The following is a 72,089-nucleotide window of genomic DNA, read 5'->3' as shown; positions in this document are numbered from 1 at the left end:
TTGCTTGATCTTAGTGGAACTGCACAAGAGGAGATGTTACTTTCTATCCATGTTGGCAAATTTGGTTCAAATCTTCTTCTTGTGAGTTGTTTGAATTCCACGTCATGAGAGGTCAGTACTAGCCTTCTTTCATATGATTGTGCAGCGTGCTTTCATATGTTGTGCTACTTGTATGGTAATGTTGCTTGATTTTAGTAAACTGCACAAATGGAGACAAGACTACCAATCTGTATGTGCACCGTAATATCCCATTGAGGTAAGATAAGGATATTTCATAACTGTTGGCCTGTATTTTGCCACTTTCATCAGAAAATTAATGTCGTTGTTTAGTGCTATACTTGTGCTCCCTAATTGACATGCCAAATCTTACATTGAAGGTGAAGCTTGGCTGTTATTGAACCAAGTGATGAAGGGGAAGAACAAGCGGAAGAAAAACAAAAATCAACTCCCGGTGTTGTAATGAAGCACTAGAACTGTGATGACACAAGTAATGATATAGTTTTGCATCTTAATTTATTGCTATCCCTGGAACGAGCAATTGTTTTGCCACTGATTTGAGCCCAACTATACTTTTTTTTGAGGAATACCCACGCAAGGTCAACTTGTTATTCTCCGCGCCGCTGGGCTGCAAATCTTTCCTAGGAGGGATGCATTAGGCTTAATAAGAAAATGGGCTTTAAGAAATAATAAATGGGATGTAATTATAAAAACCAGGCTGTAACTATAAAAAAATGCACCAAACAGGTAATTAGTTTATAAAATATTATTTTTGGATTTTGAAAATTTTAATTTCATTAATTGTTGTGCGCGCAATGTTTCATTGGATTTTTACGTAATACAAATTTATATTAAAATTGTATTTAATCTGACTAGAAATTTCGGGATAAAAATATTTCAGATCCCATCAAAATGTGGGAAATTTTATTGAATTTTGTTTTAAATGGTTGATTGAAATTATTAATTGTTGTCCTAGCTAGAAAATGGGATGTACTTTTAACAAACTATAAATGGGTTGTAGTAAATTCCATTAGAATTCAAAAATGGGCTGTACATTCTTACAAATCTCAAATGGGCTATAAGTTCTCTGCCACACACTTGTGGGCCTACTAAGTTGACGTGTCCCCTCAAAAAAAAAGTTGACGCGTATGCAAGGCTTTGTCAACTTATAGTCAACACATGGATCCAATGGATGTCGTGCTTCTTCTTCAACCTCGGATATTCTAACTTCACCCGCCCAAGAAATGATTCCTCCCCCTGACATCTGGGGCGCACCATTTCGGAGGCTGACCTGTGGGCTTACTAAGTTGATGCGTATCAAGGGCTTTATCAACTTAGTCAATATAAACGATTCTAGCTGTAGTGACCGTATGATGTCCATCCAACGGCCGTCGTGCTTTTTCAACCTCTGGTCTTCTTGCTCCAGTCGCCCAAAGCAGCACCGATCATGTCGCCTGCTCATGCCTCCCATGGTCGGCTGTGCTGCCGCGGAGGCCTCACCGCCCCCTACAACTCCCACCACTGGCTAGGCCATTCCCCCACTCACCCCACCCCCTGTTATTCTGCGGCGACGGCAGCCTCACACCGTAGCCGAACCAGTGAACCCTTCCTCTCTGCATGAGCATCCACTGTCGCGTCTTCCCCGACTCCGTGTCGTTCCCTTCCTAGGTCTCGCCGTCGTCCACCGCCTTGGTGCTCTCGGCGCGGCATGGTCAATGTGGTCAATGAACGACTTCCATCAGAAGAGTACTATACGTGGAGAGGTTGACAACTGGGTCCACGGCCGCAGCAAGGAAGTGCCTCCTTATTACGCGCAAAATAATGATTCCTCCACCTGACAGTAGGGACCCACCGGATGGGTGATACGTCCATTTTGCATCATGCTTTTATGTCAATATTTATTGCATTATGGGCTGTTATTTCACGTTATGTCACAATACTTATGGCTATTCTCTCTTATTTTACAAGGTTTACATGAAGAGGGAGAATGCCGGCATCTGGAATTCTGGGCTGGAAAAGGAGCAAATATTGAAGGACTATTCTACGCAACTCCAAAAGTCCTGAAACTCCACGGAATACCTTAAAATAAATAAAGAAAAATCATCGCCAAAGATGAAGGCCAGGGGGCCCACACCCTGCTCACGAGGGTGGGGGGCGCGCCCCCTACCTCGTGGGCCCCCTGGTGGCTCTCCGATGCCCATCTTCTCCTATATGAAGTCTTTCGATGAGAAAAAAATAGAAGGCAACCTTTCGGGACGAGACTCCGCCGCCGCGAGGCGGAACCAATCTAGGGCTCCGGCAGAGCTGTTCTGTCGGGGACACTTCCCTCCGGGAGGGGGAAATCATCACCATTGTCATCACCAACGCTCCTCTCATCGGGAGAGGGCAATCTCCATCAACATCTTCACCAGCGCCATCTCATCTCCAAACCCTAGTTCATCTCTTGTATCCAATTCTTGTCTCCAAGTCCGGGATTGGTGCTAGTAGGTTGCTAGTAGTGTTGATTACTCCTTGTAGTTGATGCTAGTTGGTTTATTTGGTGGAAGATCATATGTTCAGATCCTTTATGCATATTATTACCCCTCTGATTATGAACATGAATATGCTTTGTGAGTAATTATGTTTGTTCCTGAGGACAAGGGAGAAGTCTTGCTATTAGTAGTCATGTGAATTTGATATTCGTTCGATATTTTGATAAGATGTATGTTGTCTAACCTCTAGTGGTGTTATGTGAACGTCGACTACATAACACTTCACCATTATTTGGGCCTAGAGGAAGGCATTGGGAAGTAATAAGTAGATGATGGGTTGCTAGAGTGATAGAAGCTTAAACCCTAGTTTATGCGTTGCTTCGTAAGGGGCTGATTTGGATCCATATGTTTCATGCTATGGTTAGGTTTACCTTAATACTTTTGTTGTAGTTGCGGATGCTTGCAATAGAGGTTAATCATAAGTGGGATGCTTGTTCAAGTAAGAACAGCACCCAAGCACCGGTCCACCCACATATCAAATTATCAAAGTACCGAACACGAATCATATGAGCGTGATGAAAACTAGCTTGACGATATTCCCATGTGTCCTCGGGAGCGCTTTTCCTATTATAAGAGTTTTTCCATGCTTGTCCTTTGCTACAAAAAGGATTGGGCCACCTTGTTGCACTTTATTTACTTTTGTTACTTGTTGCTCGTTACAATTTATCTTATCACAAAACTATCTGTTACCACTTATTTCAGTACTTGCAGAGAATACCTTGCTGAAAACCACTTATCATTTCCTTCGGCTCCTCGTTGGGTTCGACACTCTTACTTATTGAAAGAACTACGATAGATCCCCTATACTTGTGGGTCATCAAGACTCTTTTCTGGCGCCGTTGTCGGGGAGTGAAGCGCCTTTGGTAGGTGGAATTTGGTAAGGAAAAAATTTATATAGTGTGCTGAAATTTTCTGTCACTTGTTACTATGGAAAGTAATTGTCTGAGGGGCTTGTTCGGGGTATCTTCACCTCATCCAGTAGAGCAAAGAGTTGCTCCTCAACCTGCTGAACCTACTAAACCTATTGAAAATGGAACTCCTTTTCAGATTCCTTCGGGTATGATGGAAAAACTACTAGCTAACACTTTTATAGGAGATGGAACAACGCATCCTGATGAACATCTACGCTATGTGGATGATGTTTGTGGACTATTTAAGCTTGCAGGTATACCCTGATGATGTTGTTAAGAAGAAGGCCTTCCCTTTATCTTTGAAGGGAGACGCATTGACATGGTATAGGCTATGTGATGATATGAGATCATGGAACTATAAAAGATTGAAATTGGAATTTCATCAAAAGTATTACCCTATGCATCTTGTTCATCGTGATCGCAATTATATATATAATTTTTGGCCTCGCAAAGGAGAAAGCATCGCTCAAGCTTGGGGGAGGCTTAAATCAATGTTATATTCATGCCCCAATCATGAGCTCGCAAGAGAAGTGATTATGCAAAAAAATTATGTTCGGCTTTCTGATAACAATCGCACCATGCTCGATACTTCATGTGCTGGCTCTTTTATGATGAAGCCTATTGAATTTAGATGGAATTTATTGGATAGAATTAAACACAACTCTGAAGATTGGGACCTCGACGAAGGTAAGGAGTCAGGTATGACACCTAAGTTTGATTGTGTTAAATCTTTTATGGATACCGATATTTTCCGTAAGTTTAGCACTAAATATGGACTTAACTCCGAGATAGTAGCTTCTTTCTGTGAATCTTTTGCTACTTATATTGATCTCCCCAAGGAGAAGTGGTTTAAATATCATCTTCCATTAGAAGTAAAAGTAGATGCACCTATTAAAGTTGAAGAAAAGACTGTCACTTATAATGATCCTATTGTTCCCACTTCTTATGCTGAGAAACCACCTTTCCCTGTTAGAATGAAGGATCATGCTAAAGCTTCAACTGTTGTCCGTAAAAGTAATATTAGGACTTATACACCACCTGAGCAAGTCAAAGTAGAACCCAATATTGCTATTGTTAAAGATCTCTTATCTGATAATATTGATGGGCATGTTATTCAATTCTCTGGTGAAACTGCTAGAATTGCTAAACCCTGTGATAGAGATAAACATAGACATGTGGTAGGCGTGCCTGTTATTTCTGTTAAAATAGGAGATCATTGTTATCATGGCTTATGTGATATGGGTGCTAGTGCTAGTGTTATACCCATTGACTTATACAAAGAAATTATGCATGATATTGCACCTATTAAGTTAGAAGAAATTGATGTCACAATTAAGCTTGCTAATAGAGACACTATTTCGCCAGTGGGAATTGTTAGACATGTTGAAGTCTTGTGTGGGAAAACCAAATATCCCGCTGATTTTCTTGTTCTTGGTTCTCCACAAGATAGCTTTTGCCCCATTATATTTGGTAGACCCTTCTTGAATACTGTTAATGCTAAGATAGACTGTGAAAAGAATATTGTTACTATTGGCTTGGATGATATGGTTCATGAGTTTAATTTCTCTAAATTTAGTAAACAACATCGTGAGGAAGAATTGCCTAGTAAGGATGAAATTATTGGTCTTGCTTCTATTGTTGTACCTCCTAGTGATCCTTTAGAACACTATTTGCTAGACCATGAAAATGATATGTTCATGAATGAAAGAAGGGAAATAGATGAAGTATTCTTTAAACAAGAACCTATTCTACAACACAATTTGCCTGTTGAAATTCTAGGGGATCCTCCTCCACCCAAGGTTGATCCCGTGTTTGAGCTTAAACCGTTGCCTGATAATCTTAAATATGCTTATCTTGATGAAAAGAAAATATATCCTGTCATTATTAGCGCTAACCTTTCAGAGCATGAAGAAGAAAGATTATTGAAAACTCTAAAGAAGCACCGTGCCGCTATTGGATATACTCTGGATGAGCTTAAGGGCATCAGTCCCACTCTATGTCAACATAAAATAAATTTGGAAGCGGATGCCAAACCAGTTTGTGATCCTCAGCGATGTTTGAATCCTAAAATGAAAGAAGTGGTAAGAAAGGAAATACTCAAGCTTCTGGAGGCAGGTATAATTTATCCCATTGCTGATAGTCAGTGGGTAAGTCATGTCCATTGTGTCCCTAAGAAGGGAGGTATTACTGTTGTCCCTAATGATAAAGATGAATTGATTCCGCAAAGAATTATCACAGGTTATAGGATGGTAATTGATTTCCGCAAATTAAATAAGGCTACTAAGAAAGATCATTACCCCTTACCTTTTATTGATCAAATGCTAGAAAGATTATGCAAACATACACACTATTGCTTTCTAGATGGTTATTCCGGTTTTTCTCAAATACCTGTGTAGGCTAAAGATCAATCAAAGACTACTTTTACATGCCCTTTTGGTACTTTTGCTTATAGATGTATGCCTTTTGGTTTATGTAATGCACCTGCTACCTTTCAAAGATGCATGATGGCTATATTCTCTGACTTTTGCGAGAAAATTTGTGAGGTTTTCATGGACGACTTTTCCGTCTATGGTTCCTCTTTTGATGATTGCTTGAGCAATCTTGCTCGAGTTTTGCAAAGATGTGAAGAAACTAATCTTGTCTTGAATTGGGAAAAGTGTCACTTTATGGTTAATGAAGGTATTGTCTTGGGGCACAAAGTTTCTGAAAGAGGTATTGAAATTGATAAAGCTAAGGTTGATGCTATTGAAAAGATGCCATGTCCCAAGGACATCAAAGGAATAAGAAGTTTCCTTGGTCATGCCGGATTTTATAGGAGGTTCATTAAGGACTTCTCAAAAATCTCTCGGCCCCTGACTAATTTATTACAAAAATATGTACCATTTGTTTTTGATGATGATTGTGTAGAAGCATTTGAAATACTTAAGAAAGCATTAGTCTCAGCACCTGTTGTCTAGCCACCTGATTGGAATTTACCATTTGAAATTATGTGTGATGCTAGTGATTATGTTGTAGGTGCTATTCTAGGGCAAAGAGTTGATAAGAAATTGAATGTTATCCATTATGCTAGTAAGACTCTAGACAATGCTCAAAGAAACTATGCTACTACCGAAAAGGAACTTTTAGCAGTTGTATTTGCTTGTGATAAATTCAGACCCTATATTGTTGATTCTAAAGTAACTATTCACACAGACCATGATGCTATTAAATATCTTATGGAAAAGAAAGATGCAAAACCTAGACTTATTAGATGGGTTCTCCTTATGCAAGAATTTGATCTACATATTGTTGATAGAAAAGGAGTTGAGAACCCCGTTGAGGACAACTTATCTAGGTTAGAGAATGTTCTTGATGACCCACTACCTATTGATGATAGCTTTCCTGATGAACAATTAAATGTCATAAGCACTTCTCGTAGCACTCCTTGGTATGTTGATTATGCTAATTATATTGTTGCTAAATTTTTACCACCTAGCTTCACATACCAACAAAAGAAAAAGGTTTTCTATGACTTGCGACATTACTTTTGGGATGACCCAAATCTTTATAAAGAAGGAGTAGATGGTGTTATTAGACGTTGTGTACCTGAGCATGAACAGGAACAGATCCTACGCAAGTGTCACTCCGAAGCTTATGGAGGACACCACGCTGGAGATAGAACTGCACATAAGGTATTGCAATCCGGTTTTTATTGGCCTACTCTCTTCAAGGATGCCCGTAAGTTTGTTTTGCCGTGCGATGAATGTCAAAGAATTGGTAATATTAGTAGACGTCAAGAAATGCCTATGAATTATTCACTTGTTATTGAACCATTCGATGTTTGGGGCTTTGATTATATGGGACCTTTTCCTGCCTCTAATGGATATACTCATATTTTAGTTGCTGTTGATTATGTTACTAAGTGGGTAGAAGCTATTCCAACTAGTAGTGCTGATCATAACACTTCTATTAAAATGCTTAAGGAAGTTATTTTTCCGAGGTTTGGAGTCCCTAGATATTTAATGACTGATGGTGGTTCACACTTTATTCATGGTGCTTTCCGTAAGATGCTTGCTAAATACGACGTTAATCATAGAATTGCATCACCATATCACCCACAGTCTAGTGGTCAGGTAGAATTGAGCAATAGAGAGCTCAAATTAATCTTGCAAAAGACTGTCAATAGGTCTAGAAAGAATTGGTCCAAGAAACTGAATGACGCATTATGGGCCTATAGAACTGCATACAAAAATCCTATGGGTATGTCTCCGTACAAAATGGTTTATGGAAAAGCTTGTCACTTAACTCTCGAACTAGAACATAAGGCATACGGGGCTATTAAAGAGCTCACTATGATTTCAAACTTGCCGGTGAGAAGAGGTTATTTGATATTAGCTCACTTGATGAATGGAGAACCCAAGCTTATGAAAATGCCAAGTTGTTTAAAGAAAAGGTTAAAAGATGGCATGACAAAAGAATACAAAAGCGTGAGTTCAATGTAGGTGATTATGTATTGCTATACAACTCTCGTTTAAGATTTTTTGCAGGAAAACTTCTCTCCAAATGGGAAGGTCCTTACGTTATCGAGGAGGTCTATCGTTTCGGTGCCATAAAAATCAACAACTTCGCAGGCACAAATCCGAAGGTGGTAAACGGTCAAAGGATCAAACACTATATCTCAGGTAATCCTATAAATGTTGAAATTAATATTATTGAAACCGTAACCCCAGAGGAATACATAAAGGACACTTTCCAGAACGTTCCAGACTCCGAAAAGGAATAGGTATGTGGTACGGTAGGTAAACCGACTCCAAAACAATTTTTAAGGCAATATTTCTCCGTTTTGGAATATTTAGAAAAATAGAAAAATAAGTAGCGGTCCGGGGAGGACACGAGGCCTCCACGAGGGTGGAGGGCGCGCCCTACCCCACTGGGCGCGCCCCCTACCTCGTGAGCACCTCGTGTGCCCTTTGGACTCTGTTTCCTTGCACAATACGTATTTTGGTCGGTAAAAATTCATTATATATACTCCCGAAGGTTTTGACTCTCGTATCAGGCAAATATCCTCTGTTTTCGTTTCGAGCTATTTCTGTTGCAGATTTAGAGCACCATGACTTCTCCCTCCTCCAACAATGAAGACAAGGATGCCTGGCTATTGAAGATAGAGTTGAAAAGAGAGGAACCATAAGAGATCAAAAAGGATGAAAGGATCAAGAAGGCTATGGAGGTTCAAGCTCCGGTGGTGAAAGAAGAAGACATCCCTCAACCTTTACCTAACCTTTTCACTCCAACAGAGATTGAAGCCTTCTAGATGATTGAGTTAGCCCGCATACAGAACAAGTATCTTACACAGGAGAATATTTTGTTGAAGGATCATATTGCCAGGCTCAAGAACATTATCCGCAAGTTGGAGGAACTTTTACGCTCGATGTGCGATTATCCACCGTCATCATCACCACCTCCATCACCTCCGAGGATATAATCACATGGGTATGGGCACTCCCCTTGCCAACTGCCAAGCTTGGGGGAGGTGCCCTGGTATCGTATCACCATCACAACTCCTATCTTTACCGTTTTTCTTAGTTCGATCCTATTAGTAGTATCTTGATTTAGTAGAATAAAGTCATGGCATGATCTAGTTTTGAATTTTGCTTTATGTTCCTTCTTTGTAATCGAGTCTGTGAGCTATATAATAAAGATTAGCGTTGAGTCAAGGGCTTGAGTATTTTGCCATGATCTTGGGTGATTAGAAGAAAAAGAATAAAAAGAATCAAAGAGTTCATATTAACCTTAGTGAAAGTAATGACTCCACATAGAAAGAGTATGATGATTAAAAGTTGTTGGGAGTTGGCAAATATAGCTTTGGTCATCGTTGCAATTAATAGGAAGTAATAAGGAAAGAGAGGTTTCACATATAGATATATTATCATTGACATCTTTTATGATTGGGAGCACTCATTAAAATATGACATGTTAAAGAGTTGATGTTGGACAAGGAAGACAACATAATGAGTTATGTTTTCTTACATCTGAGATAAAGTATGTTGTCATGGATCCTCTACCGTGATGAGCTTGCCTTTCCCCCTCATGCTAGCCAAATTCTCAGCACTAAGTAGAAATACTACTTGTGCTTCCAAATACCCTTAAACCAGTTCTACCATGAGAGTCCACCATATCTACCTATGGACTGAGTAAGATCCCTCAAGTAAGTTGTCATCGGTGCAAGCAATAAAAATTGCTCTCTAAATATGCATGACTTATTAGTGCGGAGAAAATAAACTTTGTATGAACTTGTTGTGGACGCAATAAAAGCGACGGACTGCATAATAAAGGTTCACATACAAGGGGCAATATAAAGTGACGTTCTTTTGCATTAAGATTTTGTGCATCAACGCTAAACGCGCATGACAACCTCTGCTTCCCTCTGCGAAGGGCCTATCTTTTATTATTCTCCTCTACCTTATGCAAGAGTCACGGTGATCTTCACCTTTCCTTTTTCATTTTATCCTTTGGCAATCAGCATGTTGGAAAGAACATCTAATTGGATGTGGGGGAGCATGAATTATTATTGTTGACATTACCCTTGAGGTAAAAGGTTGTGGGGCAAAACTATAAGCCCCTATCTTTCTCTGTGTCCGATTAAAACTTCGTAACCACAAGTATTGCGTGAGTATTAACAATTATGAAGGACTAAGTGATAGTTGAGTATGTGGACTTGCTTTTAAGCTCTAACATAGACTCTTTCCGATGTTATGATAAATTGCAATTGCTTCAATGAATGAGGTTATAATTTGTTGGTGCTCAATAAGGTTTCTGATTCATACTTTGGCTTTGTGAAAAGATCATCACTTGAATATGAGTAACCATATGACAAAATCTATTTATGTTGCTGTTATGAAATAATCATGATGCCTTCATATCCGTATTTTATTTTTATCGATGCCTCTACCTCTAAACATGAGGACATATGTAACGCCCCGGTTTCGATGCGCCAGGTGTCTGCCAGTTATTCGCCATCATTGCCATGTCATTTGCTTGCGTGTTGCATTTTATCATGTCATCATGTACATTTCATTTTGCATACGTGTTCGTCTCATGCATCCAAGCATTTTCCCCGTTGTCCGTTTTGCAATCCGGCGCTCCTATGTCCTCCGTCGTTCCCCTTTTGTCTCCTGTTGTGAGTGGGTGTTAAACATTCTCGGAATGGATCGAGTCTTGCCAAACGGCCTTGGTATAGCACCGGTAGACCGCCTGTCAAGTTTCGTGCCATTTGGAGGTCGTTTGGTACTCCAACGGTTAACCGCGTAGCCCGCAAAGCCTCTTTCGTCTTGCAGCCCAACACCCCTCCAAAGTGGCCCAAAACCCAGCAAACTCCCCTCCATGCTCTCGGTCGTTCGATCACGATCGCGTGGCCGAAAATCGCTCCTCATTTGGACTCTCCTAGCTCCATATGCCTATAAAAACGTCCTCCCCGTCCATTTTCGCAGACGGAACCCTAGCCCCGCTCCCCTCGCGCGCCGGACATGTCCAAGCCCGCCGGACATGTCCAGCCGGCCACGTCGCCCGACCAATGGGGGCGTGCCACGTCACCTCCGCCGTCGTCGCAGCCAATCTCCTCCCGCCACGTGTCGCCGCCGCCATCCCACCGCGCGCCGCCGCCCGGGGCCCAGATCCGGCCCGCCCCGGGTCGAACCGGGCCTCGCCGGGCCCGTAGTCGCTACCGCCTCGGCCCGTAGCCGCCATCACCGGCGCCGCCTGCCACCCGCCGGCGTGCCTCGTCCCTGCCGCCGCGGCCTCCCTCCGCCCGCGCCCTGGTCCATCCCGCCGCCGCCGCGGGCGCTGCCCCGGCCGGCCGAAGCTCGCCGCCGCGCCCTCGAGCGCCTCCCTGCCGCCGGCCCTCGCCTCGCCCCGGTCGCCGCCGTCCGCCCTCGCCGCGCCCGAGGCCGGTCGCCTCCGGTCGCATCCCGGCCGGCCCGGTCTCCCTCCGGCCCCGTCTCCCTCTCCGGTGCCCTCTCCCTCGTCTCCGGTCGCCGCAGCCCGCTTCTCCGGCCATCCTCCGGCGAGATCCGGCCTGGTGGATGAGATCCACCAGTTCGACGAACCAAACGCCTCCCCCGATCCACTCCGTCCCGGTACCGCGTGGTCCCGTTGACTTTCGCGGAGGTATATTTTCACTAAGTCCCGAATATTTTTGTCATTATCATGCCATGTTCATCGCATCGTATCTCTGCATCCGTAGCTCCGTTTCATGCGTGTAATATGTCAAATTGTTCACCTCAACGAGTACTTCATGTCATCCCATTGCATCATATTCATTTGAGCTCATCTTGATGCCTGAATCATCGTTGCAAGAGTGCTTCATGATGTTGTCTGCTGCCTGTTAACAGAACGAGCTCATTTGTCATTTTTGCCATGTTTGATGTGTGCATCCTATGAGGTTGATGTCTACAGGTGTTTTGATCTATGCCATGTCTTCTTTATAGAGGTGCTTACCATGTATTTTTGTGATCAATGTGGTGACTAGCACAAGCATGCAAACTAGGCATCGTGATGTTGCTGATTTTAGTCCCTGTTCTGCTGTTATTTTGATGCCATGTAAACTTGTTGCTACAGAGAGATCCATGCATATTTTGAGATACTTCAGTAAGGGTGTTTTGAACATATGGTTATTGTCTATCCATTCATGCCTCTGTTTGCAATTCTGGAGTAGTCTAGCATGTCATTTTCATGCTCTACTTTTGCTTCAAAATGTTTCCTGGCAGATTGTTTACATGTTATTCAATTTTGCCAAGGTTGTTGTAGTTGATCCTTGCATGCTATGAACTTGTTGTTGCCTTGGTTTGTTTCACAAACATGTCTTCTTGATGATGCTATGCTTATCTTGTCATGCAATGACTTGTGGTGAGTGAATCAAGCTTGTTAAGTAGTGTACTCGCTGTTGCTGTTTTGCTAGGCTGAATCTGTTATTTCGTGATGCTATGTAAACCTGCTCCTACTAGTCATTCTATGCATAATATGGAGATGAGCACTAAATATGTTTTGTTCTACATGTCATGCTCTATCCATCCATGCCCCAGGTTGCATTTATAGCTTGTTGTAGCTTGTTCATATCTTGCTCCAAAGTTGCTAAATAATGTTGCTGTCAGCCTGTTAACATTAAGTTCAGTTGTTTCCATGATTGTTGTTAGTGATACATGCACCCTATGAACTTGCTCTTGCCATGCTTAGCTTCATAAACATGTCTTCTTACTATTGGTTACCTTGTCATGCCATTTATTGCTCTGTGGTGAGTGGTACAAGCTCATCTACATGCCTACTTATCGTTGTTCCTGCCATGTGTGAATCTGTCATATAACTTGCCATGTTTACGTGGGTGCCATCATATTTTCTGATCCTTTTTGGCTTATGGTCAGTAAGGGGCTTTTGATCTATGCAATTAGTAGATTCATGCCATGCCTTTGTTTGCCATGATAAGTTCCTGTAACATGTTGTTTGATAGCTCTAAACATTGCAACCTGATGTTATTTTCTGCAAAGTCTGAATTGTTATTATTAGCAATCTTGCCATGTGTGTTTGAGCATGTTCTAGTAGTTTCTGGAGATAGCTCATTGTTCATGTTTTGTTATGCTTTACCTGTACATCATGCCCATGCCTTTTGTTTTCTTGTTGAGGTCCTGTAGCATGTTGTTTTGATGCTTGCAATATGCCTAGTTGCTGTTTTGGACAGATTGTTGCTATAACTTGTATAGTGTGTGTGTCGAACCGTTGCTCCATTTTGAGTGTGCTCTATATGAAACTTGCTTAGAATTGCATGTAGTTTCATATTATCACGTTGCATCCTTGTTTTGAGGTGTTTTGCTTGATGTTTGTATGCATTTTGCATCAATGTCATGTTTAACTTGTGTTGCTCATATCTTATAGGCCGTAGCTCCGAATTAAATGAACTTTATATGTAACTTGACTAGAATCTCGTGTAGATCATCTTTGTGCATCTTAACTTGTTGTTTAACAACTTGAATGTAAGGTTTATTCAGATCTGGACCAAATTCGAAATATGCATATGAGGACTTACCGGAATTGTTATATGTTGTTCCCGGCCTCATTTAAACTTGCCTTGATGTGTTGCTCTTGTTTGCATCATATCTTGCCATGAGTAGCTTCATGTAGCCTTGTCATGCATCATGCTTGTTGTGCATCATGCCTTGCTCATGTGTGGTGTGTTTACCATGTTGTGTGCTTCTTCTTGTTAGTTCCTGTTTCGTTGCGATCGTGAGGATTCATTCGTCTACGCTTGGTTCGTCTTCGTGGCTTCATCCGTTCGTCTTCTTCATGGACTCGTTCTTCTTCCTTGCGGGATTTTAGGCAAGATGACCGCTACCCTGGATCTCACTACTATCATTGCTATGCTAGTTGCTTCATTCTATCGCTTTGCTGCGCTACCTATCACCTGTTTATCAAGCCTCCCATATTGCCATGAACCTCTAACCTTTGACACCTTTCCTATGAAAACCGTTGTTTGGCTATGTTACCGCTTTTGCTCAGCCCCTCTTATAGCGTTGCTAGTTGCAGGTGAAGTTGAAGATTGCTCCATGGTGGACAGGATTTTGGTTGGGATATCACAATATCTCTTATATTATTAATGCATCTATATACTTGGTAAAGGGTGGAAGACTCGGCCTTATGCCTGGTGTTTTGTTCCACTCTTGCTGCCCTAGTTTCCATCATACCGGTGTTATGTTCCCGGATTTTGCGTTCCTTACGCGGTCGGGTGATTTATGGGACCCCCTTGACAGTTCGCTTTGAATAAAACTCCTCCAGCAAGGCCCAACATTGGTTTTACCATTTGCCTCACCACCACCTATACCTTTCCCTTGGGTCGGCCAACCCGGGGGTCATCTTTATTTTAGCCCCCCCAGGCCAATGCTTGTCTAAGTGTTGGTCCAAACCGAGCGATGTCCGGCGCCCCCTGGGCAACCAGGGTCTATGCCAACCCGACGTCTGGCTCATCCGGTGTGCCCTGAGAACGAGATATGTGCAGCTCCTATCAGGATTTGTCGGCATAGTGGGAGGCTTTGCTGGTCTTGTTTTACCATTGTCGAAATGTCTTGTAAACCGAGATTCCGAGTCTGATCGGGTCTTCCCGGGAGAAGGTATATCCTTCGTTGATCATGAGAGCTTATCATGGGCTAAGTTGCGACACACCTGCAGGGTATAATCTTTCGAAAGCCGTGCCTGCGGTTATAGGCAGATGAGAATTTGTTAATGTCCGGTTGTAGATAACTTGACACCAGATCCGAATTAAAACGCATCAACCGTGTGTGTAGCCGTGATGGTCTCTTTTCGGCGGAGTCCGGGAAGTGAACACGGTTTCTGGGTTATGTTTGACGTAAGTAGGAGTTCAGGATCACCTATTGATCATTACTAGTTGACGACCATTCCGTTGCTTCTCTTCTCGCTCTTATTTGCGTATGTTAGCCACCATATATGCTTAGTCGCTGCTGCAACCTCTCCACTTTACCCCTTCCTTTCCCATTAAGCTTTGCTAGTCTTGATACCCATGGTAATGGGATTGCTGAGTCCTCGTGGCTCACAGATTACTACAACAACAGTTGCAGGTACAGGTTGTGCGATGATCATGACGCGAGAGCGATGCTTGCTTGCGCTGAGTTCTTCTTCCGCTTCTTCGATCAGGGGATAGGTTCCAGGTCGGCAGCCTGGGCTAGTAGGGTGGATGTCGTTTGAGTTTCTGTTTGTGTTTCATCCATAGCCGGATGATGATCTTATGTATTGTGATGTTGTATTCGTGTGGCATCGTATGCCTCTTGTATGTATCCCCATCTATTATGTAATGTTGATGTAATGATATCCACCTTGCAAAAGCGTTTCAATATGCGGGTCTATCCTTGGTGGGACCTTCGAGTTCCTTTTGGATAGGGTCGCATATTGGGCGTGATAACATATTTATTGTTATCGGCCTTTCGCTCGAGGACAAGCGAGGTCTAAGCTTGGGGGAGTTGATACGTCCATTTTGCATCATGCTTTTATGTCAATATTTATTGCATTATGGGCTATTATTTCACGTTATGTCACAATACTTATGGTTATTCTCTCTTATTTTACAAGGTTTACATGAAGAGGGAGAATGTCGGCAACTGGAATTCTGGGCTGGAAAAGGAGCAAATATTGAAGGACTATTCTGTGCAACTCCAAAAGTCCTGAAACTCCACGGAATACCTTAAAATAAATAAAGAAAAATTGTCGCCAAAGATGAAGGCCAGGGGGCCCACACCCTGCTCACGAGGGTGGGGGCGCCCCCCTGGGCGCGCCCCCTACCTCGTGGCCCCCCTGGTGGCTCTCCGATGCCCATCTTCTCCTATATGAAGTCTTTCGATGAGAAAAAAATAGAATGCAACCTTTCGGGACGAGACTCCGTCGCCGCGAGGCAGAACCTTGGCGGAACCAATCTAGGGCTCCGGCAGAGTTGTTCTGCCGGGGACACTTCCCTCCGGGAGGGGAAAATCATCACCATCGTCATCACCAACGCTCCTCTCATCGGGAGAGGGCAATCTCCATCAACATCTTCACCAGCGCCATCTCATCTCCAAACCCTAGTTCATCTCTTGTATCTAATTCTTGTCTCCAAGTCCGGGATTGCTGCTAGTAGGTTGCTAGTAGTGTTGATTACTCCTTGTTGTTGATGCTAGTTGGTTTATTTGGTGGAAGATCATATGTTCAGATCCTTTATGCATATTATTACCCCTCTGATTATGAACATGAATATGCTTTATGAGTAATTACCTTTGTTCTTGAGGACAAGGGAGAAGTCTTGCTATTAGTAGTCATGTGAATTTGATATTCGTTCGATATTTTGATAAGATGTATGTTGTCTAACCTCTAGTGGTGTTATGTGAACGTCGACTACATAACACTTCACCATTATTTGGGCCTAGAGGAAGGCATTGGGAAGTAATAAGTAGATGATGGGTTGCTAGAGTGACAGAAGCTTAAACCCTAGTTTATGCGTTGCTTCGTAAGGGGCTGATTTGGATCCATATGTTTCATGCTATGGTTAGGTTTACCTTAATACTTTTGTTGTAGTTGCGGATGCTTGCAATAGAGGTTAATCATAAGTGGGATGCTTGTTCAAGTAAGAACAGCACCCAAGCACCGGTCCACCCACATATGAAATTATCAAAGTACCGAACGCGAATCATATGATCATGATGAAAACTAGCTTGACGATATTCCCATGTGTCCTCGGGAGCGCTTTTCCTATTATAAGAGTTTGTCCAGGCTTGTCCTTTGCTACAAAAAGGATTGGGCCACCTTGTTGCACTTTATTTACTTTTGTTACTTGTTGCTCGTTATAATTTATCTTATCACAAAACTATCTGTTACCACTTATTTCAGTACTTGCAGAGAATACCTTGCTGAAAACTGCTTATCATTTCCTTCTGCTCCTCGTTGGGTTCGACACTCTTACTTATCTAAAGGACTACGATAGATCCCCTATACTTGTGGGTCATCAACGGGCCACCATATTTCGTGAAAAAAATGTTTCCCCTTGACTGCCAGGACCTACCAGCTACATCTTCGCACGCAAGGAAGTGCATCCATATTACGGGCAAAAGAATGATTCACCCCCTGACTGCTGGGACCCACCATCTACATCTTCGCACGCAAGGAAGTGCCTGACAGTCGGGATCCACCTGGTCGAAGCGTACGTAGCGTTGTCATTCTGGTTGCGAACGTGTACGTACATACTGGTTGATCGGTCTGTCTGTAGGTTGCAGCGATGAACCGTGGCCGTGTAAGGAATGGCACGTGTCATAGTATAGGCGCGCACGTAGCATGTAGACGTACGTACAGCGGCCAAGGTGCAAGAAAGTAAATACAACCACGTACGTACATACGGGCGGGGTCTCGAACGCCTACTCGCGCATACGTACGGCCAGGGCTCGTGTACATGGCTGGGTCGGAACAGAGAAAATGCGTCGTCGTCGTGTTCATGGGGAGGCAACGGAATGCGTCATGTTCATCGGGAGGCAACGGAATACGTCGTGTTCATCGGGAGCCAACCGGCTTGGACGGAACAACCGGCGGAAACGAGGCATGGCATACCGCAGAACAGAGAAACGGCATTGTGTTCGACCGACCACGGTCGAAACGGGATCCTATTCATCGGGAGGGGTCCGGCGTACTACAAAACAGAGGAAACGGACTTCTCTTGGACCTCCTACGGTCGAAACGGGGTCCTGTTGATCAGGAGGGGTGTGGCGTACCACAAAACAAAGGAAACGGACTTGTGTTGGAGCGCTAAGGTCGAAACAGGGGGCCTGTTCATTGGGAGGGGTGTGGCATACCGCAAAACGGGACTACATGGGATACTGTTCATCTCCATCGCCGACTGCCTCCACGGGCTATTATTCATCCACCGCCGACCTTCTCCAGCCTCCACCTGCGACTGTTCATCCAGCCTCCACCGCTCCTCCACCGGCTACTGTTCAACCAGTCCTTTCCACGGGGTCCTATTCAACCACCCCTCCACGGGCTACTGTTCATCTAGCCCTCCACCAGCTACCATTTAATCAGCCCTCCACGGGGTCGTCCTGTTCATCCAGCCCTCCACGGGGTCCTGTTCATCCAGCCCTCCACCGGCTCGATCGATCGGGGTCCTGTTCATCCAGCGGCAACGGCCTCTACTACGACGATGTCCTGTTCATCCAACCCCCCACCAGGAATTGTTCATCCAAATCCCCCCACCCCCAACAACGTCACTGTTCATCAAGGGACGGAGGCAGCAGGGTTCGATCGGCTTCAGTTAGCAGCAGCAGCGAAGGAATCACTCGGGTTCAATTAACAGCAAGGGATCGATCGCTTGGGTTCAGAAACGTAGTTAGTGCAATCACTCGGGTTCAGTTAGAGCCCAACGCCTCGCTCGGGTTTAGTTAGAGCGCAATGCCATGCACACACGCGCGTACGTGTACGAGAGAAACGCGCATCGCTCGGCCCCCGACCACCCACCGTAACCGGGAACTCCTTGATATTTTCCTCGCCCTCGCTTCTACCATGGTTTTTTCCGTCATGCACGGCCCAAAGAATGTCATGCGGCTGCGTCTCCGGCCCGCCCAAGATGAAAAGCCCATTTTCTATCATAGAAGTAGGATCCCACCACATCTATAATGATACCGGGTTTTGTCACAATTATCGTCATAGAAGTGTCATAAGCATGACAGGAAAAAAATTCGTTCGGCCCAAAATGTCATGGATGTGTCTTTTTTGTAGTGATAGTGACGTTTACCATTGAAAACTACTCCATCTCATGTGATGATCGGACATGATTTAGTTGATATGGATCACATGATCATTTAGATGACTAGAGGGATGTCTATCTAAGTGGGAGTTCTTAAGTAATATGATTAATTGAACTTTTATTTATCATGAACTTAGTACCTGATAGTTTTTGCATGTCTATGTTGTAGATCAATGGCCCGTGCTACCGTTCCCTTGAATTTTAATGCGTTCCTACTTCCTAGAGAAAGCTAAGTTGAAAGATGATGGTAGCAACTACACGGAGTGGGTCCATAACTTGAGGATTATCCTCATTGCTGCACAGAAGAATTACGTCCTAGAAGCACCGCTAGGTGCAAGACCCGCTGCAGGAGCAACTCCGGACATTATGAACGTCTGGCAGAGCAAAGCAGATGACTACTTGATAGTTCAGTGTGTCATGCTTTACGGCTTAGAATCGAGACTTCAAAGACGTTTTGAACGTCATGGAGCATATGAGATGTTCCAGGAGTTGAAGTTAATATTTCAAGCAAATGCCCGAATTGAGAGATATGAAGTCTCCAATAAGTTCTATAACTACAAAATGGAGGAGAATAGTTCTGTCAGTGAACATATACTCAGAATGCCTGGGTACCACAACCACTTGACTCAACTGAGAGTTAATCTTCCTGATGATAGTGTCATTGACAGAGTTCTTCAATCACTGCCACCAAGCTATAAAAGCTTCGTGATAAACTATAATATGCAAAGGATGGATAAGACAATTCTCGAGCTCTTTGCGATGCTAAAGGCTATGGAGGTAGAAATCAAGAAGGAGCATCAAATGTTGATGGTTAACAAGACCACTAGTTTCAAGAAAAATGGCAAAGGAAAGAAGGGGAACTTCAAGAAGAACGACATGCAAGTTGCTGCTCAAGTGAAGAAGCCCAAGCCTGGACCTAAGCCTGAGACTGAGTGCTTCTACTGCAAAGGGACTGGTCACTGGAAGCAGAACTGCCCCAAGTATTTGGCGGATAAGAAGGATGGCAAAGTGAAAGGTATATTTGATATACATGTTATTGATGTGTGCCTTACTAATGCTCGTAGTAGCGCCTGGGCATTTGATACTGGTTCAGTTGCTCATATTTGCAACTCGAAATAGAGGCTACGGATTAAAGGAAGATTGGCTAAGGATGAGGTGACGATGCGCGTGGGAAATGGTTCCAAAGTTGATGTGATCGCCGTCGGCACGCTACCTCTACATCTACCGTCAGGATTAGTTTTAGACCTAAATAATTGTTATTTGGCGCTAGCATTGAGCATGCACATTATATCTGGATCTTGTTTAGTGCGAGACGGTTATTCATTTAAATCAGAGAATAATGGTTGTTCTATTTATATGAGTAATATCTTTTATGGTCATGCACCCTTGATGAGTGGTCTATTCTTGTTGAATCTCGATTGTAGTGATACACATATTCATAATATTGAAGCCAAAAGATGCAAGGTTAATAATGATAGTGCAACTTATTTGTGGCACTGCCATTTAGGTCATATTGGTGTAAAGCGCATGAAGAAACTCCATGCCGATGGGATTTTGGAATCACTTGATGCTTGCGAACCATGCCTCATGGGCAAGATGACTAAAATTCCGTTTTTCGGAACAATGGAGCGAGCAACTGACTTATTGGAAATAATACATACTGATGTATGTGGTCCGATGAGTGTTGAAGCTCGCAGCGGGTATCATTATTTTCTCACCTTCACAGATGATTTGAGCAGATATGGGTATATCTACTTAATGAAACATAAGTCTGAAACATTTGAAAAGTTTAAAGAATTTCAGAGTGAAGTGGAAAATCGTCGTACAAGAAAATTAAGTTTCTACGATCTGATCGTGGAGGTGAATATTTGAGTTATGAGTTTGGTCTTCATTTGAAACAATATGGAATAGTTTCGCAACTCACGCCACCTGGAACACCACAGCGTAATGGTGTGTCCGAACGTCGTAACCGTACCTTATTAGATATGGTATGATCTATGATGTCTCTTATTGATTTACCGCTATCCTTTTGGGGTTATGCTTTAGAGACGGTTGCATTCACGTTAAATAGGGCACCATCTAAATTCGTTGAAACGACACCATATGAACTGTGGTTTGGCAAGAAACCTAAGCTATCGTTTCTTAAAGTTTGGGGTTGTGCTTATGTGAAAAAGCTTCAACCTGATAAGCTCGAACCCAAATCGGAGAAATTTGTCTTCATAGGATACCCAAAGGAGACTGTTGGGTACACCTTCTATCACGGATCCAAAGGCAAGATATTCGTTGCTAAGGATGGATCCTTTCTAGAGAAAGAGTTTATCTCGAAAGAAGTGAGTGGGAGGAAAGTAGAACTTGATGAGGTAACTGTACCTTCTCCCAAATTGGAAAGTAGTTCATCACAGAAATCAGTTCCAATGATTCCTACACCAATCAGTGAGGAAGCTAATGATGATGATCATGAAACTTCAGATCAAGTTACTACCGAACTTCGTAGGCCAACCAGAGTACGATCCGCACCAGAGTGGTACAACAATCCTGTTCTGGAGGTCATGTTACTTCACCATGAGGAACCTACAAACTATGAGGAAGTGATGATGAGCCCAGATTCCACGAAATGGCTTGAGGCCATGAAATCTGAGATGGGATCCATGTATGAGAACAAAGTATGGACTTTGGTTGACTTGTCCGATGATCGGCAAACCATAGAGAATAAACGGGTCTTCAAGAAGAAGACTGGCGCTGACGGTAATGTTACTGTCTACAAAGCTCGACTTGTTGCGAAAGGTTTTCGACAAGTTCAAAGATTTGACTATGATGAGACCTTCTCACCCGTCGCGATGCTTAAGTCTCTCTGAATCATGTTAGCAATTGCCACATTTTATGATTATGAAATTTGGCAAATGGATGTCAAAACTGCATTCCTTAATGGATATCTTAAAGGAGAGTTGTATATGATGCAACCAGAAGGTTTTGTCGATCCTAAAGGTGCTAACAAAGTGTGTAAGCTCCAGCGATCCATTTATGGACTGGTGCAAGCCTCTCGGAGTTGGAATATGCGCTTTGATAGTGTGATCAAAGCATATGGTTTTATACACACTTTTGGAGAAGTCTGTATTTACAAGAAAGTGAGTGGGAGCTCTGTAGCATTTCTAATATTATATGTGGATGACATATTGACATATTGTTGATTGGAAATAATACAGAATTTCTGGATAGCATAAAAGGATACTTGAATAAGAATTTTTCAATGAAAGACCTTAGTGAAGCTGCTTATATATTGGGCATCAACATCTATAGAGATACATTTCAAAAAAAGATCTATAGAGATAGATCAAGACACTTAATTGGACTTTCACAAAGCACATACCTTGATAAAGTTTTGAAGAAGTTTGAAATGGATCAGTCAAAGAAAGGGTTCTTGTCTGTGTTACAAGGTGTGAAGTTGAGTCAAACTCAATGCTCGACCACTGCAGAAGATAGAGAGAAAATGGAAGTCGTTCCCTATGCCTCAGCCATAGGTTCTATCACGTATGCAATGTTGTGTACCTGACCTGATGTGTGCCTTGCTATTAGTTTAGCAGGGAGGTACCAAAGCAATCCAGGAGTGGATCACTGGACATCGGTCAAGAACATCCTAAAATACCTGAAAAGGACTTAGGATATGTTTCTCGTTTATGGAGGTGACAAAGAGCTCGTCTTAAATGGTTACGTCGATGCAAGCTTTGATACTGATCCGAATGACTCTAAGTCACAAGACGGATACATATTTATATTGAATGGTGGATCTGTCAGTTGGTGCAGTTCCAAACAGAGCGTCATGGCGGGATCTATGTGTGAAGCGTTGTAGGATCGAAAGTATGTCTAGAGGGGGGGGGGTGATTAGACTACTTGACCAAATAAAAACTTATTCTTTTCCCAATTTTAGTCTTTGGCAGATTTTAGCTATCTTAGCACAATTCAAGCAAGCATGCAAAGAGTATATGAGCAGCGGAAAGTAAAGGATGCAACTTGCAAGAATGTAAATGGAAGGGTTTGGAGAATTCAAACGCAATTTGGAGACACGGTGATTTTTGAGCTATGGTTCCGATAGGTGGCGCCATCGTACATCCACGTTGATGGAGACTTCAACCCACGAAGGGTAATGGTTGCGCGAGTCCACGGAGGGCTCCACCCACGAAGGGTCCACGAAGAAGCAACCTTGTCTATCCCACCATGGCCGTCGCCCACGAAGGACTTGCCTCACTAGCGGTAGATCTTCATGAAGTAGGCGATCTCCTTGCCCTTACAAACTCCTTGGTTCAACTCCACAATCTTGTCGGAGGCTCCCAAGTGACACCTAGCCAATCTAGGAGACACCACTCTCCAAGAAGTAACAAATGGTGTGTTGATGATGAACTCCTTGCTCTTGTGCTTCAAATGATAGTCTCCCCAACACTCAACTCTCTCTCACAGGATTTGGATTTGGTGGAAAGAAGATTTGAGTGGAAAGCAACTTGGGGAAGGCTAGAGATCAAGATTCATATGGTAGGAATGGAATATCTTGGCCTCAACACATGAGTAGGTGGTTCCTTCTCAGAACTAGCAAGTTGGAAGTGTAGGTTTGTTCTGATGGCTCTCTCCATGAATGAAGAGGAGGTGGAGGGGTATATATAGCCTCCACACAAAATCTAACCATTACTCACAACTTGCCAAACTCGGTGGGACCGAATTGGGAAACTCAGTCGGACCGATTCAGCAAATCTAGTGACCGTTAGGATTTTCGGTGGGACCAACATGCAACTCGGTAGGACCGATATGTTTAGGGTTAGGGCATAACATAATCTCGGTGAGACCGATTACACAAACTCGGTGAGACCGATTTTGGTAATAAGCTAACCAGAGAGTTGGTCAGGTAAACTCGGTGGGACCGGTTCACTCATTTCGGTGGGACTGAAATGTTATGAAAAGGAAACAGGGAGTTTACATTGCAATCTCGGTGGGACCGATCGCTCATCTCAGTGGTACCAAAATGTTACGAAGGGAAACAGAGAGATTACAACCCCATTTAGGTGAGACTTAGATCCCTATCGGTGAGACTGGTTTACCTAGGGTTTGTGGCAGTGGCTATGACATCTGAACTCGGTGGCGCCGGGTAGAAAGAATCAGTAGGGACGAGTTTGACTTTTGGGTTAGGTCATATGTGGATATGAGAAAGTAGTTAAGGGTTTTGGAGCATATCACTAAGCACTATGGAGCAAGAAACTCATTAAGCAACACCTCATCCCTCCTTGATAGTATTGGCTTTTCCTATAGACTCAATGTGATCTTGGATCACTAAAATATAAAATGTAGAGTCTTGAGCTTTTGAGCTTGAGCCAATCCTTTTCTCCTTAGCATTTTGAGGGATCCACTTTTCTCATCCATGCCATGCCATTCATTGAGCTTTTCCTAAAGTATTCATCTTGGAATAATGTTAGCCCAATGAGCTATATGTTGTTAGGAACTACCAAAACCACCTAGGGATAGTTGCACTTTCAATCTCCCCCTTTTTGGTAATTGATGAAACATATAGATCAAAGCTTCGACAAATGATAATAAGAGTGAAAAACATAGTCGCTTTGAGAAGTATGTGATAAGCAAGAGCTCCCCCTAAATTTGTGCATAGTTTAAGATTTGCTTTGGACTGCAAATGCACAAGGAGTTAGGCTCATGGGTAACTCTTCCATGTCACATACATCTTGGTGGAGTACTCAAAATGACAATAAATGAATACGTGCACTCATCACCAAGAAAAGTGAATGATCATATAGAGATAAATGAGATAATGTCATCCAACGAGCATAAATGTAGCATATGATAAAACACATGATCATCAAGTAACACACAGACATAGAGTATCTCAAACAAGCAAATAAAGTTCAACCACCAAAGCAAGAGAGAACAAAAAGCAACACTCTCTCTCGAAGCCTATGATCTATACATTTTTCTCCCCCTTTGGCAACAAGTTACCAAAAAGTTCACAGAAAATGCATAGTACTAAATCGACTCTCAGGCTTGATCTTCAGGTGGTGGTGTAGATAAGACGCCAAGGACGAAAGCATCAGTTGATGTAGATGGAGCTGGAGGTGTGGGTGCTGAAGCTGGTTGCACTGGAGCTGTAGGAGCTGTAGCTGGTGCAGATGAAATGGCTCTAGTGTCTATCACTGGCACTACAGCTGATCTCTGAGCTCTAGGCACTCTGGCAAATGCATCTGTGGTTGTCTTGCCCTTCCTCTCATCCATGTCATCCTGAAGCTGCTCAACAACAGACTGGATCTCAGTTACCTTCACATCCAAGTTGTAGAACTTCTGCTCCATGATCCTCTCCAGGCTCTCCTGGTTTTGAGTCAAGGTGGCCAGCCCTTTCTCAATCCTCAGAGTGGATGCAATCAAGTAGCCTAGTTGACCCTGTTTGCTCTTCAGAAGTACTAAGATGCCTCTTCCATTGTTGGCATCTTGGTAGCCTTCTCTGTCCTTGCCTTCTCCTTCTTGGCTTGAGCATGCACAGAAGATGGTTCATCTTCATCCATAACCACTTGGTTATCCTCAAAGTCTGGATAGATAGCAAAATGTTCCTTGTCCAGCAAGTATGTGCTTGTGCCCATCTTGGAGTTAATCAGCTCCTGAATCTGTGGGGCATACCCACAACTTCTCTTCTGGTCAGCTACTGTCCTCTTGATAGTCTCAACAATGAGGCTCGTGACCTTGAATTTATGTGGCACATCAAACAAGTGTAGCAAGTTTATAGCATGGCCTCTTATCATGTTGTGGTCACCTGACTTGGGTAATAGAGTATGCCTGAGGATCCAATTGATAGTTGGGAGTCCTGACAGAAGATAATGTACAGATCCAAACTTATGTGTCTCAACTGCAACATCTGGGATCTCCTTGTACATATGAGCCATGGAATTGTGATCCATCTTCTTCTTGTCATAGACATCCAAGTCATCTTCCTTCTTCTTAGGTGCATTGATCAGATTTTCCCATTCCTCAATAGTTGATTGGTACCTTGTACCTTCAGACATCCACACTATCCTGCCATCTGGGTAGAAGTGTGCTGTGGAGTAGAATTGCATAATGAGCTCATCATTCCACTTTGTGAGCTTCTGCCCAACGAAGTCTGCAACTCCACAAGCACTGAAACTGTCATACACTCCAGGATAGTGTTTCTCATTTTCCTTCATGTAGGTCCAGTCGACCCACCTCATGTCACAAACTATGGGCTTCTTGTCCAACAACACTGTCTCATAGAAATCCCGTTGTTCCTTAGTATGGAACCTGTAGTCAACAGCAATCCTTCTCCTAATAGCATAAGGATCAGACAACCTCCACTGTCTGACTCCTGCATCCTTCCTCAGCTTCATGTTCTCAGCCACAGGATGAGCATCATTGTGGTCTGGAATCTTTGGCTTCAGCTTTCTCAAAACATGCTCTTCATTGTCTTCTTCTTCAGCAGCAGTTTCAGGCACTGGGGCCTTGTTCTTCTCAGCAGCATGTATGTTTCTAGTACTCCTCTTTGGTGCAATCTTGGGCTTGGAGGCAGCTTTGGGTGCTTCTTTGGGCTTTGATGATGCAACCCCTGACCTTATAGCATCACCCATAAGCTTCTGAGCCTTGGGTGCTGGTGCAGCAACCTCTTCTTCCTCTTCCTCTTCCATCATGGAAGGCTTTCCAATAACTCTGGCCATGGTCTTCTTGACCCTTTCCTTCCTTTTCTTCCCTTCTGCAGCAGCCTCTTTGGGTTGGGATTCCAAAGGTACTTGAGTAGAGGCTCTGACTTTAGACATGGGAGTTCTCTTTGCAGGTACTTTGGTCTTCATACCAGGCTTAATGGCAGCAGCTGTATCATACTCCTTTTTGAGCACCTTTTTCTTGGAAGTGGCCTCATCCTCTACTGCCACATAATCTTCATCCTCAGATTTAGAGGTTTTCTTCTTTCTGTCCCTGGTGGCAGCTTTAGGCAAATTGCTTGGGGTGCTCTTGCTGCCCTCATCTGAGGTACTAGAGGGACTAGTGCCCTCACTCATCTAAATCTGCTCCTCTTCCCTGTTCTGGCTGTCACTTTGATCAGACATGTTGCAAACACTGACTGCTGTCCCTGTGAATATATGTAGATGAGATAGAGTGGATGAGCATCACAAAATACAGAGGTTTTTGCAAAAGAATGAACCAAAAACTTAGTTTTCATTTTCCACAGAAAGCATTTCAGATCAACCAATTTGCAAACTCGGTGATACCGAAACAGCTTTTGGAACCTAAACTAGTGAACTCGGTCAGACCGAGTCACGGTTCGGTGGCACCGAGACTGCTAGGGTTTCACAAAGTCCTGAACTCGGTCGCACCGATTTGCAATTCTCGGTCAGACCGAGAATCACTTGTGCAATGGCATTAGCCAAATCGGTGGAACCGAGTTCTGCAACCCGGTGGGTCCGAGATGGTTTCAGCGGAAACCTAACCCTAAATTTTCGATTCACTTCTAATCCAAGGATTGTTTTGACTGGATAGAATTGTTTCAAATGTGGCAAGAATCATAATGAACACAATGTGCTAGGAATCGGATGGGGATAGCACTGTGATCGAGTCCATACCCTAGCTTGGCGATGAACTCGCTACAGTGGCAACGACGGGGGTGAATTCTGTTGACGGCGGCGGAGACCAGCGACTGGAGGCGGCTGGCGACGAGGAGGACAATCCGGAGACCCTGGAGGCAGAGCGAGCTATGCGCGGGCGAAGGGGTTTGGAGAAAGTTTCCAAAATTTTGCCCGTGAGTATATATAGCCCGACCCTGTCGGTGTGACCGAGTGGAACAACTTGGTGGCACCGAGATGCATAACTGTATACAGTTACAGCAACTCGGTGTGACCGGAAAGTTCAAATCGGTTGCACCGAGATTGAAAACCTAGATCGACTTAGTGATCTCGGTATGACCGAAATGGAGGAATCAGTCAGACCGAAACGCACAAAGAAGTTTTGGAAGTTTAAGTCTATGACGAATCGGGGACTCCGAGTGCTCCTCACAAAGAGTGGTTCGAATCTGACTTGATCAAATTTTGTGATGTAGCATGAATAGAGTTTGATACGAGAAAAGCATAGATAGCTAGAGAAGGTTCTTAGGCATTCTTGTTCATCCACTTGGCAAAAGAAAAATAAACCAATCAAACAAAACAACAAGTGGATGTCCTCGAATGAGTAAAATATGCAGCCAACATGCTCACACAATAAAATGGCAAATGAAATATGTGGCAAAGCATGCACAACCAATTCTAGCATCTATCAAACAATTGGCCATGACTAGGTCATCTATATATGAGTATATTGACTTAGGAGTCAAATGAGAACATTTGATCATAGGTCATACTCATCGTTTAAGCTCAAGTGGGGTTACCACTTTTACATAATGCATTGATGTGTTCACACCATTAGAGTTGCTTTGACTCAATTCTTAGAGTTAAGCTCCCCCTAGATGTGAGATCCCCCTTTAGAGGGATAAACTAACCTTGGGTTTTGTCGATGATGACATCATGTAGGTGTTGAAGATGTGGATGCTCAATGTTGATGTAGATCATTTGGAGCAATCCCTTGGAGTGAGTTGCACTTTCAATACCTACATGGGTTAGTCCCACAAGGAACAAACAAGGATATCCATAGACATAGAGTGATGCACACACACAAGATGATGTCTATGAAAGCATTAGGTCACCTTGTCCCTTGTCTTACCAACAAGAGGGTTTGTGACTCCTTGAACTAGTGCAAGATGTGGAAGTTGATTGCACTTGTAGTTGCCAAAAAGATATGAGTGAAATATGTTGGCGGAGTCACCCTCAAGAACTCTCTAGTTCTTCTTCTTCGAGGTCCACATCATCTTGATGGGAATCCTTGGAGTTGTAGTTGTACTCAATGAAGTAGAACTTGATGTAGTCTTGGGAACCCACTTGACCAAGGCCTTAGGAGCTTCTTCAAATGCATCAATCTCCTCTTGAAGCTTGTCCTTGCCTTTTTGCTTGTGGTCTTGTGGTGGAAGATCATCTTGAGCTTGTGTCCCCTTGAAGGAAGTAGGATCATACTTCTCTTGTTGAGGAACAAACTTCGTCTTGGGGTATCGATCTTCTTCCCACTCAACTCCATTGGCATTGAACTTTCGTTCAAAACCAACACCTTGGTTCTTCCGGTGCCTTCCTTGCTTGCGTACAATTTCCTCAAATTTCTTACTCCCGGCAAGGCTCTTGTAGACACCTTTCTCTATAATTCCCTTCAATAAGCTATTTTCTTGCTCAAATGTAACTTGGCTAAGAGAATCATTAGTGGAATCAAGAGAACTACTAGAAGCAACAACATTTGATTTAGCATGATTATTGTTACTACTAGAGGAAGAATCCTTCTTGTTCTTGTTAATGGACTTGACTTGAGGCATGTAAGTAGATAAGAGTAAACGCTTGGCAATGTAAGAAGAACTTTTCTTACGGAGATCATCATTGATTGCCTTTAAGAACTCATGCTCTTGCTCAAGGTTGAGCTTTTCAAAGTGTAACTTCTCATGAGTCCTTAAAAGTTCTCGATGATCTTCTAAGATAGTTTCATGAGCTAACTTAAGAGTGTTTAGTTCTTTAGTTAAAAGCTCAATCTTCTCCTTATCATTGTCATTCGTTTTATCTTGATTAGCACGATTAATTGACGTTTCATCATAGTATTCATCACTAGAGTTGTCAACAAGCAAATCATCATCACCTAGCAAGTCATCTTCATCACTACTGAAATCAACATACTCGGGGTGTGTTACCTTTGGGCCTTTAGCCATGAAGCATCTTCCAATTCCTTCATTGGGTGAGTCAAATATGTCGTAGGAGTTCGTTGACACAAGTGCTAGACCGGCAACACCTTCATCTTGAGTATATTCGGAGTCGGAGTGATAGCTTCTCTCGGAGTGATTGTCGGAGTCGGAGCCGGATACCCATTCACCAACATGAGCTTGATGCCTTCATTTTGTGTAGCTCCTTGATTACTTGTCCTTCCTTTTCGAATCCTTGCTTCTCCGGGATGTTCTTCATTCATAACGATCATATCTACTCCTCCTCTCTCTTGGTGGTGATTCTTCTCTTCTACTTCTCCTCTTGGGTGATTCTTCTCTTCTTTTGTGGGGTGCCATACACTCATTGGAATAGTGTCCGGGTCTCCCACAATTGTAGCAATTTCGCTCTCGACTAGAATATCTTTTGTCATTGTAGGACCTTGACTTGGAGCTTCTTTCTTTGCTTCTACTCTCGTAGAACTTGTTGAAGTTCTTCACCATTAAGCTCAATTCTTCATTGAAGGTTTGTTTCTCACTTGATGATGTGGGGGCTTCACACGAGGCTTTGTAAGCACCACTTGACTTGTTGTGAAGTTCCTTCTTATCCTTGAGTGACATCTCATGAGCAACAATTCTTCCAATGACTTCCGTTGGCTTGAGATCTTTGTAATTTGGCATCATTTGGATCAATGTGCACACGATATCATATTTTCCGTCCAAAGCTCTTAGGATCTTCTTGATGATGAATTTGTCGGTCATCTCTTCACTTCCTAAGCCCGCAATCTCATTTGTGATAAGAGCAAGCCTAGAGTACATTTCAGCGACACCTTCACCATCCTTCATTTTGAACTTGTCAAGTTGACTTTGGAGCACATCCAACTTGGATTCCTTGACGGAGTCGGTACCTTCATGCATATCAATCAAAGTATCCCAAATTTCCTTTGCATTCTCAAGACGACTGATTTTGTTGAATTCTTCGGGGCACAATCCGTTGAAGAGGATATCACAAGCTTGAGCGTTGTATTGCGGCATCTTCAACTCTTCCACACTAGCTTCATGGTTTAGTTCTCTCCCATCAAAGAATTCATCTTGCAAGCCAATACACACAATAGCCCAAACGGCGGGGTTATATCCAAGAATATGCATTTTCATCTTATGCTTCCAACTAGCAAAATTAGTACCATCAAAGTAAGGACCTCTATGGTGATAATTTCCCTCGCTAGACGCCATACTCTCCTAGGTTGTGAAACCAAGGCTATGACCACCAAAAGCTATGGAAATCAAAGCAAATGGAGACCAAAGCTCTGATACCACTTGTAGGATCAAAAGTATGTCTAGAGGGGGGGGTGATTAGACTACTTGACCAAATAAAAACTTATCCTTTTCCCAATTTTAGTCTTTGGCAGATTTTAGCTATCTTAGCACAAGTCAAGCAATCTTAACACAATTCAAGCAAGCATGCAAAGAGTATGTGAGCAGTAGAAAGTAAAGGATGCAACTTGCAAGAATGTTAAGGGAAGGGTTTGGAGAATTCAAACACAATTTGGAGACACGATGATTTTTGAGCCGTGGTTCCGATAGGTGGTGCTATCGTACATCCACGTTGATGGAGACTTCAACCCACGAAGGGTAACGGTTGCGCGAGTCCACGGAGGGCTCCACCCATGAAGGGTCCACGAAGAAGCAACCTTGTCTATCCCACCATGGCCGTCGCCCACGAAGGACTTGCCTCACTAGCGGTAGATCTTCACGAAGTAGGCGATCTCCTTGCCCTTACAAACTCCTTGGTTCAACTCCACAATCTTGTCGGAGGCTCCCAAGTGACACCTAGCCAATCTAGGAGACATCACTCTCCAAGAAGTAACAAATGGTGTGTTGATGATGAACTCCTTGCTCTTGTGCTTCAAATGATAGTCTCCCCAACACTCAACTCTCTCTCACAAGATTTGGATTTGGTGGAAAGAAGATTTGAGTGGAAAGCAACTTGGGGAAGGCTATAGATCAAGATTCATATGGTAGGAATGTAATATCTTGGCCTCAACACATGAGTAGGTGGTTCCTTCTCAGAACTAGCAAGTTGGAAGTGTAGGTTTGTTCCCAAAGAACAACAGACAATCTCTTAGTCGTGTGCGGTGCCCCCCTCCACAGTTTAACACCTCGGTCATATCGCCGTAGTGCTTAGGCGAAGCCCTGCGCAAGTAACTTCATCATCATCGTCGCCACATCGTCGTGCTGACGGAACTCTCCCTCGACCCTCTACTGGATCAAGAGCTCGAGGGACGTCATCATGCTGAATGTGTGCTGAACACGGAGGTGCCGTACATTCGGTACTTGGATCGGTTGGATTGTGAAGACGTTCGACTACATCAACCGCGTTACTAAGCACTTTCGCTTTTCGGTCTATGAGGGTACGTGGACACACTCTCGCGTCTCGTTGTTATGCATCTCCTAGATAGATCTTGCGTGATCGTAGGAAATTTTTTGAATTACTATGTTCCCCAACACAACTCTCTTGCAAATTTAAATGAGCACATTATCCATGCTTATTGGGAGAAAAAGAACGACAAACATTTTTTAGCATGGAAGATAACAATGCTCTTTACTGCATCGCATGAGCTGTGGGCATTAACACACAATAGACGACGTTTAAAGCATAAGACTAGCACATGAAAATTTACCTGGAATGACAATGAAATACCATGTTAGTTTGGTATAGTGGACTCTTGATGGCATAAACTTGGATAAAGATTTTAGATACACAAGCAGTATCCCGCTTAGTACTTGTGGAGGCTAGCAATGGACTGGGAAGCATCACACTAGAGAGGATATTTATCACAATCATGTATTCTGAATAAGCAAGCATTAAGTGGTAACATGGACATGATACAATACTCTAAATACACAAGACCTTCAAGGCTGAAAGGGAATTCAATCAATCATGCGTAAACATGCGCCAAGTCAAGCCACTTGAATTCTTCAAAGGAGAATACCATGTTGTCATACCACATTATGCAACAATTTAATGCATGTTAACATCCAATGTACCTCATTATAAATGCTCCTAGTTCAATTGGAACTCAACATGAGAAAGCATGAATCACTAGATTTTTGTTATGCACGAGATGACTACCATAAAACACTTGCAAAGCAATCGTGGAGTTAAACATTTATACAAAAACCAACAAAACATGACCATACAAGTTTTCTTCACCGCAACCACTTCATCACACATTCGTCATTATTGCCCTGTCACTCCTGCAACTTGCATAACATGGATAATCGTAATACAACGCAAGTATCGTCATGGCTGAAGCTGGAAACAACCTGACAACTATACAAACGAAAGAAGACAATGGAAACATTCTTGGCCCTTTCATTAGTTCGACAATAAAACACATAAGATCCAAACATATTATTTTCTTGACTCAAAAAGACGCAAACAAGATTTTTTTGGGGGGAATTTCTAGTTTTAGCGACTCAAATACAAAGACGAAGGTGGCGATGAAGAAACTCCAAAGAAAAGCCAACATGAACAACAAAAAGAAACCAAAAGAACAACAAAAGAAGAATTTTTTTTCTTGAAAAACAAAAGGTAAAGAAGAATTCAGAGAAACATAACATAAACAATTTTGAAGATTTTTGGTATGTAATTAGGATAGATGTAGTTGTGTAATTGGTGCTCTTTACATGTTTGTTGGTTTGACTACAGGAACTAAATCCATTTTCAGGATGACCCGTTTGATAGGGGCAGATAGTGTGTTTCAAATAATTAAATCACAAGAAAAAGGTGACCTTCGACATGCTTTTTTTGTAACGGGCGAAAGCATGGACCATGTGAACAACAAATGTCTTAATGAAAGCTGCATCAAGTGGAGTGCATAATATATGCTGTGCAGAAACAAGAATTTGTATTATCGCTTCCAGACACAGTTGAAAATCAATATAGTACTCCCTCTGATCCAAATTAATTGACCCAACTTTAATATAAAGTTGTACTGAAGCTGTGTCAATTAATTTGAATCGCAGGGGGTGCCATTTAATCAGAGCATTTATGGTCTAGGGGTATTACAATTTTTTATTGGATGTATTAGAAAATAAGCTAAATGCATCTTTTTTTTGAAAATAACAACTTCGTCCGTTCCAAAATTGAACTAAAACCACAACACTTATTAGGAACAGAGGAAGTAGATGACTTATTATGGAGGGCTTATTTCTACCGCGGCTTCTCAAAGACTTATTTCCGCTGTAGCTTATGCACAAGTCGGAGCTCAAAAGGTCTGGCCATAAGTATGGTGCTAGTACTTCATCGAGCATCAATAAAAGAAATCTATTTGATGAAGCATGCACGTATAGCTTCGCAAAAAAAAGAAAGAAAAAAAAGCATGCATGTATAGCTTTCTCAAGTCCTTAATTATATACTCTAGTCTTTAATGAACATCAATAAAAGGAATGCATTTTTCCATTTCAACCAAAAATATTAGTCGGTGGCGACATTGAGCTATTCTCATGACGCGCTACCGAGGGATGTCAGAGGAAGAAGACTTCAGCCCCCTTGAGATTTTGAATGTATTTCTATTTTTTCTGCAAGGATGTGTTTGTAAGGACTTATGAAACTTAATATGTGGCCTGAGGCCTTTTAGGAAAAAAGAAAAGCTACACACCGTGGGGCTTTTGGTTGAACAGCAAAATTGCGTGGAACCCTATGTTTAGAAAGTGTGCAACTATCTTTCCAAACATTGCAAAACTATAACCATCCTTAAATTTTGAAAATATGTAACTATCAATTTTCGTTGAACAAAAAATCAATGCACGAGATGGCCAATCTGTAAATAGGAAACTAGACTTTTAAATACTCCCTCCTTTTCAAAAAGCATTAGTTTTTTGAATAGTCAAATAAGTACGAGTATATCAACATTTAAGTGTTCAAAAAGAAGTATATCAACATTACAATATCAAATAAATAAAATATGAAAATATATTTCATGAAAAATATAATGATAATGATTTTGTATTGTAGACATTGATATTTTTGTCTATAGACATGGTCAAAGCAAGACAAGTTTGTCCTTAAGAAAAGTTAATACCACACCTTATATTTTGAAGCCAATGAAATACATCGTATCCTACTAAACGAATTGCTCCCGTATAAAATATTTCTGTGATACTGAAAAAACCTTATAAAGGTCCGAAACATATTTTTCTGAGTGGATAAGAGACCCCCCATCACACAGCCGACCCTTTTTTTTCAGGATAGCCGACGTGAGAAGAAGTTTCTTTTTTTGAGAAAAGAAGATTTTTTATTTATTTCAGGGGAATGAGAGGAAGAAAAAAGTGTGAATAAGAGACGCAGTGTAGCCCATCACACAGCCGACTTGAGAACCAAAGCCCGGCCCAATGGCACCAAAGTCGGCTCGAATCTCCCCGCCACACCGCCATAGCCCGCAGCCAAGCCCACCTATAAAAATATCCGACGCATCGCCAGCGCCTTCGGTTTCCCCCTCTCCCCTTCCTTTTCCCCTTTCATTCACTCTAATCCCGACACCTCTGGAAGTCGAACCCCAACCCGTCTCGTTCGAGACTCAAAACCCTCGCAGCAGCAGCGGAGGCCGCCACCGCCGCCCGATGTGGAACGGCGGGCCGCCGCCGCCGCTGCCGCCGCTGCCGCCCATGGCGGCCGCGCCCCCTCCCCCGGGCACGGCCGGCGCGGGCCTGCCCCCGCCCCCTCCCCCGCCGGCCGCCGCGCCCCCGCAGGCCGGCCAGCCGCTCACCCCGGCGGAGCTCGAGGCGCAGCTCGTCGAAAAAGCCCGCAAGTGGCACCAGCTCAACTCCAAGCGCTACGGCGACAAGCGCAAGTTCGGCTTCGTCGAGGCGCAGAAGGAGGACATGCCCCCCGAGCACGTCCGCAAAATCATCAGGTATGGAACCTCCAGATCCGCGCCTTCGGGCTTTCCTCTACCGCCCGCGGCTAGGTTTCGGGGCCTTTGGCGCTCATGGCGGCCTGTGATGCTTAGTTGCTTGTGGTCTTAGGTCGTTCCGTAGCTGTGTGTCGCGTTGAACTAGTGGCGTGGATGTGATACGCGTCTCGACTAAGTCAGTGGTTGTGCGAGCATGGTGTTTGATGTTTGGTGTAGGTTTATGGTTGTAACTGCGATTCGATAGGGTTTAGGTTTTGATTTACCCATGTTATTTTCTGCGCTGCATCATGTGCTCGTTGTGTTTCCTGCTTACGATTTGTCACTGGAATCAGGCATGCGTTTGCTGCCTCTTGCTCTGGATTTGAAATTATGATTCACGATATTATTTTGTATTCTATCCTCATAGTTATGGTGAACATGTTAATTTGCTAGTGGCTCAACTGTCGGTTGCAGGAGTCAGGATTCTAGATATGTTGAACTGTTGATGTGCTAGTTGCTGTAGCTCAGCATTGGTAAACCTTCATGTGGTCTAGATTGGGGATCTGCCTATATGTTTCAGTAAATTTATGCATCTGTCTTTTTGAACAGGGACCATGGGGACATGTCTTCGAAGAAGTACAGGCATGACAAACGTGTTTATCTTGGAGCACTCAAATTTGTGCCTCATGCTGTTTACAAACTACTGGAGAATATGCCGATGCCCTGGGAACAAGTAAGCCCTTTAGTTGCGACTTTTTGATATGAACACTGATAATCTTATGGTTGCTGAGGTTAGCTGTTCCATGTCCATAGACTAAAATAACTCCTGTTTTCAGGTTCGCGATGTTAAGATCTTGTACCATATCACTGGCGCCATAACCTTCGTAAACGAGATCCCATGGGTAGTTGAGCCCATTTACTTGGCGCAGGTAATGATCTAGACTTGATTCTTCTTCCATTATTGCCACATTATTCTTTTTTGTCCCATTTATCTCTTATGCCATGTCATGTGTGTCTAGATATGCTTACAATATATCTCTTTGTCATGTGTTTTTCTGCAGTGGGGCTCTATGTGGATCATGATGCGAAGGGAGAAGAGAGATAGGCGGCATTTCAAGAGAATGCGCTTTCCTCCATTTGATGACGAGGAACCTCCACTGGATTACGCTGATAATTTGTTGGACGTTGAACCACTGGAGGCTATACAACTGGAGTTGGATCCAGAGGAAGATGGAGCTGTGTATAACTGGTTTTATGATCACAATCCCCTCGTGAAGACCAATTTTATAAATGGTCCCAGCTATAGGAAGTGGAATCTGTCTCTTCCCATAATGGCAACACTTTATCGCCTTGCTGGTCAACTTTTGTCAGACTTGACTGATCGGAATTATTTCTATTTGTTTGACATGGAGTCTTTCTTTACTGCCAAAGCACTTAACATGTGCATCCCAGGTAACAAGATTTACCTTTTGTTTTGTAAGCAAGTTTGATGTCGCAAGTTAAAAAATATTACCACAAAACATTGATTAGCCTAATGCTTATAGCTTTTGATTTGATGATTAAATAAAACAATTTCCCACCTGGTATCTGAATACTGCCAATGTTTTATGAAAATTATTATGAAAACATAATGAAAACATAAGCGACCAGTGCTTGTATTTTCCTAAATGTATTTTCTTATGCTTTATCAAAAGAGGCAACACATTGGTATATTTGGTGTACATCATATGTTTTCTTATCACTGATGTTAAAATTTTCAATTTCAGGAGGTCCAAAGTTTGAGCCATTGTACCGTGATATGGAGAAGGGGGATGAGGACTGGAATGAATTTAATGACATCAATAAACTCATCATCCGTCAACCACTTCGGACCGAGTACAGAATTGCGTTCCCGCACCTGTACAATAACAGGCCAAGGAAAGTGAGACTTTGCATATATCATACTCCTATGATAATGTATATCAAGACGGAGGATCCAGATCTGCCTGCATTTTATTATGATCCTCTGATAAATCCGATCACTTCAACCAGCAAGGTTGATCGTCGGGAGAAGAAAGCAAGTGAAGGTGACGACGAAGATGACTTTAGTCTCCCTGAGGGTGTGGAGCCTCTTTTGAACCGATTTCCACTTTACACTGACACAACAGCTGCCGGCATTTCATTGCTTTTTGCTCCAAGGCCTTTTAACATGAGATCTGGTAGAACACGCCGTGCTGAGGATATCCCTCTTGTATCTGAGTGGTTCAAAGAGCACTGGTAAGTACTACACGAGTTAACAAATAACAATCTCTTTCCATATTTTCTTCGTTGGTATAGTTTTGTCTCATGTTGTCTGTTTTGCAGTCCACCAGCGTATCCAGTTAAGGTCCGGGTGAGCTACCAGAAGCTGCTGAAGTGCTATGTGCTCAATGAGCTACATCACAGGCCTCCAAAAGCACAGAAGAAGAAACATCTGTTCCGTTCACTGCAAGCAACGAAGTTCTTCCAAAGTACAGAGCTTGATTGGGCAGAAGCTGGGTTGCAAGTTTGCAAGCAGGGCTACAACATGCTTAACTTGTTGATTCACAGGAAGAATCTGAACTATCTTCACTTGGACTACAATTTCAATTTGAAGCCTGTGAAGACACTCACAACAAAAGAGAGAAAGAAATCTCGTTTTGGAAATGCTTTCCACTTGTGTCGTGAGATTCTGCGACTTACGAAGCTGGTTGTTGATGCAAACATCCAATTTCGCTTGGGAAATGTTGATGCCTTTCAGTTGGCTGATGGTCTGCAATACATATTCTCTCATGTTGGTCAGTTGACCGGTATGTACAGATACAAGTATCGCCTGATGCGGCAAATTAGGATGTGCAAAGATCTGAAGCACTTGATATACTACCGTTTCAACACTGGTCCTGTTGGAAAAGGACCTGGCTGTGGTTTTTGGGCTCCAATGTGGAGAGTGTGGCTATTCTTCCTTCGTGGTATTGTGCCCTTGCTTGAAAGGTGGCTAGGTAATTTGTTGGCCAGGCAGTTTGAAGGTCGCCATTCAAAAGGAGTTGCTAAAACAGTAACCAAGCAACGTGTCGAGTCTCACTTTGATTTGGAACTTCGAGCTGCAGTTATGCATGATGTCCTTGATGCTATGCCAGAGGGCATCAAGCAAAACAAGGCCCGGACTATACTGCAGCATCTTAGTGAGGCATGGCGCTGCTGGAAGGCAAATATCCCCTGGAAGGTCCCTGGCCTGCCAGTTCCTATTGAGAACATGATACTCCGTTATGTGAAGTCCAAGGCTGATTGGTGGACAAATGTCGCTCACTACAACCGTGAGCGTATCCGGCGTGGTGCTACCGTTGACAAGACTGTCTGCCGCAAAAATCTTGGAAGGTTGACTCGTTTGTGGCTGAAGGCAGAACAAGAGAGGCAACACAACTACTTGAAAGATGGGCCATATGTGACGCCTGAAGAAGCAGTTGCTATTTATACAACCACGGTCCATTGGCTGGAGTCAAGGAAGTTCTCACCAATTCCTTTTCCCCCACTCTCATACAAGCATGATACCAAACTTCTTATATTGGCACTGGAAAGGCTAAAAGAGTCATACAGTGTGGCAGTAAGATTAAATCAACTGCAGCGAGAGGAACTGGGTTTAATAGAGCAAGCATATGATAATCCACATGAAGCTTTGTCAAGGATAAAACGACATCTTCTTACTCAGCGTGCTTTTAAAGAAGTTGGTATTGAGTTTATGGATCTGTACAGCTACCTGATCCCGGTATATGAAATTGAGCCTCTTGAGAAAATTACTGATGCATACCTTGACCAATACTTGTGGTATGAAGGGGACAAACGCCACCTCTTCCCAAATTGGGTAAAGCCTGCTGATTCAGAACCACCTCCTCTACTTGTTTATAAGTGGTGCCAAGGTATAAATAATTTGCAGGACATATGGGACACTAGTGATGGGCAGTGTGTTGTGATGCTGCAGACAAAATTTGAGAAGTTCTTTGAAAAAATTGATCTGACTCTGTTGAACAGGCTTCTACGGTTGGTCTTGGACCACAACATTGCTGATTATGTCACTGCAAAGAATAATGTTGTGCTGTCTTACAAGGATATGAGTCACACAAATTCTTATGGACTTATTCGAGGTCTTCAGTTTGCATCTTTTATTGTGCAGTACTATGGGCTGGTGCTGGATCTCCTACTTCTTGGTTTAACACGAGCCAGTGAGATTGCAGGGCCGCCTCAGATGCCAAATGAGTTCCTTACATATACTGACACTAAAGTTGAGACAAGGCATCCCATCAGGCTGTATTCTCGATATATCGATAAGGTGCATATAATGTTCAGGTTCACTCATGAAGAGGCAAGGGATTTGATTCAGCGTTACTTGACAGAGCATCCTGATCCTAATAATGAGAACATGGTCGGTTACAACAACAAGAAATGTTGGCCTAGAGATGCAAGAATGAGGCTCATGAAGCATGATGTTAATCTGGGAAGAAGTGTATTTTGGGATATGAAGAATCGCCTGCCAAGGAGCATTACTACATTAGAATGGGAGAATGGCTTTGTCTCTGTATACAGCAAGGATAACCCAAACCTGCTCTTTAGCATGTCTGGGTTTGAGGTCCGTATACTGCCGAAGATACGTATGACTCAGGAGGCATTCAGCAACACAAAAGATGGAGTATGGAACTTGCAGAATGAGCAGACAAAAGAAAGGACAGCTATTGCATTTTTGAGGGTTGATGATGAACACATGAAGGTGTTTGAGAACCGTGTCAGGCAAATCCTTATGTCATCAGGATCAACGACATTTACCAAGATAGTCAACAAGTGGAACACTGCTCTCATTGGCCTCATGACATATTTCCGTGAAGCAACTGTTCATACACAGGAACTACTGGATCTGCTTGTAAAATGTGAAAACAAGATTCAGACTCGCATAAAGATTGGCCTGAACTCAAAGATGCCCAGCAGGTTTCCACCAGTTATCTTCTATACGCCCAAGGAAATTGGAGGTTTGGGTATGTTGTCAATGGGTCACATTTTGATACCACAGAGTGATCTTAGGTATAGCAAACAGACAGATGTTGGTGTGACACATTTTCGAAGTGGTATGAGTCATGAAGAGGACCAGCTTATCCCCAACTTGTATCGCTACATCCAACCATGGGAGAGCGAGTTTATTGATTCTCAGCGTGTTTGGGCTGAGTATGCTTTGAAGAGGCAGGAAGCACAATCGCAGAATAGGCGCTTAACACTTGAAGATCTGGAAGATTCATGGGATAGAGGCATACCCCGTATCAACACTTTATTCCAAAAAGACCGGCACACTTTGGCCTACGACAAGGGGTGGAGGGTGCGGACAGACTTTAAGCAGTATCAAGTGCTGAAACAGAACCCATTCTGGTGGACACATCAGCGACATGATGGAAAGCTGTGGAATCTGAATAACTACAGAACTGATGTCATCCAAGCACTTGGTGGTGTGGAAGGTATCCTGGAACATACCTTATTTAAAGGAACATATTTCCCTACTTGGGAGGGTTTGTTTTGGGAGAAGGCTTCAGGTTTTGAGGAATCAATGAAGTACAAAAAGCTGACAAATGCACAGCGTTCTGGGCTTAATCAAATCCCCAACAGAAGATTTACCCTCTGGTGGTCGCCAACCATTAATCGTGCAAACGTATATGTTGGTTTCCAGGTTCAGCTAGATCTGACAGGGATATTCATGCATGGTAAAATTCCAACCCTGAAGATCTCTCTGATTCAGATTTTCCGTGCACATCTTTGGCAGAAGGTCCACGAAAGTGTTGTTATGGATCTTTGCCAAGTTCTGGATCAGGAGTTGGATGCGCTGGAGATTGAGACAGTACAGAAGGAGACAATACATCCCAGGAAGAGTTACAAGATGAACAGTTCATGTGCAGATGTCCTCCTTTTTGCTGCACATAGGTGGCAGATGTCCAAACCAAGCTTAGTTTCCGAGTCAAAGGATGTCTTCGATCAGAAAGCGAGTAACAAGTACTGGATTGATGTGCAACTACGATGGGGAGACTATGATTCACATGACATAGAACGTTATACAAGAGCAAAATTTATGGACTACACGACAGATAATATGTCCATCTACCCTTCTCCGACTGGTATGATTTTGATTATTCATCAACTTTCAATTTCTTGCCTTGTCTGAGTCCTCTGTGCTTAATGTCGATGATTAATATTTATTGCAGGAGTGATGATTGGACTTGATCTAGCTTATAATTTGCACTCTGCTTTTGGCAATTGGTTCCCTGGGTCAAAGCCCCTCCTCCAGCAAGCAATGAACAAGATCATGAAGGTAATAACCATGCTAACTGTAACAAATCTAGTTCTATGGCATTATCTGTGTTGTAGTAAAAGTATAGTCTTACTTAATAAATGACATGCTTGTTTATTTTCTCTTTTGACAGTCAAATCCTGCTCTGTATGTGCTGAGGGAGAGAATAAGAAAGGGACTTCAGTTGTATTCATCTGAACCCACTGAGCCGTATCTGTCTTCACAGAACTATGGAGAGATATTCAGCAATCAAATCATATGGTTTGTGGATGACACGAATGTCTACCGAGTTACCATTCACAAAACTTTCGAGGGTAACCTGACCACCAAACCCATCAACGGTGCTATCTTTATTTTCAATCCAAGAACCGGGCAACTATTTCTGAAGGTTTTTTCCTTTTCTTTTGCTTTTATACCTCTATAGCTTTGTTGCAATCGTTGCATAACTGCGCAGCATCACAACTTGGAAGACTTAGATGAAAATGTATTATGATCTGCAGGTCATCCACACAAGTGTATGGGCAGGACAAAAGCGTCTAGGGCAGCTGGCCAAGTGGAAAACTGCCGAGGAGGTTGCTGCATTAGTTCGGTCTCTTCCTGTAGAAGAGCAGCCAAAGCAAATTATTGTGACAAGGAAGGGTATGTTGGATCCACTGGAAGTCCATCTGCTTGATTTCCCTAACATTGTTATCAAGGGTAGTGAGTTGCAGCTGCCATTCCAAGCTTGCTTGAAGATTGAGAAGTTTGGTGATCTTATTCTCAAGGCTACAGAACCGCAGATGGTTCTTTATAACATATACGATGACTGGCTGAAAAGTATCTCGTCCTACACCGCATTCTCTCGTCTTGTGCTTATATTAAGAGCATTGCATGTCAATAATGAGAAGGCTAAGATGTTGCTGAAGCCTGACAAGACGATTGTTACGGAACCACATCATATCTGGCCATCTTTGACTGACGAGCAGTGGCTGAAGGTCGAATGTGCGCTCAGGGATCTCATTCTTTCCGATTATGCAAAGAAAAACAACGTTAATACTTCTGCACTTACGCAATCTGAGATTCGTGATATAATACTTGGTGCTGAAATAGCTCCACCGTCACAGCAGAGGCAACAGATAGCTGAGATTGAGAAACAGGTAAAACTTTCTATACCAGCCTTTGTGTCTAGTATGCATAGTAATTGTGTCAGTTTCCCTCATTCTTGGATTTGCTTGAATTTGCAGTCCCGAGAGACAAATCAGGTAACTGCACAGACAACGAGGACAGTTAATGTGCATGGAGATGAGCTCATCGTCACGACGACCAGTCCGTATGAGCAAGCAGCATTTGCATCGAAGACAGATTGGCGTGTCAGGGCCATCTCTGCTACAAACCTGTATCTCCGTGTCAACCACATTTATGTTAACTCGGATGATATAAAGGTCAGTACTGCAAATCCTTTTCTTTGATTTACCCATGAAACCACCAAATAACAATTGCCCAATGGTTACTTACTGCTTGTACTATGTGTACAGGAGACTGGCTATACTTACATCATGCCAAAGAATATATTGAAGAAGTTCATATGCATAGCAGATCTACGGACACAGGTTGCAGGTTTCCTGTATGGGCTGAGTCCACAGGATAATCCCCAAGTCAAGGAGATCAGATGCATATCCATTCCGCCACAGCATGGAACTCACCAGATGGTGACTTTGCCATCGAATCTCCCAGAGCATGAGTTCCTTGCTGACTTGGAGCCGTTGGGATGGATGCATACCCAGCCGAATGAAGCTCCTCAGCTATCACCTCAGGTTTGTCTCCTACCATTTGTATCTCCAAACCTAACCTTGTGATTCTTATCCAAAATCTAAACTAAGTAGCTGAATTTCAGTCCACAATTCTATAATGTCTGATCAAGCAGATTTATGTCTTTCCATGAGCGGCTAATTGTCTCCCTTTTGACATTTGAATTCTGAATGTGAATATTAAAATGCATGTTATACATAATTTATTCTTTCCAACTCACAATGCACTGTACATAAAATTTATTGCTGTTGGTTCTTTTTATTATTCTTGCACATTTTATAATAGCGTTTTTTTGCCTGTGACAGTTTCAGTGCTGAATTGTTGGTTCTGTGTTGTTTTTTGGCACATTCTGTAGTGCTGAACTGTATTCTGTTGTTTCTTGCACATTTCAATTGCGTAGTGCCTTGGTATGATATGCGAGTCTCATATACTGAACTGTTTGTTCTGCTGTGCTTTGCAGGATTTGACATCACATGCTAAAATTTTGGAGAACAACAAGCAGTGGGATGGTGAGAAGTGCATCATTTTGACCTGCAGCTTCACCCCAGGATCGTGCTCGTTGACTGCATACAAATTGACACCAAGTGGTTATGAGTGGGCCCGTGGCAACAAGGACAACGGGAGCAACCCACAAGGGTACCTCCCAACTCACTACGAGAAGGTCCAGATGCTTCTCAGCGACCGCTTCCTTGGATTCTACATGGTATGTGTACTCATCTTGACAGGATTAATATTTGCAAATTGTTCTTTAGAGCCAACTCGAGTTCGGAATACTCACTTCACCTTTGTCTCCCACCAGGTTCCGGACAACGCTCCGTGGAACTACAACTTCATGGGAGTCAAGCACGACCCGCTGATGAAGTACAGCATGAAGCTGGGCACACCCCGCGACTTCTACCATGAGGACCACAGGCCGACGCACTTCCTGGAGTTCAGCAACATTGAGGAGGGTGAGGTCGCCGAGGGGGACAGGGAGGACACCTTCTCGTAGTCATAGCCATCATAGCACGCCCCTCCGCCCTATGCTAGCATATCGAAACCTGCAATGAGATCGGCTCAGTTTTGGATGGAGATCTCTGTGACCTGTAAACTTTGACGTGACATGTTGTATGTTGTTCTCCGTCTCTCAAGACTAATACTTTGTGTTGTAAGCCTCCTTCAAGCACGGTGCTGTACAAGTGCATCATGATAAACAGTTAAAACATTTTGCTTGGTGGCCTGTAGATCTTATCATGTAATTCTGTCCCCAGTTTTTTTGCTTGGACGTGCACATACGGGTTGTAATGACCTGAAAGCAAAGCTTACTAGTTCTGTGGGAGGGGGTGGATTTTCGTTCCGAAACCCCTTGCCAGGCTACGCCAATAGAAAACAAAAGTTGGACAAGTGAAAATAAATCATACTCCCTCTGTTCCATAAAAGGCCTTAAATTATGGGATGGATGGAGTAGCTATGTTGAATTCATGAAGTTTTTTTTAATGAAACTCATTGCATTCCTCTGGATCTTGAAAATGGCACCATGTCCTTATTCACCCATGTTTTGGCGGTTGAAAGCCTCTTTCAAAGCATCTCTAGCAGGTCCCTTACCATGCATAACTTTGAGAAGCGCAAATCCCAAAAAATAAAGGATTTTTTTACCTTGCGGGCATGTTGCTGCTGCTTGTGGTATTAGCTGAATCCACCTCGCCCTTGGCCATCGAAGGTGAAGGTGGTGGTGGCATGGCTGCAAGAGGCCGCATAGAACTCGCAGACACCACGACGGGTTGAGAGGAAACCGTCGGGGTGGTCGTAGTCTTCTTTATCTTCCCTGTCGTAGTCGTGTTGCCCGCCGCCTTGGCCGACAACTGATGACCCCTTTTGCCAGCCAGCTTCGGCAAGGGCAGTACAATTGTTGCGGTGGAGTGACTGTCGACTACTGCCAGTGATGATATGCCACCGCTGATGTTTCCCCCTTGTCATCCCCGTTTTTGTGGCAATGCTGTCGGTGACGATGTGTCGCTGATGATGTTTCCCCCTAGTCGGATTTGTGGTCGCCGGTAGGTCTTCAGCGCTGGCGATTGTATCCAGGGCTGTGGCGGGGCCTTTTCATTCTGCGGTGAGGATAGGGGTCGGGGTAGCGGGAAGGCTGTGGGCGAGTGAGAGGACACGGCTTTTTGCCCAGACCGCCCATCTGGACTACAAAATTGAGGCCATGTTCGGCTCACAGGAATTTAAAACATAGGGATGAAGAGAAATAGAGGAATGGCAGATGAACGTAGGTGTAAAACATAGGAATTACAGAATGGAGGGAACGTCAGAGCAATCAATACGAAGGAGTGTGCGGGTTGATGGGAGAGAGTACGGGAAAGAACTATCCATTCTACAACCATGCTATATTTTTTAATCGGCAAAACAGCGATTTACTTCTGTTTGCACCTCAAAGAACTCATCTCACTCAATATTTTATTCATATTCACACTGCACTTCTGCCTTCTTGCCTCGGGCTTCCGCCCAAACAAGAGGTTGGGGTGGATTTTTTTCAATCCCGTGAAATCAGTAGGGAACGGCACGCTGCAGGAACTTTTCCTCTAAAACACTGTTCAACATTCCTTTGTCCTGAACGATGGCGATGGCAAATTTTCCAGAGGAACAACTTTCCTACACTTTTCCTCCAAGTTTCCCGTGAGCCGAACGGGGCCTGAGCGTCCGAGGGAAAGTTTTGAGGAAAAAAAATGTGCTAGCTACCCTTCAACCACCTAAACAAAACTACTTCTCAAATACCCCCCGTTTCAAAATAGATGACTCAACTTTATACTAACTTTATACTAACTTTAGTACAAAGTTGAGTCATTTATTTTGGAACGAAGGGAGTATAATTTTAAGGAATAGATGGTCGTTTTACGTCCGTAACATTCATATAAAGTGGTAGTACTAGTAACAGAAGAGCAAATTTCTCTTCATCAGATGATTTCACGGTCACCATTCAAAGAAAAAGAGAGATGATTCCACGGCCTTCCCCTGTTTTGCTCTGTTTCTTTCATTCCACAGCGGCTACTGTGCTGTGTGCTAGCTACAGGTAGCAAAACGAAATGCTCCCCGTGCCTCTGCCTCTGCGGCTCTGCCCTTCCGTTCTCGCTCCCGCTCCTCGCCGCGGCCCACCCCCCCTGCTCCAGCCCGGCGTGCCTTCTCGTCTCCACCACCCAGGCTGGACCTCTCCAACCACCGTTGAGGTCATCCCGACGCGGCGGCGTAGGAAGACCGCCAGCCGCGACCGCGCCCACACCCGCCACGCGCGGCACCTGCTCGACGGAATGCCGGCCTCGCCGCGAGACGCCATCTTCCGCGCCACCAACGCGCGCGTCTAGCCGCGGCGGCGCCGGCCTTGCCCCAGTGCTAGCGTGCGCTTCTTTGGCGGCGGCGGCGGCGGCGGCACGGTGTCGTTCCCGAGGTGCGCCAACGCCCGGCCCTGCCCTCTCCACCCCCATCTCGCCTCTTATTTAGTTTTTCTTTCTCTGGCAATTTGTTAATTTCTCCTATGAAATTCATGCCTTGGACACATACTCCGGAGTATTTTTTAACAAATGATTGGGTCACGCCGGTGAACGATAAAAGGGGGGAAAATGGAAAAGATAAAGTGCCGCTATTTACGCAGGGAAAGAAAACCAGAAAGGCTCTTCGCAAAAAAAAAAAGACCCAGAAATGCAGCTCGTTTTCCCCAGATCGCCGCCTCCTGCTTTCGCTTGCCCTAATTGCTGAAGTAGATTTCTGCGGCAGAAAAACAGTCTCACCGCCTAAACCGCTGTGGTCGCCGCCCATCACAGTATCACCGCGGGGCGCCGCCCATCACAGTATCACCGCGGGGCGCCGTCGAAGCAGAAGACAACTTGGGGGTGGAGTGCGTGCCGGTGTGCCTGACCCAGCTCGAGGACGGGGAGCCAGGAGGCGAGGTTCCTTTTCAATTCTGGCATCTTCCGTCTAGCTAATTTTGATCAGGTCAATACAATAGGTTGTGTTTGTTTGGTTTGTGCCAAGTCAGGTCTGGCTCTCTGTAATCTGTAATGGCTGTGCTCTTGCGTTGGCTGTAAGTGGGGTTGTTACTTATCTGATCAGGCAAAGTTCTTGCTCAACTTTTGCATCTTTCATCTAGCTTTTCTTGACCAGATCATCAATGCCTTTGCGTGTAAATGTTGTAGTGCATCCGGAGCACCATTTACTGATTTGTTCATCTCATTAAGTCCAGCAGGAAGTTCATAAGTTCATGGTTAGATTGCCAGCATTTAGGTCAATATGTTATATTGCCTTTGAATGAGAATGATTTTTTTTTCATGATTTATAGGAATGGATGATGGGATCGGTGGCGTTCAAGAATCAAGTGACATGTCTATTTCAAGCGATGACGACGGCATTAAGCAACAAAGGGAAAGCAATGTGGAGCTTGCACATGACCGTGCTGAAGCTCACCCAGATGGATTACTCAGAGAACCTGAAGTGGGGATGTCCTTTGGTACCGAGACTGAGGTGAGAGAGTACTACAACACATATGCTAAAGCAAAAGGCTTTGGTGTGACGAGAAGGAGCTCAAACCGTGATGATAATGGACAACTGAAGTACCTTACGTTTTCCTGCTCTCGCTATGGTAAGGCTCAGTCCAATTCAGGAAATATGTTGAAGCCAAGTCGAACAGTCGGGACAGGATGTAAAGCTAAAATCAATATTACCCGTGCTCCTGATGGGAGGTTTCATCTTTCGACGGTCATTTTGGATCATAATCATGCATTAAGTCCACTTAAACCTCGGCGGTTCAGATGCAACAAAAAGTTAGACTTCCGTGTCAAGCGAAGGCTTGAGCTGAATGACCCGGCTGAAATACGAGTAAACAAGAGTTCAACCATACCTCGTGTCACACACTTTGACATCGAGAAGCAATTTCAATCAGCCTATACAAATTCGAAGTTCAAAGAATTTCAAGAAGAGCTAACACAAACTATGTACTGTGATCGGAAGTTGATGCAAAAGGAGGGGGCGATAGAAACGTATGAAATCACCGAGGATGTGCTGATTGACGAAGATAAAGGATGGAGAAAAGATATTGTGCACCATGTATACTTCAGTGAGGAAGAGTTTGAAGTTAAGTGTTCATGTCGCCGCTTTGAATTCACTGGTATTCTCTGTAGGCATGTGTTATGTGTGCTCACTCACAAGAAAATCAAGGAGGTTCCTCCACAATACGTCCTTGATCGGTCGAAAAAAAATGTGAACAGAAAGCACAACTTTATCAGATGCACATATGGCGGCATGGAAGACACTCCTGCTGCAGAACGTTTTGATAGATTGTGCAATTCTTTCTACCCAGTTGCAGAGATCGGCTCCATGTCAGATGATTCATGCAATGCTTTGATTGAAGAGCTTCGCACCCTGAAAATTCGATTCTCTAGCAACTCAAGTTCTGAAAATGGTAAGGAACATGTTGCTACACGGGAAGATGCACATTCGAATGGAAAGACAACAAGTAAAAATATACCAAGTCCAATAGCTGTCAGGTGTGCTGGATGTCCTCCTTCACTGAGAAAAGAATCTATGCTTGATAAGCTTATTTGTCAAGCAAGCGAAAAGAAGAAGGAAGCTGAACAAAAGGTATTGTTGCATATATTACGTTTGTTCGTAAGCTACTTTTTATAAAAACTCGCTAATTTTGCATTTATTTCAGGCTTCCTCCACAAATTTGAACAAGAAAAGGCCCCGTAAAAATAGAAAATCATCAGTGGATGATATTCTAGAACAACATGTTATGGAACATTCGGTATCTAATCTTGTTCTCAGTTGTTCAATAATATATTTTCATGTATTTTCTAAGCTAACAGTTTTGCAATCTGAAACAGAGTCAGCAACCTCTTTGTTTGGATGGCCCAGCTAGTAGCATCACATCTCAGGTATATTTGTTTCTCATCTTTTTATTTGTAGCAAACACCTAAGCATCCATGTCATTTTTATGACTTTATTTGGAGCAGAGAACATTTGACTTGGCTATTACCACTAGCAACATAAATCCATCTGTGACAGCTACAATACCATCTGGAGGTTCATCGACAATGGTTATGCCTCAAATTCTTGGAGAATACACACTTATGCCTTTTCAAGTTCAACAAGGATCGGCTATAGTGTCCAGCTCTGCAGAATTACACTTTGATGGAACTGGAGGGCTCAACAATACGGCGGAACGGAGTTAGACAGGATTTATGTAATTTGAAGATGTTGGATGCTGTATTTTTAGTGTAGTAGCTGATAGGCACCAGGGCACTAGAATGTAGACACATTTATGTTTCTATTCTGGTTTCTCCCCTAAGTACTAGAACTGATTACAAAATTATTATACATTTGCAATTTTTTAAGGATATGCGTGTGTGCACATTTTGCAATTTGCCATGGATACGCCATATGTGCATATGATTGGGAGCTTTCTATTCCAACTGTTTGTTTCAAGTTCTAGTTGTGCATCGTACACGCAGGTTGGAAATGCCCTTCCTTTTCATGTGCTTCAGGATATATGTAGCGTAAGATGGCTATATGATGTTGCCGTGTCGTCTATAGCCGGCAAGTACTTCCTTTGTTTCTAAATATAAGTCTTTTTAGAGATTTCAACAAGTGACTACATACAGAGCAAAATGAGTGAATCTACACTCTAAAATATGTCTACATACATCCGTATGTTATAGTTCATTTGAATGTCTAAAAAGACTTATATTTAGGAACGGAGGAAGTACAATAGTTAGATATAATGATATGCTACTTTAACAACATATGACCCACCTCCCGCTTTCACGTAGTGCCTAGGAGCACGTGCTGCAGCTGACTCTTATTCCGTAGTTGGCTCATCGTCTCTCTCCTCTTCTCCCCTCTCCATGCCAGCAAAAAATATTTTAATATTTATAGCCTGCTTATATAAGCTTATTGTACTTGCTCTTAGGCCTTGTACAATGGAAGGTGCTTAGAGAGATGCTTAGAAAAATAAACCGTTTTTTTAAAGCATCGGTGCCTATTTCTACAGGAGAGACGCTTAGTTAAGTGTCTATCATGTATAAATAAGCATCGGTGCTTAAAAAAAGCCTGGTTTATTTTTCATAGCACCTTCCCTAAGCACCTCCATTGTACAAGGCCTTAGGGGAAGGAGCGTTTGAGTAGAGTGAAGGAGGAGGTGGTACATGAGTGCAACAAATCCTGGTTGTAATCATCTCGTGGGATCCGGTCGGCGTTTGTCTTTGGTGGATCCACTTGGATCTGGTCTTCGTTCGTCTATATGTCTACAGGTTCGATCTTTCCGATCTAGGTTTCTCTTCTTCGGCGGCGGTTGCTGTTCTGGTGCGCTGATCCTATGGGGTCTTAGCATGATGACTTTCCGACTATCTACTACAACAATGTTTGTCCGGCTCCAATGAGGGAGGGGGAATAACGGCAGTGCGCCTTCGGCTCGCTCCAGTGTTTGTAGTCGTCGCTAGGTGGTCTACGCATCTGGATTTAATTCTTACTTCCGGTGTTCTTTGTACTATCTTGATAATTGATGAATAGATTGTAAGTTTTCTCGAAAAAAATGATGTCACAGAGGCAAACTGCGTCGTTGCTGCCATATTGCCATTGTCCACCATGATGCAACATAAAATTGTCTCTTCGTCTTCCCCTTTGTAAGGTGAAATTTTCACCTGCATGCCATGTTTCATGGTCTTTTAGGTTACCCAATTGTCATTTCCTGGAGGCAATGAAACGCTCCATGTTTGTGATCTCAAAGATTTTATTTAGTTTTTTTCCTGGACTTGGCTTGAGGTTCATCGTCATCGACGGGTTTGCATGCTAGTTACGTCTACTACGGCAAGAGGTTCCTCGTGTGTTGAGAGATTGTTTGTTGGTTGTTGTTACCCTAGCTTCGGGTTACACCTACCGCTCATGTAATTGGGAGTATTTTTTATTGGTGGATCTTGGAGGTTATTTCATTGTAAAAGATCGGGCCAAATCGATGGCACGTCCAAGGTTGTGTCTTTATCAAAAAGGAAAGTGCAATTTTTAGCGGTTCTGGTACATACCGGTAGATTTGTAGCCAGTGGTCCTCACATGAAGATTCGTGCACTCACATGTGGTACGAAAGTGTAATTTTTTGCTGCAGTTATCCATTGTAATATGCATTGACATGGGTTCATCAGCAACTTGATACGTCCATTTTGCATCATGTTTTCATGTTGATATTTATTGCATTACGGACTGTTATTTCACTTTATAATACAATTCTTATGCCTTTTCTATCTTATTTTACAAGAATTATATGAAGAGGGAGATTGCGGGCAGCTGGAATTCTGTACCTGAAAGGGCTATATCGGAGGCAACTTTTCTAAACATCTCCAAATGAGCTGAAAATTGACGGAGAATTATTTTGGAATATATTAAAATTATTGGCGAAAGAAATACCAGAGGGGGACCACCAGGAAGCCACAAGCCTGGGAGGCGCGCCCTACCCCCTAGGCACGCCCCCGAGCTTGTGGTGATCCTAGCAGGTCTCCAGGGCCCATCTTCTGGTATATAACCCCATTTGACCTAGAAAAAAGGGAGAGCTTTCGGGACGAAGCGCCGCCGTCTTAAGGCAGAACCTGGGCAGGAGCACTTTTGCTCTCCGGCGAGCGATTCTGTCGGGGAAACTTCCCCCCGGGAGGGGGAAATCGGAGCCGTCGTCATCACCAACGATCCTCTCATCATGGGAGGACCAATCTTCATCAACATCTTCACCAGCACCATCTCATCTCAAACCCTAGTAGTGTTGATACCTGTGGGTTGCTAGTAGTGTTGATTACACCTTGTAGTTAATGCTAGTTGGTTTATTTGGTGGAAGATTATATGTTCAGATCCATGATGCTACTCAATACCCCTTTGATCTTGAATATAAATATGATTTGTGATATAGTTGCTTTTGTTCTTGAGGACATGGAAGAAGTCTTATCATACGTAATCATGTGAATTTGGTATTTGTTCGATATTTTGATGATGTGTATGTTGTGATCCCCCTAATGGTGTTATGTGAACGTCGAGTACATGACACTTCACCATCCTTGGTCCTAAGGGAATGCATTGTGGAGTAGTTATTAGATGATGGGTTGCTAGAGTGACATAAGCTTAAACTCTGGTTTATGCGTTATTCCGTAAGGGGCTGATTTGGATCCATACGTTTCATGCTATGGTTAGATTTATCTTAATTATTCTTTCATAGTTGTGGATGATTGCGGGAGGGGGTAATCATAAGTGAGAGGCTTATTCAAGTAAGAACATCACCCAAGCACCGGTCCACCCACATATCAAATTATCAAACTAGCGAACGCGAATCAAACTAACATGATGGAAGTGACTAGATGAAATTCCCGTGTGTCCACAAGAACATTTTACTTTCTATAAGAGAAAGTTTCGACCCGTGCTTTGCTACAAAAGGATTGGGCTAACTTGCTACACCTATTTATACTATTGCTACTTGTTGCTTGTTACAAATTATCTTGTTATCAAACTATCTGTTACCGACAATTTCAATGCCTGCAGACATTACCTTGCTGAAAACCGCTTGTGATTTCCTTCCGCTCCTCGTTGGCTTCGACACACTTACTTATCGAAAGGTCTATGATTGATCCCCTGTACTTGTGGGTATTCAAGGCTCTTTTCTGGCGCCGTTGCTGGGGAGTGAAGCGCTTTTGGTGAGTGGAATTTGGTAAGGAAACATTTATATTACGTGCTGAAATTTACTGTCACTTGCTACTATGGAAAACAATCCTTTGAGTGGTTTGTTCGGGGTCTCTTCACCTCAACCGGAAGCACAAAGAGTTTCTCCTCAACCTAATGCACCTATTGAAAATATTTATTATGAGATCCCTTTGGGTATGATATAGAAACTGCTAGCTAATCCTCATGCAGGAGATGGAACAATATATCCCGATATGCACCTAATCTATGCCGATGAAGTTTGTGGATTATTTAAGCTTGCAGGTATATCCGGAGATGAAGTTAAGAAGAAGGTTTTACCTTTATATTTTGGGGAAAAGGCATTGACATGGTATAGACTATGTGATGATATTGGAACATGGGATTCAAATCGATTGAGATTGGAATTTCATCAAAAGTTTTATCCTATATATGCATCTAGTTCATCGTGATTGGAATTATATATATAATTTTGGCCTTGTGAAGGAGAAAGTATCGCTCAAGCTTGGGGGAGGTTTAAGTACATGATGTACACATGCCCCAATCATGAGCTCTCAAGGGAAATTATCTTACAGAATTTTTATGCTCGGCTTTCCCATAACGATTGAACCATGCTCGATTCTTCTTCCATTGGTTCCTTTATGAAGAAAACTATTGAATTTAGATGGGATTGATGTCTACTATGCAACTTTATTCTTGTACTCATGTTGGGCCTCCAAGCGCAGAGTTTTGTAGGACAGTAGCAATTTTCCCTCAAGTGGATGACCTAAGATTTATCAATTCGTGGGAGGCATAGGATGAAGATGGTCTCTCTCAAATGACACTGCAACCAAATAACAGTGAGTCTCTTGTGTCCCCAACACACCAAATATAGTGTTAATTTGTATAGGTGCACTAGTTCGGTGAAGAGATGGTGATACAAGTGTAATATGGATAGTATTGATTCTTGTAATAGGAACAATAAAAAACATCAAGGTAGCAATTGATAAAACAGAGCACAAATGGTATTGCAATGCTTGAAAATGAGGCTTAGGGTCCGTACTTTTGCTAGTGCAATCTCTCAACAATGCTAATCTAATTGGATCATATAACCATCCCTCAAAGTGCGATGAAGAATCACTCCAAAGTTTTTATCTAGCAGAGAACATAAGAATAACTTTTTTGTAGCTATTCCTTCCGATCGATCTATCCAAGAGTTCGTACTAAAATAACACCAAGTTATTCTTTCCGACCGATCTATCAAGAGTTCATACTAAAATAACACCAAGTTATCCTTTCCGATCGATCTATCAAGAGTTCGTACTTGAATAACACCAAAGCAAATTCAGATTCATAATACTCAATCCAACACAAAGAACCTCAAAGAGTGCCCCAAGATTTCTACCGGAGAAACAAAAGACGAGAACGTGCATCAACCCCTATGCATAGATTACCCCAATGTCACCTCGGGAATCCGTGAGTTGAGTGTCAAAACATATCTCAAGTGAATCAATATAATAACCCATTGTCACCACGGGTATTCATATGCAAGACATATATCAAGTGCTCTCAGATCCATAAAAGTATTCAATCCGATAACAATGAAATCTCAAAGGAAAAAAAACTCAATTCATCACAACAAGATAGAGAGGGGAAAACACCATATGATCCAACTACATTAACAAAGCCCACGATACATCAAGATCGTGCCATCTCAAGAACACGAGAGAGAGAGAGAGAGAGATTAAACACATAGCTACTAGTACAAACCCTCAGCTCCAAGGGTGGACTACTCCCTCCTCATCATGGTGGCCGCCGGGATGATGAAGATGGCCACCGATGAAGATTTCCCCATCCGGAGGAGTGCCAGAACGGGGTCTAGATTAGTTTTTCGTGGCTACAAAGGCTTGCGATGGCGTAACTTCTGATCTAGGGTTATCTTCGGGGTTTTTGGAATACTTGGGAATTTATAGGGCGAAGAGCCGGTGCAGGAGGCCACCGAGGTGGCACAACCCACCAAGGCGCGCCTGGGCCCCCAGGCGCGCCCAGGTGGGTTGTGCCCCCCTCGGGGCACCCCTCTAGTACTTCTTTGGCCCACTGGATGTCTTCTGGTCCAAAAAAATCTCCAAAAAGTTTCGCTGCGTTTGGACTCCGTTTGGTATTGATTTTCTGTGATGTAAAAAACAAGCAAAAAACAGCAACTGGCACTGGGCACTATGTCAATAGGTTAGTCCCAAAAAAGGATATAAAGTTGATATAAAATGATTGTAAAACATCCAAGAAAGATAATATAACAACATGAATACTTTGTAAATTATATATACGTTGGCGACGTATGAGGGATCTTCTAGAAAAGATTAAACGCAACTCTGAAAATTGGGGACTCGACAAAGGTAAAGAGTCAGGTATAAAACTTGAGTTTGATTGTGTTAAGTCTTTTATGGATACTGATACTTTTCATAAGTTTAACACTAAATATGGATTTGACTCTAAGATAGTAACTTCCTTTTGTGAATCTTTTGCTACTCATGTTGATCTCCCTAAGGAGAAGTGGTTTAAATATCACCCCCCTATTAAGGACAAGATTAAGGAACCGGATAGAGTAAAAGATAAAACTATTATTTACAATGTTGACCCAGTTGTGCCCACTGCTTATATTGAGAAACCACATTTTTCCTGTTAGGATAAAAGAACATGCTAAAGTTTCAACTGTGGTTAATAAAAGTTATGTTAGAACACCTAGACCCTCTAAACAAATTAAAGTTGAACCTAATGTTGCTATGGTGAAAGATCTCTTGGTCGATAATATTGATGGGCATGTTATTTATTTCTATGGTGAAGTTGCTAGAATTGCTAACCCCAATACTAAATATAAGAATAAGCTTGTTGTTTCCATGCCTGTTGTCTTAGTTAAAATAGGAGACCATTGTTATCATGGCTTATGTGATTTGAGTGCTAGTGCGAGTGCTATTCCATTTACCTTATATCAAGTAGTTATGAATGATAATGCACCTGTTAATATAGAGGACATTGATGTTACTATTAAATTTGCTAATAAAGATACTATCTCACCACTTGGGATTGTTAGAGATGTTGAAGTCTTGTGTGGAAAAATACCCTACTGATTTTCTAGTCCTTGGTACCCCACAAGATGATTTTTGTCCCATTATATTTGGTAGATCTTTCTTTAACACTATTAATGCTAAGGTAGACTGCAATAAATAAAATGTCGGTGTTAACTTTGGTGATGTATCTCATGAGTTTAATTTCTCTAAGTTTCATAGACAAACTCATGACAAAGAATTGCCTAGTAAAGATGAAATTATTGGTCTTGCTTATATTGCCGTACCTCCTATTGATCCGCTAGAACGATATTTGCTAGACCATGACAATGATATGCACATGAATGAAATAAATGAAATAGATAAGGCATTCTTTGATCAACCACCTATCCTGAAACACAATTTGCCGGCTGAAACCCTTGGAGGTTCTCCTCCACCTAAAGGTGATACTGTGTTTGAGTTGAAACAATTGTGTGATACTTTGAAGTATGCTTATCTTGATGAAAAGAAGATATATCATGTTATTATTAGTGCTAACCTTACAGAGCATGAAGAAAAGAGGTTACTTAAAACTCCGAGAAAGCACTGAGACGCTATTGGATATACTCTTGATGATCTTAAGGGCATTAGTCCCACTCTATGTCAACGCAAGATTAATATGGAGCCTAATGCTAAACAAGTTGTCGACGATCAATGACAATTAAATCCTAAGATGAAGGAGGTGGTAAGAACTGAAATACTAAAACTTTTGGAAGCAGGTATAATCTATCCCATAGCTGATAGTAGATGAGTAAGTCTTGTTCATTGTGTCCCTAAGAAAGCAGGCATTACCGTTGTTCCTAATGATAAAAATGAGCTTATTCCTGAAAGAATTGTAACTCATTATAGGATGATAATCGATTTTAGAAAATTAAACCGAGCTACTAGAAAAGATCATTACCCCTTGCCTTTTATTGATCAAATGTGAGAAAGACTGTCTAAGTATACACACTTTTTGTAGTGACCATGATCCCAATGGACCGAAGTCTTTGTGCTTAAGTGTCATCCCTGGATCGGTATGCTGACACACACAATACTCGAGGAATTATAACAGAGTTCAATCACACACTTATTACATCGAGGTCCTCGTAAAGAGTATTTATTACACAAATAATATGGCTGAAGGCCATCTGAGCAAAATAACCGCGGAATCTTCGAAGATAAATGAGTCCATCAACTCCAACGGCATAGCTAAGTGCATGACAATGACCTATCGCACCTTATTCTTCGTCGGTAAAGTCTGCAACATGAGACGTTGCAGCCGTGTAGGTCAGCACATGGAATATGCTGGCAGAGTTACACTGTATAGCAAATGAATGCAAGAAACTATATCTACATGCATATTTGGCTGGTGGAGGCTCTAAGTTTAACGTTTTTCTTAAAGTTAATTTTTTCCTACAACATATGAATAAATTTTATTTACTACAAAGTTTATACCAATATTTGAGAAGGTTCCTCCAACTCAAATCCCAACATTAACCAAGTATCATCATTAAACCCAACTCGTTAATTAAAGAGTGATGAGATCAACAATAATATCCACTTCTAGATACTCAAAATGTCCATAACCGGGGACACGGCTCACCATGATTAGTTTATACACTCTGCAGAGGTTGCGCACTTTTCCCCACAAGACTTGACTGCAATCATGATCGAAAGATCGAGCTCTCTACTCTGTCTAGACCGGTACACCTACTTTCCCTACATCTGCTAGTCTACCTCTTCAAGAGCTCACGTAACTTACTCAACTATGCCAGAGCCCATAATAGCTTATGGCTGCACACGAAAGTTTCTAGGCATGAAATATCATATGATCCCTTTGAGTCTGGGTGGCGAACCGAGGGAAAATCACACGGGTACTCCGGGATTCCCATGGGCAAGCACTAGTTTCTCCAGGTACCCCAACCAATCCACCCAGATGTGTATTAAAGTTGCCACCTTAATGTTGTCCAAAATTAGTATCTCTCACAACTTCCATGTACATCATGATCCAATCCCCGTCTACGAGCATCGCTAAGCAATATATAAGCATAACGTATATTCCCGGGGTGATCAAAGGTAATAGGTTCTTACCTCAAGTACTACAACCAAACCACATGTTCCCAATCCTACTCATGAAATTATTTGAGGGGTAAAACTAATGCATAGTAAAAACTGGGTATAGAAAAGTATGATCAAAGTGTAAATTGCCTTGCTGACGATCGGAAAACTCTAGAGATTTGTAGTAACAAGCTTCGCACTCCGGAAAATCTACCATAGACAAACAATAGCATACATAAGCAATCAAGTAAACGATGCAAAGAGAAATCGAGAATAAATCTCGAAACAAGAAAATAATTAATCTAAACAAAAAACAAAATTTAACAGCATTATATTTATGTGGATTAGATCTTAACAGTAGGTACATGTGATTAGCTATGATTTGCAAAAAGAATCAACTCAAACGGAGCTACGAAACTCAAGGTACAAACAAAACAAGATCAAACACTAATCTGAACTAAACTCAAAATTTTAAATTGTCAAAATCATGTTCAAGTTTGTTTACTGGATAGATGAGATCGCTCTGAAGATTTAGGCGTTGGTTTTGTCTAATTTGGACAAACGAGCTAAAATTTACAAGGGTTTAAAGATCAGGGGCTAATCTGCAAAGAAAATAATTGCTGATAGGTCCCTGGCTGAAAATAAATAGAAAAAGAAAAATCTATCGGACGAACGTCCGCTAATAGAGACTACCGAATGAAAACGTTCGTTGACAGATCTAAACGAGTGAACATTCGCTAAGTAAACGAACTAATAAAAATAAACCGATCTAACAAGAATAAAAACCGTGAAAAACCGGGCGGTTCGGTCGGTTTATACCGGTTAACGGTGGCGGCGGCGAGCTCAATGACGGCGGTGGCACCTTGCGGGCGAGGCGGTGTCGGCGGCAGCTCCTGGCGAGGCGGAAGCGGCGGCGGCTCCCGGCGACTTCGGCAGCGGTGGCAACAGGCGGCGGCGATAGCGGCTTCAGCGGTGGAGGCGCAAAGTGCGGGAGGCGGCGGCTGCGGTGGTGGCGGCTCGAGGCGACGGCGATGGTGTGGAGCGGAGGGGGGGGGGTCGGGCGGCGGCTTATAAAGAGGGGGTGGGGCGAGGCCGACTTGGAGAAGGGGCGGCGACGACATTGGAGTCCAAGCCAGTGTTCTCCGCGGCGGCGCTCGAGACTCCTCCCGAGCCGGCCGGGCGCGAGGGTGGAGCTGGGCCGAGGCCTGGCGCTGAGCTGGGCCGGCCCAGTTCGGAACTTTTTTTAAACAATTTTTCCAGAGATACTCGAAATAAATATAATATAATCCTAAAAATTCCAGAAAAATTAACGTAGCTATATGTCCTTATTAGTGACCTCGTGAACATTTTTCTGGACCTAAATGCCTAAACTAAAAGCGAACATTACAGTACTAATTACTCTGCTAATAAATAAATAAACTAGCGAATAAAATCAAATAAACTCTCAAAAATTCAAAATTCAATTCACAATATTTTTCTACTGATTTGAAGAAGCCATATTATCTTCTCTCATTATTTTAAAATATTTAGAAAAAGAATTTTGAAAAACAATTTGATCCAATTACCTAATTTTGATAAATCAAAATTGGATTTTTGTGAAACCTCCAACTCTCTCAAATTGGTCCTTGAGTTGCTTAAGGCCTTTTGGATCAAAATGCAAGCAAAACTCAACAACAAAATGCAATAAATCATGGATGCATATGAATGATCTATGAATAACATCCAAATTGAAAATTGGGATGTTACAAACCTACCCCCCTTAAGATGAATCTCGCCCTCGAGATTCAGGTTGGTCAGCAAAAAGGTGTGGGTGGTCTGTGGTCTTCTTCTCGCTCCCAGGTGGCTTCCTCCTCGGTATGGTGGCTCCACTAAACTTTGCAAAACTTGGTGACTTTGCTGTGAGTAACTCGGTTGGAAAACTCGAGAATCTTAACGGGTTTCTCCTCATATGTCAAATCACTATCCAGCCAAATCGCTTCCAGTGGCACTGTATCTCTCAAAGGAATGTCAGCCATCTTTGCATGGCACTTCTTCGACCGGGAAACGTGAAACACATCATGAACTCCCGACAAACCTTCGGGTAATTCCAATTTGTAAGCAACTTCTCCCATACGTTCCAAAACTCTGTATGGTCCCACAAATCGTGGTTCTATCTTCCCTATGACTCCAAAATGCTTAACTCCTTGAAGTGGGGACGCACGAAGATATGCTCTGTATCCGACTTCATAGGCTACCTCCTTGCGTTTAGTATCGACATAGCTCTTCTGCCTGGACTGGGCTATCTTGAGTCTATCCCGAATCAACTTAACCTTCTCCTCAGAATCTATGATTAAGTCTGGTTTGAACAACTATCGATCTCCAACTTAATCCCATGATAATGGTGTCTTGCACCTCCTTCTGTACAAGGCTTCGAAAGGGGCCATCTTCAAACTGGTTTGATAACTGTTGTTATATGAGAACTCTGCATAGGGTAAATTATCATCCCAACTAGATCCATAATCTAGTGCACAAGCTCTCAACATGTCCTCCAAAATTTGATTGACTCCCTCGGTCTGTCCATCTGTCTGCGGATGAAAGGCTGTACTGAACTCTAGCATGGTACCCAAGTTTTATGCAACTGATTCCAAAACTTTGAAGTAAACCGTGTTCCTCTATCTCATACAATGGTCCTCGGAACACCATGCAGACATATGATCCTGGTCATGTATGTCTTTGCCAACTTAGCACTCGTATAAGTTGTCTTCACAGGGATGAAATGGGCTACCTTCATCAAGCGATCAACTACAACCCATATAGAGTCATAGCCTGAACGAGTCCTGGGTAATCCGGTGATAAAATCCATGCCAAGTTTATCCCACTTCCATTCGGGTATCGGCCAAGGCTGAAGTAACCCTGCTGGTTTCTGATGCTCTGCCTTAACTCTCTGACATACGTCGCATACTGCTACATACTCGGCAATATCCTTCTTCATTCCTGTCCACCAGAAACTCTCCTTCAAATCCAGATACATCTTGGTGTTGCCTGGGTGAATCGAGTAAGGTGAATCATGGGCCTCCTGAAGAATTAACTTCCTGATCTCAGGATCATTAGGCACATAGATACGATCCTCAAACCATAAAGTTTCGTGCTCATCCTCATGAAAACCTTTAGCCTTTCCTTTACTCATCCTTTCCTTTATTCTCTGCAATCTCCTTGTCCATCTTCTGGGCTTCTCGAATCTTTCCCAGCAAAGTGGACTGAATTTCCAATGCTGAAACATAGCCTCTTGGAACTATCTCCAAGCAAAGTACTCGGAGATCATCAGCTAACTCTTGAGGTAATCATCCGGTTATGAGCGTGTTAGCATAATTCTTGCGGCTCAACGCATCTGCTAGAACATTGGCCTTTCCTGGATGATAATGCAATCTCATATCAAAATCCTTTATGAGCTCCAACCATCTCCTTTGCCCGAGGTTCAACTCCTTCTGCATGAAGATGTACTTCAAACTCATATGATCTGTGTAAACATCACAACGGTTATCGATAAGAAAATGTCTCCATGTCTTGAGCGCATGCACTACGGCTGCTAACTCCAAATCATGCGTGGCATAATTCAACTCATGAGGTCGAAGCTGTCGTGAGGCATATGAAACCACTCTTTCATCTTGCATAAGAACGCCTCCAAGTCCTTGACGTGAAGCATCCCAATAAACTTGGAAATTCTTGCATATATCCGAGAGAATCAGCACTGGGGCTGTAACCAAAACTTTCTTCAACTCCTGAAAACTGGCCTCACAATCCTCAGTCCATTTAAACTTGGTGTCTTTCTTCAATAACTCCGTCATGGGCTTCGCAATCTTGGAAAAATTCTCAATAAATCTCCGATAATAACCTGTGAGTCCAAATAAACTTTGGATCTCTGCACCTGAGGTGGGTGCCAACCACTCAGTGACAGATGCAACCTTGGTAGGGTCTACTGCTATTCCTTCTCCTGAGATAACATGTCCAAGAAATCCAACTTCCTTCAGCCAAAACTCACATTTGCTGAACTTGGCATACAACTGATGTTCCCTGAGCTTCTCAAGAACCAATCACAAATGTTCCTTATGTTCTTCTTCATTCTTCGAGTAGACCAATATATCTTCAATGAACACCACGACGAACTTGTCGAAAAACTCCATGAACACCTTGTTCATCATACTCATAAAATAGGTAGGGTCATTAGTCAAACCAAATGACATAACTGTATACTCATATAGCCCATACCTCGTGGTAAAAGCTGTCTTAGGTATATCCCGCTCTCGGATCTTTAGTTGGTGATAACCTGATCGAAGATCAATCTAGGAGAAAACCTTAGCTCCTTGCAGCTTGTCAAACAAATCATTGATCATCAGAAGAGGGTATTTGTTCTTGATCGTCACCTCATTCAGCGCATGATAATCAACAACCATCCTTAAAGATCCATCCTTCTTCTCAACTAGAAGCACTGGGGCTCCCCAAGGTGATGAGCTTGGTCGAATATAACCTTTCTCCAGTAACTCCTTAATCTGCTTCTTAATTTCCTCCAGATCATTTGCGGGCATCCGATACGGTCTCTTGGATATCGGTCCGGTGCCTGGCAACAACTCGATTAAAAACTCAATATCTCGATCTGGTGGCATGCCTGGTAACTCCTCCGGAAATACATCGGGATAATCCTTCACCACCGGTACTTTGATAACCCACAAGTGTAGGGGATCGCGACAACTTTCGAGGGTAAAGTATTCAACCCAAATTTCTTGATTCGACACAAGGGGAGCCAAAGAATATTCTTGAGTATTAGCAGTTGAGTTGTCAATTCAACCACACCTGGATAACTTAGTATCTGCAGCAAAGTATTTAGTAGCAAAGTAATATGATAATAAAGATAATAGTGGCAAAAGTAATGTTTTTGGGTTTTGCAGTAATTGTAACAGTAACAACAGAAAAGTAAATAAGCGAAGCACAAGATGTGAAAAGCTCGTAGGCAATGGATCAGTGATGGATAATTATGTCAGATGCGATTCCTCATGTAATAGCTATAACATAGGGTGACACAGAACTAGCTCCAATTCATCAATGTAATGTAGGCATGTATTCCGTATATAGTCATACGTGCTTATGGAAAAGAACTTGCATGACATATTTTGTCCTACCCTCCCGTGGCAGCGAGGTCCTAGCGGAAACTAAGGGATATTAAGGCCTCCTTTTAATAGAGAACCGGAACAAAGCATTAGCACATAGTGAATACATGAACTCCTCAAACTACGGTCATCACCGAGAAGTATCCTGATTATTGTCACTTCGGGGTTGTCGGATCATAACACATAATAGGTGACTATAGACTTGCAATATAGGATCAAGAACACACATATATTCATGAAAACATAATAGGTTCAGATCTGAAATCATGACACTCGGGCCCTAGTGACAAGCATTAAGCATAGCAAAGTCATAGCAACATCAATCTCAGAACATAGTGGATACTAGGGATCAAACCCTAACAAAACTAACTTGATTACATGGTAAATCTCATCCAACCCATCACCTTCCAGCAAGCCTACGATGGAATTACTCACGCACGGCGGTGAGCATCATGAAATTGGTGATGGAGTATGGTTGATGACGACGACGGCGACGAGTCCCCCTCTCCGGAGCCCCGAACGGACTCCAGATCAGCCCTCCGGAGAGAGATTACTGCTTGGCGGCGGCTCCGTATCGTAAAATGCGATGAAACTTTCTCTCTAATTTTTTTCTCTGCGAGACGGAATATATGGAGTTGGAGTTGAGGTCGGCGGAGCCTCAGGGGGCCCACAAGACAGGGGGCACGCCCAGGGGGGGTGGGCGCGCCCCCCACCCTCGTAGATAGGGTGTGGGCCCCTGGTCTTGATTCTTTCTCCAGTATTTTTTATATTTTGCAAAAAGTGCCTCCGAGGATTTTCAGGACATTCCGAGAACTTTTGTTTTCTACACATAAAACAACATCATGGCAGTTCTGCTGAAAACATCGTCAGTCCGGGTTAGTTTCATTCAAATCATGCAAGTTAGAGTCCAAAACAAGGGCAAAAGTGTTTGGAAAATTAGATACGTTGGAGACGTATCATACTTCCTCCCGAACAACTCCAGATAGGTAATTTACCCGAGTCCCCCTCGGTGCATGCCTAGACGCATACTTGATCCTTTTTCCCTCTGGGGTGGTGAGAAGAATTGATTTACTAGTGCAAGCGATGTTTCCCTCAAACTTTGATAGCCAATCCATGCCTAGGATCACGTCCAATCTTTGTGACTCTAGGACAATAAGGTCGGTGGGGAAAAGATGTCTACCTATGGTTATTGGCAACTGATAACATCCCCGACTAGCCATATACTCTGCTCCTGGGAACTCACTAACATAGGTGACTTAAGAGCTACAGTTGGCAACTTAAACTTGTCCACAAACCCCCTTGATATGAATGAATGAGATGCGCTAGATCAAAAAGAACAAGGGTTGTAAATGCATTAATCAAACACTTACCGACAACTACGTTGGGCTGCTCCTCAATCTACTCCACACTGACGTGGTTCACCTGTCCTCTGGTGAAAGGGTTGGGCTTCTTTCCAGAACTTCCATTGCCATTTCCATTCTTTGCTTCAGAACATTCAATGGCGTAATGTCCGGTCTTCCCACACTTGAAACAAGTAATGTGACTCAGATCCTTCTTGGCGAGTGTCACAGGGTTGGAATGGTTCTGACTGTTGCTTCCTCCATTCCCATTACCATTCTTAGGGCCACTGTGGTTGTGTGAACTTCCTCCGTTGTGAGAATGTCCTCCATGGTTATTAGTATGTCCTCCGAGTACAGGGAATAACGAGGCTTCCGCTGAGCTTGAGAATTGTACCTCCCCTGTCCATACTTCCTCTTGCAATTGTCAATTTGCTGCTGCTTGCCTTTAATCAGGAGGGCCTTGTCTACCAACTCCTGGTAGTTGTTGAAGGTTGCTACCATCAACTGCATACTCAGCTCATCATTGAGTCCCTCAAGAAACTTCTCCTGCTTTGTAGCATCTATGGCCACATCATCTGGGGCATAGCGTGCTAACTTGATGAACTCATCCACATACTGTCCCACTGTATGACTCCCTTGGCGTAAGTTGCGGAACTCACGTTTCTTCAAACTCATGGCTCCAGCTGAAACATGTGCGGTGCGGAAGGCCTGCTGAAATTGATCCCATGTAACTGTAGCAATGGGGTAAGTGGTGGTGAAATTCTCCCACCAAGAGGCTGCGGTTCCATCAAGCTGATGTGAGGCAAAGCGCACTCTCTCCACATCCGTGCATCCAGCAGTGGTCAGCTCCCTTCCAATCTTGCGGAGCCAATCATCTGGAACAATCGGCTCGGTGCTGCTAGAGAACACGACGAATCAACCTCAGAAAACGGGCTAGGTTGTCAATAGGGGGTGGTGGCGGTGGGTTGTTGTTGTTGTTGTTGTTGTTGCCTTGGTTCTGGTTCTGGACTAACATCTGCATCAAGGCATTGTGTTGCTGGATCAACTAGGTGAGCTCCGACGGGAAAGTGAATCCGGTGTCATGTCTTGGAGGCATCTAATGGGTTTAGAGGGGGTGAGAAAACATAATAGAATAAGGTCTTTGAGAGATATCACTACCCATGTGCATATGAGGCAATTACATTCAATTCAAACCACTCAATATCAAACAAGGTTCACGCAAACGATCTAAACTACTATTACAAAACAATCGATACTAATTACTTGGAAGAATACTAGTAACATGGTGGTCATCTGGAAAATTTGATCGGTGGAAGACTCCATAATATCTGCTCCAGCTTCATCTTCATAATCATCATCACTGTCATCGTATGCATCACTATCAGTGTCGGTGTCGTCCAATATGATGTAGTCCTCTAAACAAATATCCACTTCAGGTTCTTGCTTTGCGTTCCCCACTGGTATTCCTAGCTTCTTCTTCAGATCTTCATGCTTCTCCAGTAGCATAGCAATTTCTTCTTCATATCCATTGCGTGTTGACTTGAGTTCCTCTTCTAGCTCGATATTCCTCTTCATCAATTTCTTGGTATTCTTCATGATAGCGCACATCTGGTTCTCATATCGATGAATGTGCTGATCCATCTCCTGAATGTATGCTGCAATTGATCCATCCTTCCTGGTACAAATCATCTCCCATTGCTCGTCTCGGCGTCCACATATCTGATAGACGGTGTCTTCAAGCTCCTTGTGGTACACCTCACAAATGCGTCCAAAAGTGATGTGGGCTGCCATGCTCTTTCCCAAGTTCCAACTTGGTGCATCCAAGGTAAAATCAATGGGCTCTGTTGTTGGTGCAAACGTCCTCCCAGGTACACGAACTTTGATCCTCCAGTGCTCCTCTTCCGGTAAAGTTGAAGTGAAGGTTCCCATGAAGCTTGGCAGTCTGATGTTCAGGTACTTCGTGACTTCCTTCAAGGGTCATCCGAAAGGGGTGTCATCATCCGGCTGAGTGAACTTGTTCCTGGGGTCCACCATCTATAGAGTAGAAATAGAGGAGGACTAGAAATAAACAGAGAAGAGTATCCTGTGGGTTTTCCTAGTGGTCGCGTCCTACAGTCAGCGTGTGCTCTGATACTGTAACACCCATGATGCGGCTATATCTCCCACGTGTCGAGGCACGACTTAGAGGCATAACTGCATTGTGGTTGTTTCGCAAGAAGGGTCATCTTCACACAATCCCATGTAATGAACAAGAAATGGATAAAGAGTTGGCTTACAGTCGCCACTTCACACAAGTACTTAAATAAATCATACATCATTCAGAGTACACACATAGACCGACTACGGTCAAATCCAAAAGAAAAGCAAGATAACCCCAAATTCTAGATCCCCGGTCGTCCCAACCGGGCTCCACTACTGATCATCAAGAAAAGACACGTAGTAACGGCCAAGGACCTCATCAAACTCCCACTTGAGTTTGGTAGCATCACCTGCACTATATCATCAGCACCTGCAACTGCTTGTGGTATCTTGTGAGTCACGAGGACTCAGCAATCTCAAAACCACGCGAGATCAAGACTATTTAAGCTTATGGGTAGGATAAGGTATGAGGTGGAGTTGCAGCAAACGCTAAGAAAATATGGTGGCTAACTTACGAATACAAGAATTAGCCGAGAAGATACGCAAACTGTCGCAAACTAGTAATGATCAAGAAGTGATCCTGAAACTACTTACGTCCAATCATAACCCAAACCGTGTTCACTTCCCGGACTCCGCCGAGAAGAGACCATCACGGCTACACACGCGGTTGATGCGTTTTAATTAAGTCAAGTGTCAAATTATCTACAACCGGATATTAAAAAATTCCCATCTGCCACATAACCGTGGGCACGGCTCTCGAAAGTTTATACCCTATAGGGGGTGTCCCAACTTAGCCCATCACAAGCTCTCGCGATCAGCGAAGGATATTCCTTCTCCCGGGAAGACCTGATCAGTCTCGGAATCCCGGTTACAAGACATTTCGACAATGGTAAAACAAGACCAGCAAGACCGCCCGACTGTACCGGAAAATCCCAATAGGAGCTGCACATATCTCGTTCTCAGGGCACACCATATGAGACATCCTACGAGTAAAACCAAACCTCAAGTTTCCCCGAGGTGGCCCTGCAGTCTACTCGGTTTGGACCAACACTTAGAGAAGCACTGGCTCGGGGGGGGGGGGGTTAAATAAAGCTGACCCTCGGGTTTATAACTCCCAAGGGAAAGTTAGTAGGTTGTTAGGCAAATGTAAAACCAAGGTTGGGCCTTGCTGGAGGAGTTTTATTCAAAGAGAACTGTCAAGGGGTTCCCATAAACCCGACCGCATAAGGAACGCAAAATCAAGGAACATAAGACCGGTATGATGGAAACTAAGGCGGCAAGAGTGGAACAGAACACCAGGCATAAGGCCGAGCCTTCCACCCTTTACCAAGTATATAGATGCATTAATTAAATAAGAGATATTGTGATATCCCAAAATAATCCTGTTCCAACATGGAGCAATCTTCAACTTTACCTGCAACTAGCAATGCTATAAGAGGGGCTGAGCAAAAGCGGTAACTTAGCCAAACATCGGTTTGCTAGGAAATGTGGGTTAGAGGCTTGACATGGCAATATAGGAGGCATGATAAACAAGTTATAGGTAGCGCAACATAGCGATAGAGGGAAGCAACTAGCAAGCAAAGATAGAATTGATATCGAGGGTAATGATCATCTTGCCTGAGATCTCGCAAGGAAGAGGAACGAGTCCATGAAGTAGTCCAACCAACGTAGTCGAACGAATCCTCACAACTCCAGAACGAAACCAAAGCTAACAAGAGAAGAAAACCGGAAAGAAGCAAACAACATGGTAAACAACCATCACATAAACATGGCATGATGCACAACCAAGTATCATGCATGTCCGGTTTAAAGAGGCATGGCATAGCAAAGTGCACAAACAACACTACAAGTTAAGTGGAGCTCAATATGCAACGAGTTGCATATTGACGAAACACCACACCAATTATTTAGTTCTCTCGCGTTTATGTACCCAACAATATTAAATGTTATTAAATATGGCAATGGGTGAAACATATGAAAACTAACTATTTAGGCAAGTTTAAATGAGGCCGGAAACAACAAACAACAATTCCGAAAAATCCTCATGTCCATATTTTGAATTAGCTACTGTTCTGCCCTAAAACATATTTTAATGTTGTTAAACAATAAAACAAAGTGCACCATGTTAATCTATGCATTTTTCTAAACAATTTACATATATAGTTTATTTAATTCGGAGCTACGGTTATTTAGTTATTAAATAAAGTATTTTAGCATGGCATTTAAGAAAATTAATGCAAACATCAATTTAAACATTTTAAACATGGATGAAAGTCGCATAATATGAAACTAGATGAAATTCTAAGCATTTTACATGTATAAAGTTTTTACATATGGTGCACGGTTTGTGAGTTATTAAATGCATGATCTAGAGGACTTTTCTGTAAAACAATAATTCACTGGATAATTAGACAAATCGCTGAACTGAAAAAAAACATGATATAGGCCGCATCTGCTGGGCCAACAGTGTACAGGAGAGGGACTGGAGGGGCTGCTCACCATGGGCCATGGCCCAGATTGGAGGTGAGGTGAGGCGGGAAGGGGGCGCTGGGCCTGGCGCTGGGCCTGGCGAAAGCGCTGCAACACGAGGCGAGGCAAGCGAGCTGCTGCTTGTTACTGAAGAACAGAGGTAGTAGCAACATGTTCATGGCAACAGACGGCGGGAACGACTGCCGGCGACGTGGGACTTGGGCGCGACGCTGGAGAGGAGGCAGGCTGCGGACGCGGCAAGAGGCAAGAGCTCGTGCTCATCCTCGTCTCTGGGAAGCAGAACGATGGCGGCGGACTTGGCGCGAGCTCCTGGCAACAGGGTCGGCGAGAAGCGGCTGGAACGGGCGGAACGGAGCATGGGGAGGTGGAGCTTGGCGCAGATCCATGGTGACGAGGAGGGGCATGGTGGACTTGGAGCTCCGACGGGAGGAACTTGAGGCGCAGGGGGTTGGCGAGCTCGAGCAGATCCAGTCGGGGACGTGGTCGGAGGCAGCGGAGGAAGGCAGTGAGTTTGGCGCGCCGGAGGTGGGGATGGGGCCCTGCCGGCGGGATCCGGCCGAGAACGGGCAAGGGCGACGGAGGCCGGTCTGATCTGGTGGTGGAGGTGGCAGCAGGAGGTGATGGCTCGCCGGCGGCTTGACTCGGGTGACGCGGAGCTGATGAAGAGCTCGGTCAGGCCCGCAATGGGCTCCTGCATGAGAGAGAGCGAGAGGGAACATAGGATGTGAGGCACAGGAAGAAGAAGGGGGGAAGAGGAAGAGAAAGAGCAGGTTCATGGGGGCGGCTTGGTCCGTGGGTCACCGACGACGCTCGGGCGCTGCTGCTTGCGATGGGGGTCGAGGAGGAGGCAGGGCGAGGATGGTGGTTGGCTGCTGCGATTTGGGCGGCACTAAAAAACTAGGAGGGGGTCGGAGAGGATTTGGATCGGGAGGAGATCCCGAGGAAGATGGGAGTTGGTCGGGTGGCGGCGGAAGGAATGGGATGGATGGGACGGCTCCTCGGATTAGGGTTAGGCTCTATTTATAGGAAGGGGTAGCTTAGGGGCTACTCAGTCCCTCCGATCGTAATCGGGCGGATGAGAATAAATAGGTAGGGAGTCCAAATAAGAAAACAGAGATGTTTTATAGATGTTTGGGGATGATCCGGACCCATTGGTAATGACAGAGCGGGTCGGGTTCAGGACAACTTTCGGACGCGCGCGAGGGGTCTGAGTAAAGTGTAGAGAGGGTCAAACGGTCAGACAAGTGGGAGTCAAAAACCCGGTTGGACCCGGATCGGTCAACGAAGGCAAGGGGGGAACGCGGCAACTATGAATGGATGCAAGCTTTATGAAAACATGCAGATGCAATGCGCATGATGTTATGAGATGAGATGCATGACATGAACAAAATGCAAAACAAAAGACAAAAACCCAACCACGAAGGAAAAATCACAACACATAGCCAGAAATGGCAAGAGTTGGAGTTACAATAATGGTAAGTTACATCCGGGGTGTTACAACACTCCACCACTACAAGAGGATCTCATCCCGAGATCTAGGATGGCACCAGAGAGAAACGGAAGAGGAAGAGAAGAGCTAAAACTAAGTTGCTTCTTCGAGAAATGAGTGAAACCAAAGAACCTTGAGAGGTTGAAAAGTTGAAGGAAAGAACACAATGGAGTTGAACACAATTGAGAGCACCGTGGTAGAAAATAGAAACAAGGAACACCATGTGAACCTTGGAGGTTGCAAAGCTATGAATGACGAGCACAATGGACAAGAAGGAATTGGAACCATTCTGGTTGAAACGAGATAAACAAGGAACAAGGAAGATCAAATTCGGACAACACTACGGTTGAAAAGAGATGCAAGACTTGATAAGATGAAAAGAACTTGAAGATATGACACAACACTCCTGTTAAATGGATAAGCACGGAAAGAACACGATCCTCACAATTCGAGATGATGAGTGAAAAGAGCAACATCACAATGCCTCCGGAAGAAAGAATAGAAGATAGATCATTGGAATAACATAATGGAGAAGAAAATGCCAACTTCTGCCACAAAAGAACTTGGAAAGCACCCTTCCAAGAAGGTTATAATGGAGTTGTTGGAAAACCAACAACAAAACGAAGCTTGTAGTGGGCTTATGGAAAACTTCTCAAAATTGAGGCGAAATTCTGCCACTACGAAAACAAATAATATAATTGATAACACCGACGAGATGAAAAATTTCTTCCACCAAGATGATAGAGAGATAACTTGGACCATTGATAATCACCACAATATCCACATTCCTTAGGGAAGGCTTTAGGTGAAATATGACAAAAGATAACTCCAACGAAGAGATTAATGGATTTAAAATACCTCATTCTTGACAACATGTGAATCATGAAACATGAATGGAAATTGTCAAGAATGATATAACACCACCTCAAAAGATAAGGTAGAAAGAATTGCACTTCGAAATGCAAGACGAAGAATACTTGAACTCCTCAGAAAAAACATGTGTTGGGCACCATGTTTATTTTTGAGTATAGCTTGGCGGATCTTAGCTTCAAGAGAAATCTTGAAGAACAATTGAAGAATGAAAAGAATCCTTGATGAACCACCATGTAGAGCCTCCATGAAGAACTCCGGTAATAAAAGGATG

At 43.2% G+C, this 72,089-nt stretch overlaps 2 protein-coding genes across 2 annotated transcripts; both read left to right on the top strand.

Annotated features, from left to right (window-relative positions):
* Nucleotides 1-35,068: 35,068 nt before the first annotated feature.
* LOC123157464 (pre-mRNA-processing-splicing factor 8A) lies at nucleotides 35,069-44,753 on the top strand. Its single transcript, XM_044575751.1, has 13 exons — nucleotides 35,069-35,450; nucleotides 36,039-36,162; nucleotides 36,266-36,358; nucleotides 36,491-36,881; nucleotides 37,196-37,685; nucleotides 37,773-41,569; nucleotides 41,657-41,763; nucleotides 41,876-42,130; nucleotides 42,243-42,878; nucleotides 42,966-43,163; nucleotides 43,257-43,535; nucleotides 43,991-44,233; nucleotides 44,330-44,753. Exons 1-13 carry the CDS (start codon nucleotides 35,158-35,160, stop codon nucleotides 44,519-44,521), a joined length of 7,098 nt encoding a protein of 2,365 aa, XP_044431686.1. The 5' UTR covers nucleotides 35,069-35,157; the 3' UTR covers nucleotides 44,522-44,753.
* A 2,282-nt stretch (nucleotides 44,754-47,035) lies between these two features.
* LOC123160344 (uncharacterized) lies at nucleotides 47,036-49,967 on the top strand. The gene is made up of 5 exons (XM_044578152.1): nucleotides 47,036-47,453; nucleotides 47,843-49,140; nucleotides 49,214-49,306; nucleotides 49,386-49,436; nucleotides 49,515-49,967. Exons 1-5 carry the CDS (start codon nucleotides 47,042-47,044, stop codon nucleotides 49,731-49,733), a joined length of 2,073 nt encoding a protein of 690 aa, XP_044434087.1. The 5' UTR covers nucleotides 47,036-47,041; the 3' UTR covers nucleotides 49,734-49,967.
* Nucleotides 49,968-72,089: the final 22,122 nt, after the last annotated feature.

This window comes from Triticum aestivum, chromosome 7B (assembly GCF_018294505.1).
Source record: "Triticum aestivum cultivar Chinese Spring chromosome 7B, IWGSC CS RefSeq v2.1, whole genome shotgun sequence".
NCBI lineage: Eukaryota > Viridiplantae > Streptophyta > Magnoliopsida > Poales > Poaceae > Triticum > Triticum aestivum.
Note: the sequence above shows the minus strand (reverse complement) of the source record. Positions and strands in the feature narration are given on the sequence as shown.

Coding starts and splice junctions, on each gene's coding strand:
- LOC123157464 (XM_044575751.1), top strand. CDS start 35,158: ATGTGGAACGGCGGGCCGCCGCCGCCGCTGCCGCCGCTGCCGCCCATG. Junction 37,686..37,772: donor GAGTGGTTCAAAGAGCACTG/GTAAGTACTACA, acceptor TCTGTTTTGCAG/TCCACCAGCGTATCCAGTTA. Junction 43,164..43,256: donor TTAACTCGGATGATATAAAG/GTCAGTACTGCA, acceptor CTATGTGTACAG/GAGACTGGCTATACTTACAT.
- LOC123160344 (XM_044578152.1), top strand. CDS start 47,042: ATGAAATTCATGCCTTGGACACATACTCCGGAGTATTTTTTAACAAAT. Junction 47,454..47,842: donor ACGGGGAGCCAGGAGGCGAG/GTTCCTTTTCAA, acceptor CATGATTTATAG/GAATGGATGATGGGATCGGT. Junction 49,141..49,213: donor AGAAGGAAGCTGAACAAAAG/GTATTGTTGCAT, acceptor CATTTATTTCAG/GCTTCCTCCACAAATTTGAA.